The sequence below is a fragment of the Thalia democratica genome, chromosome 6, assembly GCF_965202585.1.
Source record: "Thalia democratica chromosome 6, ktThaDemo2.hap1.1, whole genome shotgun sequence".
Lineage (NCBI taxonomy): Eukaryota > Metazoa > Chordata > Thaliacea > Salpida > Salpidae > Thalia > Thalia democratica.
In genome coordinates, this window is record NC_139170.1 from 8117454 (window position 1) to 8189542 (window position 72089).

The 72089-nt window shown below is 25.8% G+C and overlaps 3 protein-coding genes across 3 annotated transcripts; 2 read left to right on the forward strand and 1 right to left on the reverse strand.

The window, feature by feature from the left end:
* The first annotated feature begins 6410 nt into the window (after nucleotides 1–6410).
* Nucleotides 6411–12248, forward strand: LOC145838527 (uncharacterized protein KIAA0513-like). The gene is made up of 5 exons (XM_082946139.1): nucleotides 6411–6457; nucleotides 7247–7309; nucleotides 9822–10069; nucleotides 10292–10405; nucleotides 10868–12248. The coding sequence occupies exons 3-5, from the start codon at nucleotides 9830–9832 to the stop codon at nucleotides 11315–11317; spliced, it is 804 nt and encodes a 267-aa protein (XP_082802265.1). The 5' UTR covers nucleotides 6411–6457; nucleotides 7247–7309; nucleotides 9822–9829; the 3' UTR covers nucleotides 11318–12248.
* A 15744-nt stretch (nucleotides 12249–27992) lies between these two features.
* LOC145838692 (uncharacterized) lies at nucleotides 27993–32909 on the reverse strand. The gene is made up of 9 exons (XM_082946319.1): nucleotides 32855–32909; nucleotides 32249–32436; nucleotides 31496–31520; nucleotides 30669–30782; nucleotides 29725–29835; nucleotides 29355–29474; nucleotides 28753–28869; nucleotides 28432–28545; nucleotides 27993–28144 (listed from the first exon to the last, which is right to left on the reverse strand). Exons 1-9 carry the CDS (start codon nucleotides 32907–32909, stop codon nucleotides 27993–27995), a joined length of 996 nt encoding a protein of 331 aa, XP_082802445.1.
* Nucleotides 32910–47217: 14308 nt separating this feature from the next.
* Nucleotides 47218–59681, forward strand: LOC145838306 (chondroitin sulfate synthase 3-like). The gene is made up of 10 exons (XM_082945876.1): nucleotides 47218–47323; nucleotides 47573–47663; nucleotides 49720–49883; nucleotides 53319–53413; nucleotides 53738–53872; nucleotides 55280–55543; nucleotides 56245–56370; nucleotides 57261–57424; nucleotides 58855–59056; nucleotides 59195–59681. The coding sequence occupies exons 1-10, from the start codon at nucleotides 47218–47220 to the stop codon at nucleotides 59252–59254; spliced, it is 1407 nt and encodes a 468-aa protein (XP_082802002.1). The 3' UTR covers nucleotides 59255–59681.
* The last annotated feature ends 12408 nt before the right edge of the window (nucleotides 59682–72089 follow it).

The window sequence follows — 72089 nt, forward strand, 5'->3', positions numbered from 1 at the left end:
CAATTATTTAACTGCAGGCTGAATTCTATCATTAGGAAAGGCTAATGTTGCGATTCCAACGCTTTAAAAAAATTAGAAAAGCCAAAAATTAATAAACAAGAATTTTTTTACCTGACTAAACTTGTTCATAGTTTAGAAGGGCAACTAACAGCCAGTGGGTTAAAACTTGTCCCGCTAGAAAGAAACTTGTGGACTTTAGACAAATTTCTAGTATAAAACAAAATTAGTTTTTTCTATTTTTGATAATTTTATTTTTTTATTTTGATAGCTGCTTCCATTTTTTATAATTTTTATAACACAAAGTTTTTTTAAAAATCATACATTATATATTGATGTAAGGTTTTTAAAAAATTTAATAAAAAACAGATGTGCTATAAAATTTAATGTTGTGATTCTATCAGCGTTTTTTAATTTGTAATACGCCTGAAACATGTTTATCTTAATAAGATTCTATTTTAATTTTTTTTCAATATTTTTGTCTGTAATTAATTGCTATCGTAAGACAATTTATCCAGCATAAAACTACTCTGCAACATTATTAACTTATGGTAATTGTAAAAAATTCAAACAAAAAACTTGTTTATCCATTTATGAATTAGACATAAGCACGTAAAAGATAATATCAAAACATCGTAGTACTTATTTTAAAGACCACAATTAAACTTGAGTAACTATTTGTTGTGCATTATAATACATGTTTAATTACTAAACCTAAGCGAAGTTCTAATCTTTAAGGGAATTTTTAAATAAACATGACTGAAAAGAAAGTGACAGTTTAACTTGGACAGTCCCCAGCTATTACAAGCCTAAACCGCTCGCATCTCGGGACGTGATCGGTGGAAGACGTTCTTAGGGAAGACTTTTAATCAGCATTGTATAGCTACTCACAAAGTAATTTGGACGAGTTTAGTATAAGCAAGCCGGAATCCCTTCGATTGAAATTGAGTTCCGGATTCCGGAATACTTTGATGTCGCAAATCATTACTGTTCTCGTGCCTAAGGGATGCTACTGCAATATTAACTACACTAAAAAATCTGCATATTACTGTTTAATTGATTGTTTGTTTACAATAGAGAAATACTTTGTACATACTTTATTATATTAAGTTTAAACGCATTTTATTTATTTTAGAATTTTAGTATATTAAAAATTCCTAACTTTAAAAGACACAATATTACATTCTTTCATCGCAAAGCGGATTTTAAAATTGTAAATTTGTAATAAAATATAATAGCTAAAACGACAAGTGTTATAAACATTGTGTGAAATAATTTAAAGCATACTTTCTAATCTCCTATTTTGGTAAATTACTTTGTTAAGTATATTAATTTTTTTTTCAAAAGTTATCCTATATTTAGTACTGAGAATTTTCGCTTTAGTACTACTTTTATTATATACAAACCGTTATTTAAATACTTTTGTAATTTATTACTACTTTTTATTTACTTTCTATTTTTTGACCTTTTGTCGTAACAAGTTTTTTTTTGCCTGTTACTTATTTTTAGCAGCTTTATTATTATTATCTCAACATTTTAAATGTAAGTACAACAAACTACTTTTTTTAAACAAACTTTTTTAGTAGTTTTTAATTTAAAAAGAGTTAGAAAATATGAGTAACACAGCACAGCAAAGCTTTATAACAACTATATGTTAGTTCAGTTGTACTACAAGTGTTAAAAACAAACTATAGATGGCATAACTACGTAAAAATATAACAGTAAAATTAAAAAAAAAATAATATATTGATTTTATTTTAAGAACTGTAAACAATTAACAGTAAAAAGCTATCTTCACAAACCTAGTTTATCTTAAAATATTTGTTCTTTCAACTAAGCGTCTTCGTACAAGGTAATTTACCCAAAGATGCAAATTAGCTTAAAAACAAGTTTATACAACTTATTCACTAAAAACAACAAGTTCTGTAATAAAAGGATGTGAATAAAAGTTTCCCTAAACTTACTTTATAAGGCTTGGTTAAAGAAATAAAAAAGGCTATGGACCCCTCAGACAAGGTTGAAAATACCATTAAATACACCTGAGACCTTTTATTTGCTCTTCATCATCACCTCCAGAGTTACTAAGTGAGTAAGTTTCATGAAAAAAAGTTTTAACACTCACAACTAAGGTCAATAGATTGGTTTGAAAAAGACTTTTTGAAACGAAGACTCAATTTGCAAACGATTTGCTTGTAAATTTGAGCTAACTTTAAAACAATAACCAAGAAATAAAAACTTTAAAAAGTAATTATATATACATTATTAGTAAGTAAAGTAAAAAATGGTAAGCACCCTCTTTTAACCTATTACTGCAAATCTTGACCATGGAAAATGTCCACACAGTCTCCTCCCCTAGATTATGATTTTTATGATCATTTACATTCCCACTTTTCTTATTGTCATTTTTACAAGAGCAAACACAAAAAAAGCAATAATTAACCCAAAAATTATTAAGAGAGGGAATTGGTAATGTCACTATACCTAAATTATAGTATAATCATAATACTGTAAGTGCGCTATGTATTTTTATATAGTGTATATAAATTTTGGTATTTGTGCTTGTAGGTAAGTAAAGATTTAAAATTAATGAATATTTATTTAACTGTTTTATTGATTAAAGTTATAGGCTAGTGACCCCCTTTGGCCCCTTTGCTGTTAATGGCCTACTTTTGGAAACACTGATTTAATTATATTATTATAGTATCTTTTTATAATATAACCCATATATTAATTATTAAAGCCATAGGAAGGGGAAAGCCGCCATGTTTTTTACACATTGATTTTATTTTATAGAATTTTTTCTAAGCTTTAAGATGATTTTGATGGTTTTAAAAAAGTTGAATTATTTTTGAGATATGACCAGTCAAAGTTGAGCCGCATATGGGAAAGGAAAACTAAAACAGTTATAAAAGACTAATTTGTTTAAAATCTATCTCTCCTACATTTTTAAGCAATCTTCTTCAAACTTTCACAGTCTAATCTTTATACAATAACTAAAAAAAGTTACTTGTGAATTAAAAAAAATTCTAGTAATTTTTTTTTTTAAATTACTTTTTCTTTTAATTTGTGTCATAAAATTTTTATTTTTATAAAGTATCAAAACTCATAAGTAACATTTTTTTTCTTATAATGTAAGTAACACAGGGTTGCTACACACTCAGGGAACTCAGGGAATTTTCAAGTTATAGAAAATCTCAGGGAAACTCAGGGAATTTTGATTCTTTTTTTTTAACTTAGAAAAACTCATGTCAGTTTTGGTTTTTTCTAAAAATTTTAGCAAATTTTACGATTTTATAAAAAGTCTCAGGGCAATTTTTTTCTAGATCTAAAATGATATATAGTTAATCCAACTTCAATATTTTGTTCAAAAAAGTTAATTTTAATTATTTTTAAGTGCTTATTTAGAAATTTTGTGACATTGAAGCTAGTTCTTCAATATTCTTAGAATTAACACTGTAATTTTTTTAATAAATAATAAAATTTTTAAAGATTTAGAAACTTGAAGAAGTTTAAAGTTACTCAGGGAAGTTTCTGGTCACCCAGGGAAGATTTTTGACTCAAAGAGTGGCAACCCTGGTACTATTTCCTAAAACTTTAAAAATGAAGGAGGATAAAGATTTTTAATGATTTTTGAACTTTCTGAAAAAATTGACCACAGAAAAGTTGCGGTCCATACATTTGTATCGGAAACTTTTTACAAAAAATTAAATATCTTACAAGTTAAAGGATATTTTTGAATTCTATAAAAATAGGCTTATACCTTGTAATTAAAGCTTTCATATAAAAGCCAAAGTTAATTTTTGTAAAAAAAAAAAAAACCCTATGGCCTTAAAATTTTGTTTAATTTGATTGTGTCTAAAAAGTGTTTTAAAATTTAAAACATAAAAAAAATTTCACTAAAAGTTTTTTTTGAAAGCTTTTTTAGTAATAATTTCTCTACATATATTATTTACTTATTTTAAAAGAATGCTCATGTGTGCATTACAACAACTATACTAAATTTTTAGTATGTTCTTTAATTTTAGATGATTTTTATCAATTTATCTAAAGTTTTATCCTTTTTTGGTGTTATTCTCAATTAATTTTTAGTTTGATTTTCAATTTTTTAAAGTTTTATTTTCAATTAAAGGTGTACTAATGTTACTATTACACTTACCTCGTTACGCTCAGCAACCTTGTATTTGGCTATCTTGTTCATCAAAACTGCATTTTTGTTTGATTTTCAATATATCCAATACTATTTGTCATTTAAAACTCTTTTTAAGCAGTTTTTATAGTTAATGTTTTATTTTGCATATGCGTGCTATGGGTTTTGGTTTTACATTGTTCACTCAGAGAGTTTTTTAATTATGATTTCTATACCCATCAGGCCACACCAATGTTAACTAAAGTTTGATAAATTAAAAAGTTTATATAAAGAATCTGTTAGTTCAGTACCTAAAATTAGTAATAAAATTTTACCTAGGCATAATTATACAGTTTTAGTTGTTGCATTTACTATAAAGGCAATTTTATCAAACAAAATTTTAATTATTATTGATTTTTGAATTAAAATGAAACTTTAGGGTTGCTGCACACTTGGACTAGATTAAAGTTTTTGAAAAGTGTTTCTTAAGTCAGTAAAATTTAAATACTTTTACTAGTTGATAGTCTAATTTTTATCACTATCAAATAACCTATTTTATTAATAATATTTTTTATTCTAGTATTATTTTTTTCTGTATTATTTGTTTTTATGTTAATTGATTGTCTGTAAATGTTTTCAGTTTTTGGTTCTTACTGGATTTTCTTTTCAAATTTTACATAAAATTAAGCTAAAATTTGGTGTAGCTCATGTTTTTATTTTTTAATGCAATAATAGTTTATCATTTTCTTGGATATTTAAATAAAAATTGGATAGTTTAGAGTGACTCATACTAGTTTTGGTCACTTAGACTAGCTATACAGCTAGCTTTTAAAGTAAAAATTTTTAAAATAAACCTTTAAAAATACCTTCTTATGTAAAAAATTAGTATAAAAGTAAATCTGGTATAGTAAAATATTGTTTTTTTTTTACACCAGAGGCTAGCAAACTGTGTAGTGATTTTATCTTAATAAAGACTAATACAAAGAAAGCAAATTTAAACTCTTTTATTACATAATTATTCTGCTTTCTACCAAATTCTGACTTATATTTTTGATAATTTGTGATAAACACGGCTGCTTGTTTGATAATCAAGTTATGTTTTTATTTCAAAACTTTTATATCACAACTTTATAACCTATTACTTTATATTACACAACCAACTATAAGTTATAAAATTTAGCTTGACTGGCTACTTTAACTTTAGTGGTCAAAATAATGATTATATTTTAAAGTCATGAAAATAGTTATACAGATGGTAGGTATACTATCAAAATCCACCCTTGTTCAAATCTACCCAAATTATTAATTTTTTGTTTATTTATTAATCAATTTTATACATTTCTTGGATTTTTTTTATTAATGTTTATTTTCTTTTCACTATCACTGTTACTCTTAACCCTTACCCTTGATTGGTAAGCAGTTCTTGAATTTGACTGGGTGGATTTTGATTGCAGGTGGATTTTGAACGTGTCCCATATAGACATGACACCTAATAAAAAGTTAACCATATATATATAATCTGTTTTATTAAGGCAAGGGTCAGAAAAATGCAGCCCACGGTCCCATTCAAAATTTCTTTTCAACTAGTTGTATATTTTGTTTTTAAAAAGATCTTTTAAATTTTTTTGTGTTATGTTTAACAAATAGTTTATTGCCTTTATTTTTTTGTACAAGAAAATAACGAAAAACTATGTTAACCTAAGCACATTAGAATAGTTCCTTTTTTTCAACCAGGGACCACTGCATTAAAGTGCTGTAAGGCTTACCTACTTAAGTTTTATACTTATTTTTGTAAGTTTTTTGTTTAAAAAACCTGTAAAAACATTTACTGTGTTCCTTCTTTAGAAACCATAATTTTGTAATTGTATGGTAAACACAGACAAAACTTGGTTTATTTTCAGAGTTGTATTGCAACAAACTAAAATAAATCATTTAAATATTTTATTTAATTTTTCAATTAAAACTTGCTATAAAAAATAGTTTAAGAATTAAACAATGTGTAAAAAACAACTTATATGTATTTACTTTGAGTAAAAACTAGCAAGTTCACAATCATAAACTTCACCTTATTTTATCAAATTTACTTTTAATTGTGTTAATTTTTATTTTTCGAATCAGTATTGTAATAGTCTAATGCAGTTAAATTCTTTCAAATATTAGGTAAATAATTCGAAGTATTTAGTTTCAAACTAAAAAAATATTTTCAATAATAAATATTTCTACCTTATTGAACACATCATAAATAGAAGTTTAAAAATTTCATATACTACTAATACATTTTTTTTCAGGCTTTATAATAGTTTTGTAATGCCTAAATATAAAACGAGTTCATATGTAAGTTTGTTTGCTATACAGTTTTATAATAAAAAATTCCTTTTATACTTTATTTAAAATGTTATGGTAATTGAACAAGTTTAAAAGTTGAAGGTTTGATAAATTTATAACATATTTTTTAGCTTTGAAAACTGGAATTAATAAACTTAATTCTTGATTACACTTTAGTTTTTGACATCACCTTTTAAAGAGGTGGGCAACCCAAAGACCACCAAACAAAATTTTCTGGCTTGAAATATATTTAAAGTTTGAAAATAACTTATTCAACACAATTAAAATTGAGATGTTTTAAATGCTTTTAATTGGAAATAATATTTAAGTTTTGAGTTGTAAAAATCGGGTTTAGAAACTATAAAGTTATTTGAAATATTAATTATTTTCAAATTTGTTTTAAAAGTGGTGATACAAAGTTTAAAAAAATTAAGAGTTATTATTGAGCACTGTTGTAACTATCTAGGTTAAAGAACATGAGTTGAAACCATTAATACTAAATGTTAGTTAAGGGTAAGAGTATAACATTAACATTAAGTGTATACAATTAAGGTATTTAACAATTTATGTAAGGGATTGAGGTTAGTCTAAAAGTTATAGTGTTGGAAGTATTTTGAGTAAAAAATTTTTATTTAGGTAATTATTTTAAAAGTAAGATCATTAAAAAAAAATTATTAAATCAAAGGAAAACCATATGATAAATGATAGAACTTAAACAAAAAAATAATTTTACAAAAGATAACTAATAATATAATTTTGGTTTTAAGACTTAGTAGTAATTCATATTTAACATTGCAGTTAAAATAATTACCAAGTTGGAAGTTCCTTGGATTCTTAATTGAGAAGTTCAACTGAGTGAATGTAAGTGTTTTAATTATGCTAATGATAAATCTAGATAATTAAAATAACTTAAGAAAATTTTCTTCATCGTTAAAGTAAGTTACAGTTATTGTATTCTTTTAAAAGTAAGTTATAATTTTTAGTTTAAACATTCAAATTATAGTCAATTTGCAGTTTTGTTTAAAATGCTACTGAACTTTATAAACGTAGCAACAGTGATTTTTCAAAAACTAACAACAACAGCAATATTTGAAATTTTTAAAATGTCTTTGAACTTAAATTTAAAAAATAAACTAGATTTTGCTGTTAACACTATCTAAATAAACTTATTTTCCTAGTTTAGAGAAAATTATAGTTTATTGTAGACTTGGTTGCTTTTCGAGTAATATGTTACACAGTTGAAAATTGTCATTAGTTTGTCAAATTAAGTATTGTTAAACTAAAAAAGATACTTTTCTGGATTGAAAATATCTTTATTTTATAGGTTGAAAATATTGATAATAATAGTTCTGAAAATAGTGACAAGTCTAATGCATTTTTTAGGAACATTTCATAGTTAATTTTCCATTCAGTCCTAGGTTTTTTGAATTTCTTAATGTTGTTTTTTCAATTTAAATAACTTATTGAGCCACATTTTCTTACAAACTTACTTAGATTTGCAAAAAAACTTACATTTTGTTGAATTACTATATTGTGTGGGCGTGCTAATTTTATCAACTTATATCAACACAGAAAAATATTATTAAAAAGTTACTATATAAAAAAGTTATTACAACTGTTGTTTAAGATATAATATTGAATAAATATTAATATATTTATATATATACATATAAAAACAAATTATACAGTAATCTTCCTTTATTCTACCAACATATGTTTCTGTGTGTCAACGAATCAACACACTTCAACACAGACAGTCTGTGTGTCAACACAGTTGACACACAGAAACATATGTTGGTAGAATAAAGGAAGATTACTGTATAATTTGTTTTTATTTATATTCCAGTGAAGTTACTTTACTAGGATCTTTTGTTAGCAAACAATTAAAACTATATTTTGAACAGTTATATATACATATATTTTTTAAACATTAAACTCCCAAGAAAAGTTCATTTATGTCTCATTAAATTGTATTTTTAGCCTATTTTGAGTGCTAGATAATGTTATATTTAAGATATCAGCTGTAGCAGTTTTTACTTAAAGAACTAAGTTTTTTTTTATTCTATAATGAAAATAACTTGTGACAACACCAATACTTTTACTACCAACTTATTCGTTGAGCATTTAAATAAATTCAAAAAAGGGTTACTATTTAATAAAAACTTAACTAGGTTAATTGCTCAGCTCACATGCCATATTTTCACTGCGTCACAAGTTTTTTTTACTTCTAAACATAAAAAAACTCTCAAACAAATGTAGATATAATCAATTCAATACATTTTAACAAATTTTAATCAGAGATGTACAACAAAAAAGATAAAAATTCAAAAATGTTTTATACGAAACATTTAGAAAAAATTAGTTGTCAGTACTTAACAAGATAATAAAAATAAGCTTAAAAATGGATATAAAATAATCACATAATTTATATAGAAAAGGCTATTTTTAATTTCTTAAAAGATTAAAAAATTGTTTAAAAGAGGATTTTTTTAAGTTAATTTATAAAAAACCCAGAAAAATTTCTTGTAAAGTAGTTGTTTTGTTATAAATATAAATGTATAGCTTATCTTTATACAACAAAAAGATAATGTATTTTTTATGCTATTTCAGTTTTAAGTAGAGTGATTTAGTAGTTAGATAATAGAAAATTTAACAGCTTTTAATACAGCAGTTTAAAGTTAAATACTGATAATTTTTAACAAAAACATAGTTTGAATTTAATTGAAAGCTCAACAACTTATTTTTTTTTAAATAAATTACATAAGTTATTGTTGTAATTAAAAAAATGTTTGACAAGTTTGAAATAGTTCTAGAAACGAAAGTAAGTAAATCAACAGAGAGTTTTTCCAACGATTAACCGAATTTATGTAAGTTTTTTATTTTAGTTAGATTGATTTAGGTATAATTTAAACTCATGAAATGATAAAAAGTAATTTTTTTATTATAAAAATAAAACATTTAAGTTTTTTGTTTGAGCATTGCAAACATTTTTGTTCTTAATAATTCTATAAACTTTTATTTAAGAAGTTTACTTGCTTAGTTAAAAAAATACAAAACTTTCAACTTTTTCAAAAGTTGGTAATGTTTAAAACAATTAGTTTAACCAGAATTTCCTAAAGTGGGCCAAGTGGCCACAGAGGAGCAATCAGGTCACAATTTGAAACTTACACTAATTATTCTGGAGTTGAAGTTGAAGAGCAAAACAAAAACATTTTTTAAATATTATTTTTTTAAGTAATCTTTTTGGAGGGGGCCAAAGCTTTTGAAACTTCTTTAAAGTGGGCTTTTTGAAAAAAATGTTTGGGAAACCCTGGTTTAAACTGATCTCTTACAAAACTAAATAAAGTTTATTACATAATTTTAAATTTTTTAGAAAACGCAATGATAGAGACAACAGTCCAGACCTACCTAGACAAAATTCTCCACCCTTCTAAATCCCTCACAGTGGGCGAAAAGGAAGAATTCGGAAAACTCTGCTCAATAGGGGAATTCCGAAAGCAGTTTTCCGATTTGCTGCAACAAAGGAGGAACTTGAAACTTAGGAGCGAAAATGTGTTTTTGGAGCTGATGAGGATTTTCTCGTTATTACTGTTCGAGTGCCATGAAAAGAAGGATTATGAGGTGATTTAAAACATGATAAATAAATAAATAAGGATGTATTCTTCATTTGTTGCATTATTTTCTAATAGTCTTCAAAACCCTTGGATACAATCATATTTCCAAATGTTAAAATTTAAATAAACACTTGCATCTGTTGTCAGAATTAAATCGATTTTTGTATCACATTTTACTATTTTTGCAGATCTTTTATTATCAGAACAAACTAAAATATCTGTTTTTCAGGTTGCAAAGTGCCTGATGAATATGGCTTTCACTTTTTATACAGAGTCGAAAGTTGAATGTGTAAAGATCACTCCTCACGAGTTTGAAATTGATATGTTGGATAACGAAGATGAGGTTTGTTTTGATATGTAAAAAGATTCAAAAACTATTTCTTTTGACATGAATCTAATATCATTTTTTAATGTTTTATGTTTTCTTTATTTAATCCAAAACTGTTTATATTTAAAGTTTTTTTTTTAGCTTAGAAAACTTTGTTTAAGGAAAAATGTTATTTAGTAGACTTTTAAGAATATAGTAAAATTCTTGTACTTAAGTATAACAATTATTTGTTACAGGCATAAAAGTTTAAAAATTATAATTACTTTTTACAACAAGTTTAACTAAAATAAATATTTATATTACTGTTATTTATTTTTTAGTTTAAGACCCTTTTTTACCAAGTTGGTTTTATCTGTGTATATATATTTTATCTTGTTACTTAACAAAGTAAAGTCAGTTATAAGCAGCACTCGTTACAAATAAATTCTGAATGTATAACCTTATACACTTTAAATACATTGTATTTTTGTACCTCAGGTTCAGAAATACAACGATCATTACGAAGGAGGATCTCCGAGAACCGTCAACTTCAAGTTCAAGATGTGGATCCGAGACCTGATGCAAGCGAAGAGAAAATCACTCGACCATGATGATAAATCATTCGAGCGTGACGAAATTATCGAAGCGTGCGAGTACGAGGGAGAAAGCGCGGGAAGGAAGCACCATTTGATAGAGCTGCTGCAGAACCATTTAATATGGAAGTCGATGGCGTTTTGGGAGGCGTGTTTCCATGACGACTACATCGAATCACAAGGCGACACAAAATATCAGAACGTTTTAGGGAAACTCCCCAATTTCTTGCACAACATGCGTGAACTAAAAATTGGGAGAAACACCTGTCTGAAGTTTCTGCAGAAGCAGGCTTACAAGGCAAAGTTGAGTGTCGAGGATTATACAACGATAAAAGTTGCTCTTTTCAATATGTAGTTATTATGTCAATTAAATTGCTTTGTGAACTTAGAACCAACATCAAGTGTGATATTTGTTATAGTTGTCATAATTGTACTTTAGACTGTTTTTGAACGAGTTGTCAATGGTTTTATATTTAGATGTCATACACAAGTGTAAATTATCTAGGTTATGATTGACTACAAAAACGGTTTTAGTTTAATATGAGTAATAAGTTAATTACAAAGTTATCATTTTTAGTTAGACTGGTAATAAATTAGACTAGTTGTTATATGATACTGCATCTAAGTCATTTATGTTATATAATTTTCAGCCTAAAATATTAATATTACTACCGTACTGTTGAAAGTTTCTTAGTTAAAAATATATAAGTAATTGTTTTCCACATTAAACTAAGTTGCTAAAATTTTACTAAAAGTTAGAAAAGTAAGTTGAAGTTTATGACTAACTTATGAACGCAGTAAAATAATCTGTTAACAACTTTCTAATAACTATTATAATTTGATAACTTTATTTTGGTTTTATACTAACCCTAGTATTTCAGTGACTCCTTTAATCTGTTGTAGATATGAGATATATCTTAAAAACCTTTTTGTTTGCCTTAGGGTTTGAAAATGTTAGTGGTTAATTTTAACTCATAAGGGTAACAAACTTAAATTACAAAAGTATTTTGTCATATGTTAATAACAGCCTATTATAAATTTAGTTCAGAAATTTTAATTCCAATTGCTTTTTAATTCGTTAACTTGGTTGTATACTTTTATCTAAATATTTTTTAAACCTCAGGACTAGATTAAATTAAACTATTGCAAGCATATTAAGATCAAAATTTATTTTTCACAACAAGAGATTAAAATAGAGTTTTAAAAGTTACAAAATGTTTACTTAGCAGTATAAAAATGACATTATATTTATTAAACAAGTTGGCTAGCTTTCAATACTCCCCTTATGAGGCATTCTAAATCTGTTAAAACTTATAAATAGAATAATGTAGAAGTGCTATTTACTTAAGTTGTAAAAAACTACTAATTTAATTAGTTCTTATTATCAGTTGATATTACTATATCTACACTATATAGTTAGTTGATACTTCTCAAATAAATAAGTTTTACAAATTAAAAATTTTTGATTGCCACTAAATTTTATTTTGTCTTTACAAGTTTTGTATACTTTTTCAAAACTAAATTACTATCCATAACAGATTTAAGCTTAAACATAATTAATCTTGCTGCTTTATTACGTACTAATAAAAAGTCTAACACTCAAAATTCAATAGGTTATAAAATTCAAAAAAAACAAATGCTTATCCTTTGCAATGTAGTAAAAATAAATTTTTATGCAAACTTAGCCTACTAACATTCCTTAAAAAAATTTTTTATTGCAGTGTACTTTTTGTAGATGTTGTATTTTACAGTGCTTATAATTTGCTTACCAAAAACGCTCTATTATAACTCGAATTGCCTGTATTTTTCTGTATTCTCAATTTATGGTGTTTATTTAGTGTCTTTCTGCTATACTGTACCTTGAATTAAGTTCACGTTTTTTTCATACCATTTTTTAACTAGAAACAAAAAAATGCTCTTCATACACTGACATTTAAAAATCCATCCACTTAAAATTAAGTTTTCTTTCAAAATATTTCGTTGTCTTTTCTTTTACTGTTTTACATATGTGAGGTACAAAACCATAAGATTTTCTTTTAATATGCTGTCATTTAAATAATGTTTTTAGTTAAATATGGATGAAATAAGTTTTTATGTGAATATTTTATTTTGATTAGTTTCTAAAACAATGTTTAGTAATTTTTAAGCATACTTAAGTTGTTTTTTTTAGTTTAATTGTTAAACACACTGCAGTACTAAAGCAAAATTTTGTAAGTTTAATCCATTTAATATGTACTTTTTGGTGCCCTAGGTGATAATTTAGTTAAGATTTTAAATTAATTTATAAATTAAAGATTGAAATTGTTTAAAATTTCTTCCTTGTTCTTTACGTAATAAACGACTGCTTTAATTTTTTCCATTAACCTTTTATTTCGACTAATAAAACTGACAGTAAAGTTTTGTTTTTTCTGTGTACGTGATTAAATATTAATAAGATCACTAAAAATATTTGAATTAGAAATAGCTAAACTTGTTTTTAGTTGTTTTACTCTTAATGTGTTTTATACGTGATTAATAAACTTTATACTGTTCAACTTAATTTGAATATAATCAATTTACTTATTAGTTATTTATTGTTATAATTAAGACTTTTTTTACCTCTATTATCTGTTATCTGACATATTTTTTTGCACGTGTTTATTATTTAGTTCTATATTCTTTTTTTAACGAAATAAGCTCACATGGTTGCTTGGAATAAGCTCAAACAAAAAGTGTTTTAATTAACTTAATACATGAAACTTAAAAGTAAAGTTTTTTTTTAAGTTCAGAGCAATCTATGTCATTGAAAATTTATGTTTTCATACTTCTAACTTTACAGAATTAATTTTCAATATTTTTTTTGTATTAATAACCAATTAGTTATAAAATTTTACACTACATGATATTCGAAGTGTTTGTATTAATTTGATAACAGCTAAGTAAGTAAACAAAGTTATTCTTACACGTTAGCATACTTTGAAACAACAACAACATTCCAAAACAAGATTGTTTGTATAAACATTGAGATTAAGTAAGCGTAATAACATGTTTAAACTACTTTAAAAATGTTTACTTAAATCTTAAAAACATACAGCAACATTTTCATGAGTAAAGTTTTATAAAAACAGCTTTTGTAAATTGTCTATCATAAGTTTAAAAACAGTTTAAAACACGTGATTACCACTTTAAATATAAACGATGACTAATTTACTAAAAGTTTGTTTATTTTAAGCATTGTTTAGTAGCTTAAAAAGTTTCCTTGTTTACAAAATCATAATATATAAAATTTTATTTGAAACATTCAACCAGTTATTAAACATGATTTGTTGTCATACTTCAAAGGAAGTAATCACTTTTTTAATTACGTAAAAGTTGTCTGAACAAGCCAATGAACAACTTTTTTTATGTAATTGTTTTAAGTTTACACTCTAAGAGCTTTTAAATATTTGAGCACAAAATTTAACTTATTTGACTACTTTGATTACTTAAATTTTATTAAATACTAAAAAAAATTGTAAACATATTTGTTTTCTCTTAAAGGTGTTATATTTAAAACTGTTTAACTTTGCCAATGTATTAGTTTAATTAAAGTATTTTATTAAATATTTTGCCGTAGTTATGCAGACTTTTGTGTAAAGGTTAAATCTATTGTCATGCATGTTATTTTTAGTTAAACAAAGTAAAAAGTCAGTTTTTTGCAGTTCATTTAAAACATGTTATTAACGCTAAAGACTTTAAATACTGCTCAAAAAGTCTAAAAAAAGTACTAAAAGTAAATATGGTTATGCAAAAAAAAATACCTTACGTTTGGTTTAACATTGTGTGAGTAACTGTTTTAGTTACCTTTTTACCACTCAATTTACATATCAACTATAAGTGTATGTGACTTAACTCATAGCTTGCTAATCATTACAATTATTTTAATGTGTTATATTTTTTTTGTTTCAGATAAACCTCGTTAAACATAAATAAATTTTTAAATAAAGGCTACGTTTAATAACTTGACTTTTAAATATTTAGATTTATAAAAAATGCTGTTCATTTTTATTGATTTAATATATATATATTACATCAGTTGTAACATATTTGCATGTACTTCGCAAGTTATAAACAAGTTAGCTGTTTACATTTGTGACCTTTTACAAACATAACAGCTTATAAAAGCAATCTTGTTTTTCATAGCATATGAAAGTTGCAAACGAGAAAAACACTTTCATAAAATTCTACCTACTTCTTGAAACATTCAATAAAAGCTAAAAACAATTTCTAAGTTTTAAAAGAGAAAATATTTATTAAATTTAACTAGTAAATTTTTTCTACTTTGAGTTTATTAGAAGTTAAAAACAAACTACTGCTATTTTGATTTTGACCTATGACTACTTTTTTTGTCATTTAAGTGACTGTGGATATAAATTTATCGTTGTTTTAAAATTAACTTTTTATTTTCTTTCTGTTTGTAAATAACTTTTTAATAATTGCATAGCTTTTTTTTTTAATTCAATCAGTAACATCTTGTTTATTTTTGATATTACCTTATCCATAAAAGTTTAATAAAAACTAATTTATAGATTTTATACCAATGAAACTTGTTTCACAAAAAACAGTTAAGGATGTAATTAATTTTGTAAATTAGGTGAAATTATTCGGCGTTAATCAACAAATCAATTAGTTTTAATCAATTTGTTTTTTCCTGATTAAAACTTTATTTTACTTGTTAATTTATAAAACTTTTTTTAAATAAAGCCTAGCAACACGTCGGGATAAAATTATTTTAGTAGTTCAAATCTTTTTATATGAAAAAAACTTATAGTGTATTCTAAAATCAAAACGTGTTGTTTTATAAGTTAGTATTCTGTTTTTACATTTATCTTTCGTACTTAATCGAAAAACTAGACAATAGTTAGTAAAATACATATGAGCATTGTTTTAATTAAATACTACATTATATATACATATATAGAGTTTTTGGAAGAAAATAAAAACATATGTATCTTCAAAACAAAGTGAGTAAGTGCTGAAGTTTAGATATAAAAACAATACTTAGTTAAAATACAAGGACTTTAAGTTTTTTTTGTGTTAATAGTATTTCCGTTCGAAATATAGTTTGTAAAAAAAATATAGTATGCACAGATACTGGCAGAAATTAAGTTTTGTTTTTGAAAGAATAAAAACACAATGCTAAAACAAAACTTGCAGGGAGAAGTTATAGCTTTATTAACATTTCACGAACCAACTAATCACAAAAACTTATAAAGACAGGTGCTTAATTTAATCGTTATTTATAGCTAGCAGTTTATTTATGGGTAGTTAGTTATGAACAAAAACAACCTGTTATATTCTCTTTGTTATTTTCAAACGTATTAAAACACCATTTAAAAAATAGTTGGATGTTTAAAACTATGCATGTCTTATATTTATTCTTTCAAAAATTTATTTTGCAAACTAAGTTTCGGTCAAAGACCTCGTCAGTGCTTAAATAATTCTAAAAAAAGATATGTGACAGTCATGGAAAATAGCATTTAAACAATTAAATTAAAATAAAAACAAATTATTACTGAAAATTTTTACGTAAGAAACTAAACAAATCAAATTTTAATATTAAGACTGAGTTTTAGAAGAAGTTTAAATTTTAGCTAAGTTTTAAAATCAATATAAGAACAATAATGATAATAATCAAAGCTGTATGTAGCTTTCTTTTTTCTTCTAGATAATTTACAGACTAAACATTGCTTAAGCAAAAGTGTAGTTATTGAAATGAGCTTAAAATTTAATTGAAATTGATGTAGCTTATTTTAATTGTGACGTAATTATTGAAAATTTGAACAATCTTGTGCTTTTAATCGTTATTAAAATTAAAATTCCCGCTCTAATGCTTTATATGAAAGCTTACAGTTAAAACAAATTTTTACCTTAAAACAAAACAAGTTAAATTATGGTACTAAGTTTGAATTTTTGGCAAAGTTTAAATTCTAGTTAAATTTAAAAATCAAAGAACAACACAAATAAATAAGAATAAGGTTAATAATAATAAGTGGGCTTAAGTTAAGATGCATTTTAATCAAGCTAAATTTTACTGTGACTTGAATATTGTAAATTTAAGTAGTTTTGTGCTTGTAATAGTTACCAAAACTTGAAAATTTTGCTTGAATAATTTAGAAAAAAAAAAATTAACTTTAAGAAAATTATAGTTACAAAAATTAAAAAGCATGCATAAAACCTGTATTACGAGTAATTTAAGTTTTGAAGTGGAGTTTTCGGAAGTGTGGGCAGGAATAAAAGAGTTCGTACCGTTTGTTTAGATTATTTCTTCTGTCTGTCTATGCATGTCTTTTTAAGTGTATATACTTACACTCGATGATACTTCTTTAGCTCTTACAAACCATAAATTTAAAGTTCTAAAGTCGTAAATCAGACCAAAATTTAAAACATTTTAATTTTTTTTGCGCTCAGTTGTTTCCATATTATGACTTAGTTTATCCTACAAATCTTTGCTTATGTACTAAAAAGTGTTGGTAATATTACAAGTAAACTGACTAAACAAAAACTAAGTGATCGGAATTCGTATAATCTTTATTTGTTTTTAATTTGTTACTTATACGTTTAATAATAATGCTAGTTTAGATTCTGCACTACTTTTGATTTAAAACTAACTTTTGTTTTACATTCTTTTACATCTACTTTAAAAACTTTATTTTGTTGATACATAGGCTTTTGTAAAAATAAAATTAAAGAGTAAGTTTGTGTTGTAGTACACAAAAATTCAATTAAAAATTTAAACTGATTCTCCAACTTTTAATAATAGATTACTGTACAACTATATTACATTAATTTTTGTATTGTAAAATTTTGGAAGAATTTTTTTATTTTGTTAATTTTTTGAAAAGCCTTTTTATTACAAATTTAGTACATCAATAACAAATTATATACATTAATGCAACCTTTTAATTTTCTATAACTTGTAGTTTCAAATAATGTATCATAAACAAAAAACCTTAAAAAAATAGGCGTAATCAATAGATGTTGTATTAAAATTGTTACTACATTACTTTGTTTTTTTTTGATGTACAATTATTTTTAAGTTTAACTATAACAGTACAAAAACAAACTATTTTAATTCTCGTTTTCCTTAAAAAAAGTATTTGATACTAGTCTTTTAACTTTAAAAGAATTAAATATCCTCAATCAACATTTTTTTCTATCATCAAAAACTTTTAACATATTTTTTACCAATCCATGCTTTTTTTAATTTTCCACATAAAAGTTTTTAGCAATTTTAAGTAGAAAAATAAATGTGTAAAAAATACTTTGTCTTAGTGTAGCTTATCTTTCAGTATAGTTTAGCACTGTTTTTTGAAAAGACAAAACATTAGTTTATAAAAAACAGTTTATTCATAAGTTTTAGTTTATTTACATTATGAATACATAGTAAGAGTACATTTTAGCGGGAACGGGTCAGAAAAGCACGGGTGACACTTTAGCACGGTGTGACACTTTAGCACGGGATGACACTTTAGCACGGTGTGACACTTTAGCACGGGGTGACACTTTAGCACGGTGTGACACTTTAGCACGGTGTGACACTTTAGCATGGTGTGACACTTTAGCACGGAGTGTCACTTTAGCACGGGGTGACACTTTAGCACGGTGTCACTTTAGCACGGTGTGACACTTTAGCACGGGGTGACACTTTAGCACGGCGTCACTTAAGCACGGGGTAACACTTTAGCACGGGGTGACATTTTAGCACGGCGTCACTTAAGCACGGGGTGACACTTTAGCACGGGATGACACTTTAGCACGGCGTCTCTTTAGCACGGAGTAACACTTTCGCACGGCGTCATTTTAGCATGAAATGACACATTTGTTTATGCTTATATGTTATGTTGAAAAATATAAAAATAAACTATGCTACATAATACTACAAACTTTTAATATGTTTCAAGTTAAAGCTTCAACTAAAACTTTGTATTTAATATAGAATTACACTAGTTACTCTATGGAAAACCTCAACTTAATAATAACAATAAAAAAATAATTTTAAGAATTCTATCAAATCATTTTATTAAGATATTTTAACTAACGTATATTAATATTTACTATCATATTTTAAACGTAAAACTACTTGTTTAAACCTAGCAACATATACGAGCTCAAGGTTTTTTATAACGTTATTTAATAAGAATATAGCTTAATTTAACTTGTAAGTAAAGTAAGTAAAGTGTAAATACTAATTAATACTAGTATATTAGTAAATACGTTAAATAAAAGTGTAAATGTGTAAAATTTATATATAGACTGCAACAAAAGTAAATAAAACTATTTTACAATTTTCTCTGTCTATTTAGGTTTTCTATTCTTTTAAATTTTAAGAAATAGTACAATTTGAAGTTTGATCAGTAAAATTTTTATTTGATTATTTTTAGCCGATTGTTTCAAAAGTGTTTGTACTCATGTTTGCATTTTACCATCTGCCGATATTGTTACTTTTATATATGCGGGTTTAGCGTTTAACCGGCTTTAATTGCTAACATTTCTGAAGAACTAGTGACAGTTCTGGAGTGGTTTCGACACTACTATGTTGAAGGTTAAATACATTTAAAAGTTTGTGTTAATGTTAAGTACACTTTAATTTATTGCCTATTTAAATTTAGTTTTTAGTTTGTTAGAATAAAATTGTAAATATTAAAATTAAATATTTTATTTGTTAATGTTTGATTGGTATATTTTTTTAAAATTTAAGCGTAACTTTTTGAATTTAAATTATGAGTTTATATTTTGAAATGTACATAAACTTTAGGTTAAAAAAAATTAAACTTAAAGGTGCTAGAGGTGAGCCATTGTTTCCAATTCCTTTGTGGAGTCAGTACGAACGAGTACTTACAAAAAGTGATCGAACGAACAATATTGCGGAAGCAGCGCATCGAGCTTTGTACGCAGTATTAAATGGAAACCATCCCAATCTGTGGAGTTTTATAAATATTCTGAAAACGACTCAGAATTCTCGGGATATGGGACTAGAACACCTTCTGGCAGGGATAAAACCAGATCCCAAAAGAATAAGGTTCAAACAAGCAGATGAGCGTCTGTTTTATCTGGTGTCAAGTTTTAATGAAAATAATAATATACTTGAATACCTACGCGGTATTTAATACAATTTTGATATAGATTAAATGTATATATTTGTAAATTTCGTTTGTCTTCGTTTTTATAATAAAATTTAGTGCTATGCATAATTTTTTTATTATTGTTTTACATAAATAAAGTTATTTTAACCATGTCAGCTGAGCAACAAAGTAATTAAATAAAATGTAAGTAAAGTATAACTATTTTATTAACAGAAGTAAAAAAGAATACACTATAAGAACATTTATATAATTAAGGATTTTTAAAACTAGTTACCATTTAATTTACCAACTTCTTGTTTTTCAGTACTTATTTTTGTTAATAAGTATAGTTTTTCTTAAAATATACAGGCCACTAAAGATGTTTTCTAACGTTTTGCTACCTACAAATGATTTTTCTAAATATAGTTCGAAAAGACTGCCAAACTTTATCTTACAATTTACATCTTACTTAAATAATATTTTTATTAAAAATAATTTTGGAAGACACACACTTTCTTGAAATCACACTTTAGAGTGCCTAAATTGCACAATTAACAGCATGCTGGTTATATAAATTAATTTTTAAACGTTTTATTAAATACAAACTTTACACGTATTTGATTAAGTTACTTAAAACTATCGATGGCGCTTAAGTGTCACTCCGTGCTTAAGAATCATTTTGTGCAAAAGAATCAATCAGTGATAAAGTTACACTCCGTGTTAAAGTATCACCCCGTGCTAAAGTGAAGCCGTGCTAAAGTGACACTCCGTTCTAAAGTGTCACACCGTGCTAAAGTGACACTCCGTGCTAAAGTGTCACCCCGTGCTAAAGAGACGCCGTGCTAAAGTGTCATCCCGTGCTAAAGTGACACTCCCGGCTAAAGTGACGCCGTGCTAAAGTGTCATCCCGTGCTAAAGTGCCAGTCCGTGCTAAAGTGACGCCGTGCTAAAGTGTCACACCGTGCTAAAGTGTCACTCCGTGCTAAAGTGTCACCCCGTGCTTAAGTGTCACCTCGTGCTTAAGTGTCACACCGTGCTAAAGTGTCACCCCGTGCTAAAGTGTCACACCGTGCTAAAGTGTCACCCCGTGCTAAAGTGACGCTGTGCTTTTCTGACACCTACCCCATTTTAGCATATCCATAAAATACATTTAAAATCGAAAAGTAATTGTTTATCCCCAATCAAATTATTATCCCTTGATCTTAGGAGCCTTCTTCTTTGGAGCTTCCTTCTTGGGTTTGGCGGTGCATCCTTCCTTGGGGCAGAGGCACTCAAACTTGTTGATTCCGTCCACGCAGGTTGATCCCTCGGGACAGTATCCGAACTCGCACTCGTTCACTTCTGTTAGTCAGAGTTGTGTTTAGTAAAAACAGTATATAGAAATGTTTTAATTTTTTGGGTTAACAACGTTAACATTGTTGTTAAAATAAAGTGATACTTACATTTAATTTTATAATTTAATCCTTTTTAAAAAGCAAAAACTGTCTCTACTTACTGCAACTTTACTGTTCAAATAAAGCCTAATTTATAAGTTTATCTTCTTATTCAAAACTTTACTTTTCAATAAAAAACCTTAGTTACAGTTCTAATAAGTTTTTCTGAACATTAAAAATCTTACTGACCGATTTCGCAGTTTTTTCCCGAGTACCCGGGCAAACACGTACATTCGTAACTTCCGTATTTATTATTGCACTGAGACTCGTTCTCGCAAGGATTTTCCTTACATTCATTAACGTCTGTTTGTTTGTGTTTTTTGAGTTTTTAGTTTGAATTTAAACCGTATATTTTAGTATAAACTATTTTTAGAGAAAGTATTAGTTTAAAAAAAAAAAAATTTTTGTAAGTGATTAACATGCAAAAATAATTTTAAAACCACTAAAATAAAGTTTTAAGTTAATTTATTTATTTTTTTTGTAATAAATGTACCAGTAGCGCAGGTTTTTCCAGTGAAACCTTCGGTACACTCACACCTGATATCACCAATTTCGTTTATACATACAGCATCGTTTTCACACGGGTTGTCAATAATGCACTCGTTTACATCTGTTCGATTGAAAACATGAGTGAATATATTTTATGCTATTTTCATGCATAATGATTTTTTGTTTGAAGTGATATATTTATTTTGTTTTAACATTTTGGTTTTATATTTATTTTGGTTTTATACTAACCCTAGTATTTCATTGACTATTTTGTAGATATGATATGAGACATGTCTTGAAAACCCTTTTGTTTGCCTTGGGGTTAAAAATGGTAGTGGTTTGTTTTAATTTATAAGGGTTACAAACTTAAATTATAAAAGTATTTTGTCATATGTTAATAACAGCAGTATAAATATAATTTAGAAACTTCAATTCCAATTGTGTTTTCAATTCGTTAACCTAGTTGTATACTTTTATATCTAAATATTTTTTAAACCTCAAGACTAGATTAAATCAAACTATTGCAAACATATTAAGATCAAAATTTATTTTTCACAACAAGAGATTAAAATTAGAGTTTTGAAACATACAAAATGTTTATTTTGCAGTATAAAAGTGACAGTATCTTTTGTATTGAAATCTAGCAAATTTGTTAACATATCAACAAATTTGCTAGTTTTCAATACTTCACTTATGACCTAATCTAATTCTATTACAATTTATAAATATAGTTTAGTGTAGAAGTGCTATTTACTTAAGTTGTAATAAACTTCTAATTTAATTAGTACTTAGTATAAGTTGATATTACTATATCTACACTAAATAATTAGTTGATAGTTCTCAAATAAATAAGTTTTACAAATTAATAATTTTTTGATTGCCATTAAATTATGTTTTGTCATTACAAGTTTTGTAATTTTTTAAAAACTAAATTCCTATCCATAACAGACTTAAGATTAAACATAATTAACCTTGCTGCTTTATAAAGTACTAATAAAAAGTCTACCACTCAAAATGCAATAGGTTATAAAATTTAAAAAAACAAATGTTTATCCTTTGCAATGTAGTAAAAATAAAATTATGCAAACTTAGCCTACTAACATTCCTTTAAAGTGTTATTTGTTATTGCAGTGTACTTTTTGTAGATTTTGTATTTTACAGTGCTTATAATTTGCTTACCAAAAACGCTCTAACAACTCGAATTGCCTGTCTTTTTCTGTATTCTCAGTTTTTGGTGTTTATTTAGTGTCTTTTTGCTATACTGTACCTTAAATTAAGTTCACGTTTTTTTCATACGATTTTTTAACTAGAAACAAAATAATGCTCTTCATACACTGACATTTACAAATCCATCCACTTAAAATTAAGTTTTCTTTCAAAATATTTCGTTGTCTTTTCTTTTACTGTTTTACAAAGGTACAAAACCATAAGATTTTCTTTTACTTTGCTGTCATTTAAATAATGTTTTTAGTTGAATATGGATAAAATAAGTTTTATGTGAATATTTTATTTTGATTAGTTTCTAAAACAATGTTTAGAAATTTTTAAACATACTTGAGTTGTTTTTTTTTGTTTAGTTGTTAAACACACTGCAGTAACAAAGCAAAATTTTGTAAGTTTAATCCATTTAATATGTACTTTTTGGTGCCGTAGGTGATTTTTTAGTTAAGCATTGAAATTAATTTATAAATTAAAGATTGAATTGTTTAAAATTTCTTCCTTATTCTTTACGTTTTAATGACTGCTTAAGTTTTTCGCATTACCGTTTTATTTCGACTAATAAAACTGACAGTAAACTTTGTTTTTTCTGTGTACGTGATTAAATATCAATAAGATCACTAAAAATATTTGAACAAGAAATAGCTAAATTTGTTTTTAGTAGTTTTACTCTTATTGTATTTTATACTTGATTAATGAACTTGATACTGTTCAAGTTAATCTGAATATGACCTATTTACTTATGTGATACTTTTTAAATTAGTTAACACTTCAAAGACCTCTATTTTATCTAACATATTGTTTTCACGTGTTTATCATTTCATTTAAATTTTTTTAACGAAACAAGCTCACATGGTTGCTTGGAGTAGGCTTAAATAAAAAATGTTTTAATTAACTGAATACATGAAACTTAAAAGATTTTTTTTTAAGTTTAGAGCGATCTATGTCATTGAAAATTTATGTTTTCATACTTCTAACATTACAAAACTTATTTTCAATATTTTTTTTGTATTAATAACCAATTAGTTATAAAATTTTACACTACATGATATTCGAAGTGTTTGTATTAATTTGATAACAGTTAAGTAAGTAAACAAAGTTATTCTTAAACGTTAGCATACTTCGAAAACAAAAACAACATTCCAAAACAAGATTGTTTGTAAAAACATTGAGATTAAGTAAGCGTAATAACATGTTTAAACTACTTTAAAAATGTTTACTTAAATCTTAAAAACATACAGCAACATTTTCATGAGTAAAGTTTTATAAAAACAGCTTTTGTAAATTGTCTATCATAAGTTTACAAATAGTTAAAAACACGTGATTACCACTTTAAATATAAACGATGACTAATTTACTAAAAGTTTGTTTATTTTAAGCATTGTTTAGTAGCTTAAAAAGTTTCCTTGTTTGCAAAATCATAATATATAAAAATAATATATAAAATTTTATTTGAAACATTCTAAAAACTAAATGTCTTCAACTTTCAAACAGTTATTAAACATGATTTGTTGTCATACTTCAAAGGAAGTAATCACTATTTTAATTACGTAAAAGTTGTCTGAACAAGCCAATGAACAATTTTTTTTTATGTAATTGTTTTAACTTCACACTCTAAGAGCTTTTAAATATCTGAGCTTTATATATTTTGAAAATATAACTTATTTGACTACTTTGATTACTTAAATTTTATGAAATACTAAAAAAAGTTGTAAACATATTTGTTTTCTCTTAAAGGTGTTATATTTAAAACTGTTTAACTTTGCCAATGTATTAGTTTAATAAAAGTATTTTATTAAATATTTTGCCGAAGTTATGCAGACTTTTGTGTAAAGGTTAAATCTTTTGTCATACATGTTATTTTTAGTTAAACAAAGTAAAAAGTCAGTTTTTTGCAGTTCATCTAAAACATGTTATTAAAGCTAAAGACTTTAAATACTGCTCAAAAAGTCTAAAAAAAGTACTGAAAGTAAATATGGTTGTGCTAAAAAAGTACCTAACGTTTGATTTAACATTGTATGTATAACTATTTTAGCAACTTTTTACCACTCAATTTACATACTTTTAGTTACCTATTTACCACTCAATTTACACATTAACTATAAGTGTATGTGACTTAACTCATAGCTTGCTAATCATTACAATTATTTTAATGTGTCAATTTTTTTGTTTCAGATAAACCTCGTTAAACATAAATAAATTTTTAAATAAAGGCTACGTTTAATAATTTGGCTTTAAAATACTTAGATTTATAAAAAATGCTGTTCATTTTTATTGATTTAATTATATATATATTACATCAGTTTTAACATATTTGCATGTACTTGGTAAGTTATAAACAAATTAGCTGTCGGCACATGTGACCTTTAATAAACATAACAGATTATAAAAGCAATCTTGTTTTTCATAGCATATGAAAGTTGCAAACGAGAAAAACAATTTCATAAAATTCTACCTACTTCTTGAAACATTGACAAAAAGTTAAAAAACAATTTCTAAGTTTTAAATGAGAAAATATTTATTAAATTTAACTAGTAAAGTTTTTCTACTTTGAGTTTATTAGAAGTTAAAAACAAACTACAGCTATTTCGATTTATACCTATGACTACTTATTTTGTCATTTAAGTGACTGTGGATATAAATGTATCGTTGTTTTAAAATTAACTTTTTATTTTCTTTCTGTTTATAAATAACATTTTGATAATTGCATAGCTGTTTTTTTTTTTAATTCAATCAGTAACATCTTGTTTATTTTTGATATTACCTTATCCATAAAAGTTTAATAAAAACTATTTTATAGATTTTATTCCAATGAAACTTGTTTCACAAAAAACGATTAAGGAAGTAACTAGTTTTGTAAATTAAGTGAAATTATTCGGCGTTAATCAACAAATCAATTAGTTTTAATCAATTTGTTTTTTCCTGATTAAAACTTTATTTGACTTGTTAATTTATAAAACTTTTTAAAAACAAAGCCTAGCAACACGTCCGATTAAAATAATTTGGTACTTCAAATCTATTTATATGAAAAAACTTATAGTGTGTTCTAAAATCAAAACGTGTTGTTTTATAAGTTAGTATTCTGTTTTTACATATATTTTTTGTACTTAATCGAAAAATTAGAATATAGTTAGTAAAATACATATGAGTATTGTTTTAAATAAAGACTACATTATATATATATATAGAGTTTAATTTCAAAAGAAAATAAAAGCATATGTATCTTCAAAACAAAGTGAGTTAGTCCTGAAGTTTAGATATAAAAACAATACTTAGTTAAAATACAAGCATTTTAAGTTTTTTTTTTTTTGTGTTAATAGTATTTCCATTCGAAATATAGTTTGTAAAAAAAATAAAGTATGCACAGATACTGGCAGAAATTAAGTTTTGTTTTTGAAGATTAAAAACACAGTGCAAAAAAAAAACTTGCAGGGAGAAGTTATAGCTTTATTAACATTTCACGAAGCAACTAATCACAAAAAAAAAAACATGTGCTTAATTTAATCGTTATTTATAGCTAACAGTTTATTTATGGGTAGTTAGTTATGAACAAAAACAACCTGTTATATTCTCTTTGTTATTTTCAAACGTATTAAAACACCTTTTAAAAAATAGTTGGATTTTTGTAGCTATAAATGTCTTTCTTAGGTTAAAACTTTTTTAAGTGTATATGCTGATACTCGATGAGACTACTTTAGCTTACAAACCATGAATTTAAAGCTCTAAGGTAGTAAAATCAGACTAGAAATAAAAACTGTAATAGTTTTTATATGCGCTCCGTTGTTTTCATCTGATAACTTAGTTTGTCCTAGAAATCTTTGCTTATGTACTAAAAAGTGTTGGTAATATTACAAGTAAAGGGACTAAACAAAAATTAAGTGATCAGAATTCGGATAATATATTTTTTTTAGTTTATTACTTATACGTATAATAATAATACTAGTTTAGATTCTGCACTACTATTGCTTTAAAACTAACTTTTGTTTTAAATTCTTTTACGATTACTGTTAAAATTTATTTTGTTGATGCATAGGCTTTTGTAAAAATTAATTTAAAGAGTAAGTTTGTGTTGTACTACACTAAAAATTCAATTAAAAATTTCAAAATTGATTCTTAAACTTTAAACTATTGATTATTGTACAACTATATTACATTAAATTTTGTATTGTAAAATTTTGGAAGAAATTTTAGTTTCTTAATTTTTTGATAAGCCTATTTACTACAAATTTAGTACATCGTTAACAAATTATATACATTAATACAACCGTTAATTTTCTTTAATTTGTAGATTACAATATTGTTTCATAAACAAAAGAACCTTAAAAAATCGGTTTAATCAATATATGTTGTGTTAAAATTGTTACAACACTATTTTTTTTTTTTAATTGTACAACTATTCTTAAGTACAAAAACAAACTGTTTTAATTTTCGTTTTGCTTAAAAAAAGTATTTGGTAATAATCTTTTAACTTTAAAAGAATTAAATATCCTCAGTTAACTTTTTTTTCTATCATCAAATCTTTTAACATTTTTTTACCAACCCATGTTTTTTAAATTTCCCACGTAAAAGTTTTTAGCAATTTTAATTAGAATAAAAGAAAATATGTAAAAAACACTTTGTCTCAGCGTAGCTTATCTTTTTAGTATAGTTTAGCACTGTTTTTTAAAAAGACAGTTGAGTTGACAAAAATAGTTTATTAACAAGTTTTAGTTTATTTACATTATTAATACATAGTTAGAGTACATTTAAGCATATGCACAAAATACATTTAAAATCAAAAAGTATTTGTTTATCCCCCATCAAATTATTATCCCTTGATCTTAGGAGCCTTCTTCTTTGGAGCTTCCTTCTTGGGTTTTGCGGTGCATCCCTCCTTGGGGCATAGACACTCAAACTTGTTGATTCCGTCCACGCAGGTTGATCCCTCCGGACAGTATCCGAACTCACACTCGTTCACTTCTGTTAGTCAGAGTTGTGATAAGTCAGAGTTAGACAACATAGAGAAATTTTATGAATTTTTGGGTTAACAACGTTAACATTGTTGTTAAAATAATGTGATATTTATATTAAATTTTTTAATTTAATCCAATTTTGATAGCAAAAACTGTCTCTACTTACTACAACCTTACTGTTAAAACTAAGCTTTAATTTAAAAAAGATCATCTAATTCAAAGCTTTACTTCTCAATACGAAACCTTAATTACATTTCTTATAAATTTTCTCCAAACTTTACAAATCTTACTGACCGATTTCGCAGTTTTTTCCCGAGTACCCGGGCAAACACGTACATTCGTAACTTCCGTATTTATTATTGCACTGAGACTCGTTCTCGCAAGGATTTTCATTACATTCGTTTACGTCTGTTTGTTTGTGTTTTTCGGGTTTTTAGTTTGAGGATAAACCGTGTATTTTTGATTAAAAAGTTTTAGAAAAAATTATATCTAAAAAGATCTTTTAGTTTTTTCTTTCCAAAAATGATAATCAAAAAAAAAATGTTATGCTTAAATTTCAAAAATAATATTAAACCCATTAAAACAAAATTTTGATTTTTTTTGTAATAAATGTACCAGTGGCGCAAGTTTTTCCAGTGAAACCTTCTGTACACTCACACCTGAAATCACCAACTTCGTTTATACATACAGCATCATTTTCACACGGGTTGTCAACAATGCACTCGTTTACATCTGTTGAAACATGAGTGTATATCTTTTATGGTATTTTCATGCATATTTAATCATTTTTTTGTTTGTAGTGTTTTACTTTTTAACGTGCTTTTTTGAAATCCTAGTTTAATTTTTATAATGAGTTTATGAACAAAAATTTTTCAAACAACTTATAGTAGGGGCAGCGCGTAATGACGTCATAAACTGAAGCGAAGTGTCATAAGTTATTTCAGATCTTAGTTTTTATATTTTCTATTATAATAACGTTTAGTAAAATCATAGAAGTAAAATAAAAACGCATTAAGATTTTTTTTTACTTTACTCCCCTATGACTTTATCACGCGTCGCCCCTGGCTTAGAGTAGTTTCTACATTTACAGTAAGTTTAATGGTTCATTTTAATATATGTTGGTGTTTATATAAGTTTCAAAGAACTATTTTTTAGTGTCTGCCAGAGGCTTTTTTATCAAAGTTTTTTCTAAAAAAGTACATTTGTTAGTATAAAACCTGCAGCGCAGTCACTCCCACCCCACCCGTTAGAACAGTGGCACTTATAAGACCCGTGAAAATTTTCGCAATAACCCCCGTTTGAACATATATCGAAGAACAATTCGCACTCGTTTCGGTCTGTTATTGTTAGTGGTGTTTGTGGTTTTTTATTTAGTTTGGTTTAAAATGTATTTGTAAACTTTTTTCAGTTTTTAAATGAAATTATGTGTTAATTTTTGACAAATACTCTTTAAATTTCTTTAAAAAATTTAAACCCCTTAAAATCCCAAAATACTTTATTTAAAAACTCTAAAGAAATTTTTAGATCTAATAAATCAAAAAATAATAGAAAAACCTAAAAAGCCTAAAAAAATAACAACGAACGAACCCTCGCTACAAATATCTCCTTTATATCCGGGCTCGCAAACGCATTTGTACGTGGGTGGATCGTTATAACATTTTCCGTTAAGGCAAGGGTCGTTCTCGCAATAATTGATCTCTGTTCAGTGAATTGGAGTGACATAAGTACAGGTTTAAATGTAAAACGTGTTTACAATGATCAATAAAAACTCTAGAATTATTACTTAAATTTATGTTTGTTTAGGCATACAAGTCTGAACATTAGTTTGGTATAATGTTTGGATGTTTGAAACTCAGCAAATGTAAAAATATTGAGAGTTTTACTTAGACTCTTAACAAGATCCTATAAAATAAAGTTCTAGTTAAACCATAACTAGTCACAATTGCTTTAACTTTAAAATGATAGAATTATTTTGTGGTTAGAAGTTATATCGGTATTTTTTTTTTCAGTTGTAGTTTCATACTGTGTATATTTTGTTTGTCTGTTTACTTTTATTTTTTAAGAATACAAAAATATGTGAACTGTTTGTATTTTTTACCACTAGATTAACAAACTTTGGTCAAAATCTTAAATAACACATAACAAACTTAACTTTTTTAACTGACAGGAATAGACTACCAAAACTTCAAAAAAAACTAAATTAGCTCACTCTACAACTTTTTCAAAAATATATACAGCTATTAATTAATTGCAACTTTTCTACTAACATATTCATAAAAGGTAGACTTAATGAGCTAAATATTTAAATCAATGACTTTAATCTTATCAAAAATATGTTATTTCAAACAGAATAAAGTAGTTCATTTAGTTTTAATACGCTAACATTTTGATATTACATTACATTTATTTTATTTTTTTAAGATACATTATATAGTGTTTTTTTGATTTTAAGTAAAGTTTTATTTTTTCAAGTAAGATAAACGCTTAAGTAAAATTGAAAATATTAACTTTTTAAACAAAATTAAACCAACCGAATTCGCATTCTCTGCCAGTGAATCCTTCCTTGCACAAGCACACGTGTCCGTTGTAAATATTAACGCAATCAGCAGTACCTGGCTCGCTGCACGGGTTTGACTTGCACTGGTCTGTACATAAGTTGTTTTGTAAGTTAAAAAATATAAGTTATACTAGCTAAAAGTTAATACCAGTTTTAATTATTTCAAGCTAGTAAATAATTAAAAGTTATTTTTGTTTTAACCAATTTTGTTGTACAATTGGGAATTTTTGATAATTCTTTTTCATAATTTTCACATAAAAATTAGGTTTTTTTTGCTATGTTGTGTGTTTATAGACCTTAAGAATTTGTAAACTTTGTCTGTATACTATGTTTTAGCATAATGTAAATATTATATTATATAATTAAAACATATCGTTGCTCGCTTACGATTAAAAGGTTTGTTGTATTTTTTTAAATTACATTTTTATTCAAACAATGTTTCAAATAACTACAAGAACTTAGTTACAACTACATAGTACTGCTAACAAGATTTAAAATAATAGTAAAGTTACATTTAGATATTAACAAACGACGTTTAAGCTTAAGTTTGTAAAGTTGTTATAAAAACAAAAGAAAATGTTAATGTTTTAAATTTGTTTTTTGTTTTAAATCGACACTTGTAGTCAAAAAAAAAAGAGTCGAATTTAAATAAAAAGTTCAGAATTCTCTCTGCAAACTAAAACTTATTTATTTACTATTTTATGTAAAAGAAATTACTTGTTTACAACGATAGGTGATGAAAAATATTAACTAACCTTGTTACTTAGATAATTTAGATATTTTAGATAAACAATCACTCACTCGTCAGTATTTGCCAGAAAGCTTCCTAAAAATAAACATTGACAATTAGTGCAAATAAAACAAATGCAAAATAGTGAACTTTGATATTTGTTTTAGATAATTTTACATTGATTAAAGCTTAACACTGTGCATGATTATTGTTTCACAACTACGAAATTTAATTTAACAAACTTTTTTTTAACGAACTTTAAAGAAAAATTAGAAACATACTAATCCATTCAAAATTTATTAATTAAATTAATATTTATCAAAACTTTAACATTTTATACTTACTTCGTTAGCAAAAAAAATATGTATATTTAAAGCTAAAAATTTCTGTCTTAGCTTTTTGCTTTTTTGTTATAAATTGTAAATAAATAACTAACAACTTAAAATAAAGCTAATTTACATTGGTATAACTTCAAGTTTTTACACAAAACTAAGAAAAAAAATACTTATGTTTTTTTTTGATACTTGAATAGTTAATTATTTTTAGAAACTCGAATGAATTAAGTTAAGCTTTTAGTCTTTTGTTACAATTTTCACGTCAATTAAAAGTAGTTTTAACTATATATATCTTATAAACTCTACTTCATCATTGTATTACCTTTCTAGACAATATTTACATTGTTCAATTATACTTTTAACTTTGAAGCTTTTTAAACAAAAATGAATGAACTAAATGTTCTACAAACATAAAAACTGCTTGACTTCTTCAAACTTTTTTAATTTTTTAGTTAGGTCAAATCAAAACGTTATGACGTCACAACTAACAGTTTGCGCGTCATCTTCAAACACTTCCCTGGCTTCCTCGTAGTTGCACTGTTCGTCGTAACACTCCTGTTGCAGATTTCCTTGCTGCAACTCTTCGAATCCTGAGTTCGCCCTCTTGTTTCTGCTCAGCACCTGGTTAGCTTCTTCCTTGTCCAGGAACACTGAAAATTTTTTCTCAGTTAATTTACCTTTTTTAACGAAGTGGTACAAGCAGTATATTGTGTGTAATAAATAGTAACAAATTTAAATGATATCAAAGTTGTTAGTCTGTTTAACAATTATCAATTAAAACAAAATAATGTTGGGTCTACCTAATTTTTTTAAACTTCATCTTAGTAACTAGTACATTAATTTTTTAAAATTAATGGTAATTTCTATAAAGCAGTTTAGAGCAAATAAACATATTTAGATTTCAAGTACAAACTTTTTTTAAGCTTCATAAATATTTTATTGGCATTCAAGTACAAAAGAATTAGTTTTTGATATTAAATTAACTGTTTGATACCTTTCAACATTTTTGTTACAAACATTCTCTGTTTTACACACAGTCTAAAATCAAAACATAAGTAATCAACTTTAGGCTCTTAAAAAAAAACTAAAACTTACAAGAATTAGCGTTTGCCAAAGCGAAAATTGCTACTAACACGACTACTGCCTTCATTTTGAAGTTTAAGTTTAATTTCAATTCACAATCCACTTTATACATTGCTTGCAAGGACAAATATACGGGCAAACATGTTTGTTTTTCATGATTGTGTTAATTGCCGTTTTTAATTGCAAAATGCAAACACGTTTTATTTGCGCTTATCAAGCAAGCAGTAAATAAAAGCTTAAAATTTATTTCATGATGTATAAAACTATCACTGGTCGTTGGTCAATTATAGAGCAAAAATGTTTTTTTTATAATTGTATTATATCAATATTTTTACACAACAATAACCTTCCATATAAAAAACCTTCTGTATTTTAATCAGTATGTGACGTAGAGCTATACGATAAACCATAAAACACCTACGCAAGTTCATGATCATTTATATAACTTAGTATATATACAACACTAAAATCATATAAAAAATGAAATCGGGGTGGTATTTCGCAAAACCAAATATTTCTTTTTTAGTAAAACAGTGCAACTTACAAACTTCCTTATTTTAATTCCTTATTTGAAATTGATTGCTAGATTGATGGTTTTTCTAATAACTACAATAACAATATTTATCAACATTTCTTTTTGTATAAACTGTTATTCTTCTTTTGTAATTTGAAAAACTTTCAAGTAATCTACTGAAAGTTAATAGAAACGATTTCTGTAAAATAACTTTGCAAAACATCTAAAACTAAGCAAAATATTTTTTAAGTTAGTTAAAGAAATTACTTAAGCGTGTATGTATGTTGCAATTTTTGTTTAACTGGTTGTTAGTGGCGACGCGTAGGGTTTCTGGTAGGGATTGCTTAAGAATAGTAAATGGAAAAAAAATCCCCTAATTTAAATTTAATGTATTAAGCTTAAAATAGTTAAACAACTGTAATCAAAACATTACTTTCTTAAACTAAGTGTTGATATACTGATAGAACTTAATTTTATAAATATAAAGTTATAAAAGACGTTTACAAATTTGTTACAACTAACAAGCAAGTGTTTGAAAAAAAATATTATTGGGTATTACGTCATAATTGCAGCATAGATCAACTTAAAATTTTCGATATAGTCTTCGTAGTCGTTTAAAAACGGAAAAAAATAAAATTCATGACTACCAAGCGAGCGATTGCAAAATAAAAACCTTGACCTTAATGTTTAATTTTTGAGTGTGATGTTATAATTACTTTTTTAACCGATGTTAAAATTTTTGTCGTAGGCCTTGTGTTCGTCTAAAAGACGTTTATGTGTTTTATGACTAGAAAGAATAAAGTTTTGAAATAAAACTCTGATTTTTTCTCTTTTTATATTTTTAGTCTTTAATACTGTATGGACAGATTTGAAATCTTTACTACATAAAAAAAACTTCATGTGTATCAAATAAGCTGTTTAGAAATAAACTTATTTGAACTTAGTTTGAACACAGCTGAAAGTATTTTTTTATTTTAAATGGATTTATGTATGGAATTTTTTTTATGCTCTATCACAGCTCCAGTTATATTGGCTGCAGCTACAAAATTACAAAAGTTTCGTATATTACTTATCAATATTTCAAAAAAAAAAGCAGAAAAATGACGTTTATAAAATTGAGAAAGTATGTTTTTTGTGTAACTACATAACTTCCATACTATTTGAACTGTCATAATAAATTTATATCAATTAGTGCTTAATACCTTAGCTTTAAAGTAAAATAACTTTAGTTTACTTTGGGGTTATACAGCTGAAGCAGCGTCCTTAAAAACTTAAACTATAAAACTGAACTTTTTTGTACTATATATTTTTTTTAGGTGGAACAATAACTATATTATACCCACGCGTCGCCCCTGCTTGCAGTGATAACTTTATAAGAAAAATCTGGACAGTAATTGCTATTAACTATAATTTATTTTTTTTAAAGCCCAACTTAAACTTTTTAATAACAAATGTTTTTAGTATGTTTTGATTTATTGAGCGTTTTATGATAATCTATCATTTTTTAAAGCATTTAATGTTTGCGTGACTTGAAAAATGTTTTAAATAGTTAACTTTGGGTTAACTCTATTGCATTTTAAACAAGAACTTTAATACCTTTAAAAATTTAAATTCAAAATTTATTAAAAATAAATTTGTTATTTGTGTTGTTTTTTTTTTTTTCTAACCTAAAACCAACTTTTAATAAAAATAATCTTTAATAAACTATTTAAAACAAATAAAAAACAGCTAGCCGTCATGAAGTTTACAGTTTGATATACTTTTTATTCCTATGTTGTCGACCAGACTTTTATTAATTATACCAACGGATAACGACTCTCACAGTTATTCTATTTAAAAGCCGGCGGCTTTACACCAATCTCCCTATCATAAGTTATAACTTTTGTGCGGTATTTTTTTTCTTGTAATTGAAACTATTACGCTTTTTATTATAACTTTTTTTTATCTCATTTTAATTGATAAGAAGAAGAAACGAAAATATTAAAGCTTAAAATGGTTAGTAGTCAGCTATTAAGGCAATTAAACAAATAAAGTAAACTCGGTTAGCCACCAAAACAAAAATATCAGGATCCGACTGGTCTAAATGCTATTTATAAAAATAGTATCCGATAGATCACAAATATATATAAAAACACGTAGGTATAGTCTGTTTCTCACCAACACCGCTTACAACTGAAAAAAAAAGAGTTAAGCGGCTTCTTATACAAAATAAAGTTTCGCAAAGTAGTTTCAGTTGTTTAGTTTACCAGTTATTATTTTCTGCTTGTTTTAGAACAAACTACTAGTATGTTTAAATTCCGAAAAAATGTCAAAAAAAAATTACTAGATAGCATTAACTAAGCACCTAGAATTACTTAAAGAATATGTAAAAATAACGTTTGTTTCTAGAAGTAAATATTTCTGAGGTGAAAACTTTTTAATGTAAATAAATACTTATTGCTTTTTTTTTGCTAGGTGTTTTCTTTTTAAGTTTATTAATAAATCACTTATCTCTCTACTCAATAAGTATTTTAAAATGTCATAACAAAATAATTCACTGCACAACAGAAAAGTTTCAAATATTTTTACGTTTTCAGTTAGTATCATTTTCTATTTTAAAATTGTTGTTATTATAAACCTTCTTCAATTCTAAGCTCAAGTTTATTTAAATCATTAGCTAATACAAAAATGCTTAATACAAGAAAATTGTATAAGAGCTACTATTTAAAGTCCAATTTTATTCGTAAACTTTAATAGATACAACCATACACTACATAAAATTTAGTATTTCTAAAAGTATACATTATGTATTTTTCAAGAAATAGTTATGAAATTAGTTTTTCATATCGAAATAAACGCAACTTGTGCCCACTAAGCTGGGTCGGCTGCAGATGTAAGGTTTTGAAGATTTTTTTATTGATAACATTATGCAAGTTTATGCAAATGAGATAAATTGATAGTACAGCAGAATTTTAATAAAACTCATACCCTTATCATTAATCCACCTTAACCAAACATATCAAAAAAAAATTAAAAGTTTTTATTTTCACTTAAAACTTAAAATTAGAGTGAGTAAAATGTTAGTCAATCAGAAACGACCTTAGAACTGCAGCTGACGCCACTAAGCCCACTGAATTCCATTAAACACGTTTAATTGTTCAGCACCAAGTCCGAAATTTATGAGCATAAATTTTTGGTTTAATTTTTTCAAATTGTTTTTTACATTTTGTTGAACCTTGTTTGAGAATTACCTTGCTTTGTCATACAATGCTTTTTCCTGGGCTTGAAAGTTTTTTAAACAGCAAATTTTAATAGATTTAAACTTAATTTATTTAACAAATATAAATAGCACTAATACTGATAATTGAAGACAAAAAAAGTGCTTAAAATAAGACTTAGTGTACGAAAGAGTTGGTTATCGAGTCACCTTTGTATACAGTATTATGTCTTGCTACTGTTGGTAATGGTCATGTGGTAAACATCATTATTTATCATAATTCTAAGAGAAAATTGTAGTAAAAACTTAATTCATAATGTAGTGAACTGATTTAAAACACCAAAGCAATAAGGGAAAGTTGGCATTTTTTCTCTTTAAAGTTTAAGTGCAGTATTTAATATGAACTTTTTTTTTTGGTAGAATTAGTATACATAAACTAAAACAGTTTAAAATTTAATTAAAAACTAAAATATAATTCATTTAAAACCTTTTATGTGTATTTTTCCATCTAAAAAATACCACTGCAGTCTTTTCAGCCTTAAAAATTAAAAATTACCCTAAAAAGTATGGTTTCAAAACTTTAAGTCTAAAAACTTGAAAATAAATCATGTTCTCAATTCCTTTTGAATTTAAACAAAAAATTTTTAACGACTTCTTGTGCTTCGTAAAACCGAGATCTTTTAATTTTATTAAAAATAAAAGCCGAAAAACAATATATTTTCCATCTAAAAGAAAATATTTTTCTCACCTGTTTTTCTTTCTTAAAATGGACTCGTTTCTTAGAAAATTAATCACGTTCGCAATTCTCATTCAATTTAAACAAAAAGCATCTTAAACGATTTCTCGTGTTTTGTAAAACCGAGATCTTTTAATTTTTTTTAAATAAAAGCCGATAAATAATATTTTCTTCAATTTGAAAGTTAAGTTTAGTTTGTTTTTAGTGGGAACGGGTCTAAATTGCACGAGAACAAAATTGCACGAGTTCACTGAATTGCACAAAGCCAATTTTGCACGAAGTCAAATTTTCACAAGGGCACAAAATTGCATGAGGCGACAAAGTTGCACGAAGACGATTTTGCACCAAGGGTCAATTTTGCACGAGAGTAAAAAAATGAAGAAAAAAAAAACTAGAAAAAAAAAAAACTATTTATTAAAAGAAAAAAAAAGTTACTGACCGAGGGTAAGGGTTAGGGGTAACAGTGATAGTAAAAACAAAAATAAATATTAAACTAATAAATATTATTATAAAAAAAAAGCTAACAACCGTGAGTAAGGGTTAGAGTTAAAAATGATAGTAAAGACAATAGAACAATCAGAAACTATAAGAAAAAAAAACATACCGACGGAAGGGTTAGGAGCAACAGTGATAACTGATAGTAAAATAAAAAATAATTAAAAAAATAATAACAATAAACAAAATTAATAAAAAAGTTTAAAAATAAATAAATAAAATTAACCTGTGCAAAATTGTCTTCGTGCAATTTGTGCACTCGTGCGATTTTTTTCCCTCGTGCAATTTTGTACGGTCGTGCAAATTTGACAGCTACCCTTTTTAGTAGTTGTTTGTTTTTAGTTGTGAATGATGAGCTATGAAATACAGAACTAGATTCAAAATCATACAAAAAAGGTGTTATAAGTTTGCATTTTTGAGACTGAGATTTTACATCTAAAGTCATTCAAAAAAGTTGTTAAAATTTTGCATTTTTAATGCTGAAAAGACTTCAATGAAAAATACCTCACCACAAATTGAATAAACATAGGTTAAATATATCACAGGGAAATGTTTTTTTGAATGTGTTAAAAAACATCCATTAAACTAAACTTGAAACAATAAACGTTTTCTAGGCAATAGTGAGTGTGATACTTCATATTTAATTTTACTTGCCCAATATTTTATTTAACATTTATCCGAGAAAAAAAGTTAAACAAATAAATTAACTTTCTATGACACACAGTTTTGAGAACACAAAACTGTGTTTTTATATCATTTAAAAAATTGTTTTAAGTTATATGCGTATTCAAGATTTTTTACTATAGTTTATGTTGGTTAAGTTTAGATGAAATTTTTAAAGTCCATATTTGTATCAGTTTAATGTTGTAATTAGAATACAGTTCAAGATTAGTATTTATTTGGGATGATTATTTAAGCACATCCTATGTAAGCATAAAAAAACATTTTGCTACATTAAAACCTTTAAATTTGTAAAAGCTTTCTGTGATATGAACTTATAATAAGACAATTTATCACAGTTTTTATAAATTTTTGGTACACTCACAATTGCAACTAAAGTTAATTCCCTACTAATCAAACCCCACCTGAAACTGTTTCTAAATTTTAATTTTATATTTGTACTTAACTTTTTCATTTATTTTTCTATCACTGTTACCCATAACCCTTACCCTTGGTCGCTATTTATTTCTAATTATTTTATTTATTTATTTGTATTTATTTTTTTTATTTTATACTTAGAATTGAACAGTTTGGGGTTGTACACCTGATTGGAACTGAGCATGTCCAACAACTGCCTACAAAAAGTAAGTCCAGGAAAAGAAAACCAAAGATAAGGGCGGGCTGCCACAAGGTCAAAAAAGTCAGGAAAAGTCAATAAAGAAAAGACAAAATCCTGGAAAAAATGGGGATTTTTGAAAAACAGTCAGGAAATTTGATAAAGTTAAAAAAAAATCAGATTTTTTCAGTTCAATTTTACAAAGTTTCATTTTCCAAAGCCTTTAAATGATAGAAAATTAATAAAAACCCTTCGAAGTCAGACTAAAATTTTTAAATTTTCCTGGAAATTTACAAAATTACTTAATTTTAATTGCTTTGATCTGTTAAAATTATTAAAATATACATTATGAATCTGTAAATTTTTTCTATTAACTTATTACCCTACTTAGACAAGCAGTTTTTGTATTGTTCTTAGTAATGATTACCTGTGGCAAGGATACTACATAGTGAAATTGACATATACACAAAAGTCTATCGTGTAGAATTTCAGTATCAAAATATTTTTTGATTATGTATACAATTAAGTTCTTTGTAATTAAGCACTAAGTTTAGCATTTAATGGTTTAAGTTGTAAATGTTCATTATTGTTTCAAGGTTTAAGTTGTAAAAGGTTGTATTTTGTTTATTTAGATACATTTATCTTAGGAGATGCTAAAATATGTTTTTATTTCAGGCAAATTGTGTTTATATGTTAGGAAATACAAATATTTTGCTGATAGAGCTGTTAATTGCAAATACATCAATCATACACAGATAGTTCAATCAAGTGATGTAATGGAAGTTAGATGGTTGTACTAGGCAAAAAAAACTGTTTTTTTAACCTGTAAAAAACAAAATTAAAAGCTTTATATAGCTTCAAATGGTTGATAATGTATTTTAGAAAAGGTTTTAATTTACATTTGTATTCATAAAATTCATAATTTTTTTTATGTCAGGAAAAAGTCAAGAAATTTTTTTCAGCTTGATCTGTGGCAACCCTGGGTTTACTGAAACAATATAAAAATGAAAATTAGGCAGAAAAAAAAAGAAGTTTAACTTTGGAATTTGTGCTTAGTTTTAAAAATTGTACTACCAAAAACGATTTATAAGTTTAAACCTATTATGATTTTTTCTTAGAAGTTTTTTTTGTTTAAGTCTATTATATTACCTGTTACGAAGTTTCCTAAAAAAAAATTTCATATTGGGCTCTTATTAGAAATTTAATCCCCCTACCCTCTATTAGAAATTTAAGATTATGTAACGGGCTTTTTACTACTTAATGCAAAACCTTAAAGGCCTAAAGTATCTAATGTAGGTTAGATATTGCCGCCTTACTAGTTATTGCCCTCAAGTATGTGTTTTGCTCCAATTACTTTTACTGATTTATACAAACTCCAAATTATCTAGTGTAAGCTTTTTGTTACTACCTTACTATCAAACTGACTTACTAAATAATGTGTTCTTAAGTAAACCTTGACCTACAAGAGCAAATAAACTTTTTTGTATTTTAAGCTGACTGTCAGTTTTGTTTTGTTTACTACTGGAAGTAAATAACTTTTTGATTTTTACAAGACTAAGTTTAAGTTTTGGAGATCCATTCATAGTTATTTCTATGAATAATTTTTTTATTTAATTTATCCAGATTTGAAAGTGGGACAAATGGGGAACGGGTCACTTTTGCACAAAAGTAAAAAATACATAAATAAAAGTCAAATATAAGTTATGAAAAAACATTAAAAAATATAAAAGAAAAATTAACAAAAAAAAGTTACTGACTGAGGGTAAGGGTTAGTGATAATAGTGATGGTAAAAAGAAAAGGTTACAAAATAAAATGGAAATAAATAAATGTTAAAAAAACAAAAAAAAAACGACTGAAAGTAAAAATAATGGGTAACAGTAATTAAGAAATATATACTTTAAAAATTATTTATCAAAAAAAAAAAAGCTATATATAAAACATAAATAAATTTTAAATTATAAAAAAAAACGTAAAAAATTAAATTTACAAACCGAGTGTTAAGGGTAGTAGTGATAGCCAAAAAGAAAAAAAGTTTTAATAAACAAAAAAAAATCAACCTGTGCAAAAGTGACGCCGTGCAAAAGTAACATCCTCCCAGACATATGACATACATTTTTAATACTTTGTTGTTTAAATAACATTGATAATCGGAGTAAAATTAAACAATAATAAAAAAAATTTCAGAGAAAAATAAAGTAATAAATTTTTAAGATATTTGTAAATTAAAAATTTAATAACTAAATTAAGAAGTTTATCTGTCTTTACATTTTTTTTTAATAATAAGTTCAAAAACGTACTTCTGAAATTACTTTAGGTTTTAAGTTTAATGAGTAAAATAGTATAAATGCAATGGATAAGTTGTACAAAAACAAAAGTGAGAAAATAAATGAAAATTTTCCAGTAAAAGTAAACGATTTACATGCGACTTGCGCTAGCAAAAAGACTTTCTTGGATGTTTGTCAAAATAATGCTACGAAAAGCATAAAAGAAGATAATTTGAAAACTTTCAACCAAGTTGCACAATCTGGTAATTTATTTTAAGTTTCAGTCCTTTCGTAAGACTGTATAAAAGTTAAGATTAAAACTTGTAACTGCCAATTACTTGTTCTTTTTACTCTTCATTGCTTATAATAGTTTAAAATTAAAAACACTTTTTCCATTTGAAATTATTCTGTATTTTCAAATGGCTAGTAGAAAAATAAAATTAATTTAATTAATTTACAAAGTACAAACAATAACTTTGAAATAATTAACTTATTTTATAGGTAATTTCCCTGACGAAGTCAACAAACTAGCAGTTGATTTGAATTTAAACGAAGTCAACAAACTGGTTACAGTTTTGAAGTTAAATCAGGTAAAACTGAATAGAAATGTAGAAACAAAAATGTACAATCACATAAAGACCTTAATAGTTCCACAAAACGTTGCTACCTACTACCGTCTCTCTAAGCTTTTCCGTTTAAATGATCTTTTAAAAGAAACAGAAGCTTACATTAATTGTTGGTTTACAACAGTTGCTGAAACTAACAACTTTTTAGAGTTAGATATTGATTTAGTGAAGAAAATTCTTTCAAGCTCTTTTATTCACATATTTTCAGAAATCGAGGTTTTTAATTTTGCAGATGCTTGGATAAGATACAAGCTTAATGAAAGAAAAAAACACTCAAAAGATCTCTTAATGACAGTTCGCTTACCTTTACTGTCTAGACATGCTTTAAAACATATTTTACACTATAATTCATCGTTTAAAAATGTTGCAGAATACCAAGATATAATGAATGAAGCCTTTAAAAAGAGTAAAATGAACACGCAAAATGATAAATCAACAAATGGAAAGAGTTGCACCCGATATTGCAACGGAGACAATTTTGATATTTTACATTGTGGTCAAAGTAAACGTCTTATGGACTATTATGGCGATGGTTACGTAAGATTTGTAAACAAAGTTAATAGTAGAAATTTAACAACATGTAGAAAACTTCATTCACTTACAAAAAATCGCGAACTTCGACTTGTTGGTCTATTAGCCGTTTACTTGAAAGGACACGTTTACTTATGTAGTGATTCAATTAATAGAGGAATGATCAAAAAATACTCAGTAGCTGCGGACCATTTAGAAGTTGTAGGAGATTGTAGAGAAATTTTCGAAAAATGTCGAGCTTTTTGCGTCTGTGGCTTCATTGACAAAATTTATTTCATTGGTGGTCGCATGCAACTTGAAGTAACAGCAGCTTGTAGGTACTTTGATACAAACAACTGCACGTGGGGAGACGCAGCAAGCATGAAGGTAGCGAGATCAAGTGCGGCCTGCGCGGCATTTGAAGGAAGGATTGTTGTGTGCGGGGGATTGAATAAATTAATCGCTCCTCATATGGAAGGTTTAAACACGGTTGAGTCGTACGACCATGTAGCTGATGAATGGTCAAGCTTGCCAAGCATGACAAAAGGAAGATCTTTTCATTATTTAGTGGCTGTAAAGAATAAACTGTTTGCAGTAGAAAGTTATGTTCAGAATTTTGAGGTTTACGATTCAACTTGCAAAAAGTTTGTGGCGATCAATTTTCAGTTTTCCCTGCACGCGCACATTTGTGGAGTTGTACCTGTGGGCAACAAATTTCTCGTGTTTCAAACAGGTCGTTCAATGTACTCGTGCTACAACGTGGACAGGGAGGAGTGGACAACTGAACCTTGTATGGCAACGGCGAACAACGCAAACAAATTCACTTTAATTCCCAAACTGACTTTGTATTAACTTGTTGTATAACGCCATCATATGTTTAGTAAACGAATTGCAACGACAATTTTGAAGATGAAAAATCGTTGATAGTTTTGATAAAAACATTTCTAAGCTGTTTACTTTGATACAACTTAATATTTAGAATCTTTTAAAGTTTATTTTAAGAAATAACGGTAACACCAGGTTTAATAAATTGTTGATATGTAAGTCAAAATTCATATTGTAATTTAAATTACAATTTTGTTAGTGTACTTCTAGTTTTAAAGTTTATTTTAACGCTTATAAACAATGTAAGAGTTTTTTATTTAAACTCAATTAATTTTCTAGCAAGTAACACGTCAGATAAACTCTTTGAAAAACGCGTTTTAAAAAATAAATAAGAACTTGTTTTAAATTGTACTTTTTTATTTTATTTGTGCATCACAATAAATTTGAGTTTTACAATGTTTGATTAGACTTTGCTATATTGTTATTTACTTATAAATATTTTTGTTAATACACAAACTATTGTTTTTTTCTTACTTCGTTAAAACTAAAGAAATGATTAACAAAAGCACTATCATCCTAACACAGCTTTGTTTTAATAATAAGTTATCCATACTTTAAAAACTTATAAAACAAGGACTGTACGTAATTTTGTTATAATCTTTACTAACATTTTACATACTTCAAATTTTACTAATATGATTGCTTAATTAATTTCCAGATTACTTCGATTTTCAATAAAAAAATATTTCAAAACATTTTTTAAAGTTTTGAACTGGCTTGGTATCTACAATCGCCAGCAACTGATCATTGATTGGTATGACAACAAATAAAATTGGAACATTCTAATAAATCAAACAAAGTTGTTTGAAAAAGTAAAATTTACAACTTTCAAACATAATTTTATGATTTATTCTTTTATGTTAGCGTATTTTATGTTATACAATTGCTCTTAGTTCAGTGAACGTTATAAAAACATTAATTAAAGCTTTTGTAAACTACATACAAATATTTTCAAAAGCTAAATAAAAAGTTTAAAAACTTTCTTATATTTTTTGGATTAAAAAACTACACATCAGTATTAAGGTTTAACCTAACGTTACAATGTAGTTTTGAACGAAAGAGGTTGCCAAGTTTAAACGTAAAAAAAACTGTTTTTTTTTAACATAAGTATTAAAGTTCGTAAGATAATGAATTGTGCTTTTAAATTCATGTAATTTTATGAAGGGTCTTTACTTAATTACTAATTTTATTAAAATTTTGTTAGTTTGTAAGTTTAAGGCAGGGGTCGAGAGGTCTTTGTAATTAGCGGACCAGTTATTCTATTAGAGCTACTCATAAGTCATAAGCTACTTACCGACTCATAAGAGCTACTTATGGCCGGACTGAAATTAAAATAAGTTTTTAGGGGTAGATTATACAATTTACCAATAAAATAATAAAACTTTTTATCCAATTTAGTTTTATTCAGGCTTCGCACAAAAAATAGAAAGTCAGTCAAAAAACGCCTCTGCTACTTTGTTCCTTAAATGTGACAATCATGAAATAAAAAAGCAACATTAATTTTTAACTGTTTAATTTAGAGTTTGAACATATTATTTACCGAGGAATACTTTTAATTATAATTTTGATTATTTTTTGAGGAAAGATCCCCAAGCTGCATCGTTTCAAATTTAGTTTCAAGCATGAAAAATATTTTTTGTTTAAAGTCTAATATACTAATTTTTACATTGTAGTTTGCAAATTAAACAATAGATAGTTTTCAATTTAAGCATCAATAAGGAGACAGAATGTACTTTATTTTCACTGACTATTCCAAACAATACAATGTTTCTATGTTGTGTCAAATTATAATGTATTATCAGTGGTTATGATAATTCTGAAAAAAAATTTAAACAATTTAAATATATTATTTAGCAAAAATAAATAAAAACGAACTCATAAAAAAAAGATATAAAAAATACTGAAAAACTATGGTTTAAAACCTCATGTTATTATTTTAAAGATTATTGTAGGTTAGTCAGAAAATTTTTTAGTATGACCTGTGGCAACACTAGACGGGTCAAATGTGCACTAAGAAGATGATTTAGCACAAAGGGTTATTTTTGCACTAGAGTAAAGGTTTGTGATCAAAAGTGACCATTTTTTTATTTTAATCCCTTAAAGGGGTCGGCAAAATGCGGCCCACGGGCCACATTAATATTTTTTTCAACTAGTTGCATTTATTAATATTCTTAAAAAACAAAAAAAAAGTTTTAATGTTACTATTATAACATAATCTGTTGCCTAATTTTTTTTTGTCCAAAAAAAAAAATCGTTAAATAATTTTCTTAAGGCACATAAAAAACGTTCCTTTTTTTGAACTGCCGATCCCTGCCCTAAATGCTAAATGATGCTGACTAAGCAAGTATGCAAAATATTGTCGTCAAAAAAGATAAATCTTTCATAATGAAAATTAAATTTGGGTCACATGTAAAAGATAAATTAAAATAATGAAACGTGAAATTTATTTATTTACACACTTAAAGTAACAATACTTAAAAAACCTTTTAAGTATTTTTAAACCGCTAAGTGCAATTTTTGACCTTAAGTAATTCTTTTTTATTTAATAAGAGACAATAAAAGTTGAACATTCCGAAACCCAGACAGAAGTAAAAGAGACAACCGAAAAGAAATTTTCAAAACTAATAGCAACTTTAAATATTGTATAGAATTTTGAACAAAATTTGAAAACTCTCTAAAACCTCTACAAAACAGATAATAAATCCTTTCACTTCCTGTATTTTAATTTTTATACATATTTTGAGTAAATTAGATCTTTTATTTTATCATTCTATAAAAAGATAGCAAACGATCTTAACTATCTTTTTGTAATTAAACATATTTTTCATGTTAGATTTCGAATTAGTTTTTTTGTTGGTGAAAGATGGATGAAACTTTCTAGCCCTGTTATAAAAATTGTAAAAAAAATATTCTAATTGGGGGAATTTTAATGAAAATTGTAAATTGTCTGAATAAAAATTAATTAAAATAATAATCATATATTAATGAATGGATTATTAATTTGTTTTTTTTATTCTGCCAATTATGACCTCATGGCCTCTTTGTAGGGCCAGTTGGCCCACTTTGGGAAATATTTTGGTCTTTTTTCTTGGAAATAAGGAAAAGCTATTGCCTTAATTCCAGCAACATAATTCAAAAAACTACCATTTTAAACACCTAAGACTTTTTAGCTCTTCATCATCAAGTTCAGAATATCCAATGTAAGATTCAAACCTACCAGTAAAAACACCTAAGACCTAGTTTTTTTGTTGTTCATCATTGATTCCAGAATATCTAGTTTAAGTTTCGAATTGTGACCTCCTAGCCCACTTTGGGAAACCCTGGTATATAGCTTTCATTGTATGCTATGAGATATTTAAAATAGAAATAAATACTGTGAAAAATCAAACGCCTAATGATTAAATGAGACATTAAATTTATTATAGTTTAAGCTTGATATTGGTGCTAATCTAAAGTTAACCATAACCTCAAACTCTATTCTATAATAAGCGTTTACTAGATAACTTTGATGATAAAAGTATAGTAACATTAGAATATAAATTGATATTAAAAATAAGTAATGAACAGTACGAATAGTAGCTTAATATAGTTGTTCATTAACATTATCTATATAGTAAAATTTGTTTGATAACTGCCCTATAAATTTGCTATATTTTATAGATTTCCCTATAATTTTATTTTAAAATTTTAGTGGGAACCCTGTCTTATGGTCATCAAGTAAAATGCCTCATTTATAATGTCTTTAACTACAAGCTTTCTAAAAAAAGTAGTTGAAAATTAAACACAACATATTCAATATTTTAAAAGGTTATTTCTTTTGTTTCAAATTAAAAGTTGTTATTAATTTTATAACTTTTCGTTTTTACAGAATCATGTCTTTTTTAACCATAAGGAAAATTTTTTACACTGGAGCTGATTTGTTTTTAATATTAATTGGATACTTAACATTCCAGAAACTTTTTTTTAGTGAAACAAATGGTTAGTTTGTGTTTTTTACCTATAAATATTTGATATTTTTGTTTGTTAGTTTTATATATGTTTTATTCTGTTTTAATAAAAGAATAAATAAATATTTACTAAAGAAAAATATTGATGTACTGTGATTTTTCAGAAAATTTTAACTTACATTTTAATTTAATTTTTTTATTTAGTTACCATTTGTAGACTGATGCTTAACTATTTTTAAGTTTAATTTTAATGTATAGTGAATTTATAATAATTTAAAAGGTATACTTGGCGAAAATAAGAGCTGCAATATATCATGTCCTGTTTTTCAAAATAACAAACTTCATGATGACATCCAATCAAGTTCATTCAGGTAACTTGCTTTTTAAGTAGTATGATTTGTAAAACAGTGAACAACCTATACAAATTTGTAATCAGTTACTTTTTTAATATAAGTAGGGTTGCAACACACACCGGATAACTCAGAATATTTATAAGTTTTTGAAAACCTTACTATGATTCAGGACATCTTAGGATAACTCAGGATTTTTTAAAGTTTTTAAAAACCTTACAATGACTCAAGAAGTCTTAGGATAACTTAATATATTTTGAATTTTATACTTAAACTCAGGCTGACTCAAAATAGTTTTCTTTTTTTATTGAAAATCTTTTTTGATAATCTCAAGACAGATTTTTTTCTTGATTTTGAATGAAATCTGGTTTAGTTAGTTTAAACAATTTAGTTTTATAACCAAATTTATTAAAGAACTTGTTTTTTACTATTTTTTAAAATTTGGTAAACTTTTTTAAGCTATGAAAAAAACTCAGGATGAATCGGAATAGTTATAGGACAGTTTTTGGTGACTCAGTGCAGTTTTTCTGACTCAAAAAGTGGCAACCCAGTAAAAAGGTTTATTATAATGCTAACATTTTACTATAAAATATGTTTCTTTTGTTCTATAACTACTTTTGGTTTCAAATTTTAACAAGTGCTAGTTTATAAATGTACTTATGTTTAATATTTATGTATAAAAATTTTTTTTTAACATATAAATGTCCCCTTTTTAATAAAAAGTTTGTAAAGTATTGTTTTTACTATCATTTTTTTACTGCTCCAAAAAAAAAAAGAAAATTTTTTTAGAAAGGGATCAAATTTTGTGAACAATAAGCTCCTTATAAAAATTTCAAACTAAAAAGATATAAAAGCATTTCACTCAAGATCAACTAATTTGTTTAGCTTTGACCCAAACTTCTTAAATTTTTACACTTAGTCTATTGTTTAAAGTTACACCTTGGTTATTATTAAAATGAATCTGGGAAGCCCTGATTTATATTTTTTGTACATTTTTTTTTTGAAACTATCTTTTAATCAGTGTTTTTCTAAGGCAAGCAACTGTAAACAGTTGTGTTTGTAAGTTTTTTTTTACATTGCACATAGAATTTCTTAAAAATAAACAATTTTAATTTTGCTTTAAACTTTTAAAAACTCATTTTTAACAAATATATATATAAAAGTTAACGTTTAAGTTTATTAATTATAACGAGCAATATTGCAATAACTAGTAAGAAAATAAAGAAGTAAACTGGTAATTAATTATTAAGTGGGCAATATCTAATAAAAATGGAGCTAGTGAGTTTTTAATTTCAGCTAAGTGGGTGATCATGAAAAAAACCTTGATGCATATACTTGGTCACACTTTGTAATTTTTCTATAATCACTGATTTATGTACTTTTATGCATTTTATACATATATTATTTTGTACTAAGCCTATTGTGCACACAAAAACGTATACACACCTTAAAGTTCAAAGATACTTGATACTTTTGATACATACAATAATGCAAATGTATTCTAAGAAACACAAAACTATAGTTTACTGTAAATGAATGTAAATTTCCACTAAAATTAAAAGACAACACAAACTAGTCATTTATAAAAAGAAAAATTTTGAAAATGACATTTTGTAAAATGCATTATATGTTAACAGCATAATTATTTTTTCTTATAATCCAAGGAAACCTCCATAAAAATTTTGAGTCAATAGCTTAAAAATGAAGGAAAAGAAGATTGCAGATTTTTACTAAATTCAAAAAATTTAAAGTAAATTTAAAGTGAAAAAACTGCGTTCAATATGTTTGTATCAGAAAATTATATAAAAGTGACTGTGTTTTGAATGTGAATTAATTTGTTTGTTACCTAAAAAAAGCTGACTTGTAGCTTATACTTATAGCTTTAATATAAAAGCCAATATAGACTTTAAAAATAAAGCCCCCACCCCTTATGCCCTTAAAACTTGCTTAAAACCAAACTGCATCTAAGTGAAGATATTTATACAGCTTTTGTTGTATGACTGATTTCTCAATAAATATTACTACTAAAAAAACTTACATACTTGATATTATAAGAAAATAACAATGACTCACACAGATCATCAGCATACAAACCAACAGGAGTAGCATCGCAGGAGGTGAACAGATGGAAGTACTTCACGCAGAAGCACTTGTACGAGATGATAAATCAAGATCCGAGGATCGGTCTTAACGGGATGTGGAGACTCGAAGTTGAAGAAGTTAACAAGTATGGACTGCAAGGTTTATAATATATTTGTTTTATTTGATAATATATAAATATTGAAAGTAGGATTGCAAGAATAAACAAAAACTGATTGCAAAGTTTTGATTTATTATTGAATATTTTTGAATTGTTTTGATATTTTGTTAATTTGCATCCGTTAGCAAGTATTGATTGCATGGTTTATAATATTGCTAATGTAGCCTAATATAAAAGTTTCAAAAAAGGAAAAAAAAGTGAAAATAAAAAAATCTATTGGAGAATATTTGCCAAAAACTGTGGCAACCCTGTATAACATAAGTGAAAAGTTAAAAAAAAGCAAAAGTGGAAGTAAAAATATTTGTAAAAATATTGTTTGAATTGTGTTGTTATCTGGATTTAAAATTTTTAAGTTTAGTAAAAATATTATAAAGCTTTTAAATATATGGTGTTCATATTGAGCACAGTTTTAATGAAGAACTTCAATGTTGTTAGTGTTAACAAAATAGTAGTTTATAATTTTTTTACACAATACGTTTGTGGTTGTGTTCTAGTTTTAAAAAGTTTATAACTTCTTACAGCTCTTCTTCTCTCTAACTTTCCAGTCTCAGTCTTTTAAAAGAACAATGGTGCTAATAAAAACTGATTGTGCTGTATGTAAAAACAATAAGTTTAAGATAAGTTACAGTAACCTCTCGGATCTTTACGCACTTGTGATGTTACGCACTCTCGTTTAGTTACGCATTTCAGAATTCTATAAAATTCAGTAAATAAAATTTTTTTTTTTTACATTACACAAATTAAGTTTAATGTATATTTTTAAATTAAAATATGTTTTTCAATGCTAACACACCTCTCTATATCTTTAGACTTTGTAAATTTATGTTCCTTGACTAATTGATAAACATTTAGTTATACCTCAGTATATCAGAAATTTTGTTAACAATAAGAGATTAAATCAAAATTCTGAAATAAACATGACTGTGTTTAAAAATGAAAGTATAATGAAATAATGAGAGTTTAAAACACAAAGAAATAATACAGCAGTCTTGCCCTATATATTAATAAACACCATTTTATAATTGTAAAGAAATGCTTAATTATAAATTGAATTTGCTAAGTAGAATAGAATATAAATGTCACATGTAAATAAAGATAAAGATAATTTCTACTTATTATTAAAATAGTAAAATTATTTCTACTTGTATTATTATTTTATAGAAATTCAAATCCTTTTTTTAATATATGTATAGTTTTATCTGTTGTTTTCATATTTATAAATAAAGTAAACAAATAGTTAAAAGTGGGAAAGTGCCCAGTCTGCTTTTAACTAGAAGCAATATTAAAAAACAGCCATTATAGTGAGTATATTTGGTACCTCTCGTTTCTTTACGATCTCTCATATCTTTACGCACTTTTTCTGTGGACACAATGTGCGTAAATAAGCGAGAAGTTACTGTATTGATAAGTTTTCTTAAATAGTAGTACTTTTTACCGTTGTAAGATTAATAACTGTTTTATTTAAAAACCTTAGTAAATGCTTTTTTACAAGTTATTTAGAGATTTACAAAATTTAAGTTTGTTTTCTTAATATGGTTTATATTTATATGTGTTATTTTTTTAATACCTTATATTTTTGTTCCATAACATTAAAACATATATTTTGTTGTTTAAATTTGTATTTCTCATAATATAATTTAGAATTTTTTCTTGTTTGATTAAAAGTACATTTCATATCAGCAAATAGTTATAAACTTATATCATTACAGTTCCTTGTTGGCTTTAAAAAAATAAGTTTTGAAAATATAGTTTAGCTATGATTCCTGTGTGTCACTTTTTATCCTATCTGATCATCTCTAAGCAACCAGTTTTTTTTTTTTTGGGATTGAGATTTTAAATTAAAGAGTATATAAGGCTGCTTATGAAAAAAAACCTAAAAAGTTAAAAATAAATAATCGTTTTTTATAAAACAATAAACAATATAAACTGGAACTTTTTACAATAACAAGTGAAAATTTAAGGAAGTTAACATATGGTCAGTTTTGTAAAAAGTTTTTGTATTTGACTGTATGTCAATTTCGTTAAATTATCACTTGTTCCTCTAATAATTTACAGGGTTCGTGCGCGTCAGGCTAAATCAGTTTTTTTATTTAAAATTTTGAGAATCTCAGTTTTTCTCAGTTCTAATGCTTGAAAATTTTTGATTAAAAAAAACTGAGAAATTTTCAAGATCTTATTGAGATGTGAACTTATTTCTAAATAAAGATTTAGTTATTAAAGACAAAATCAGTCAGTATTTGTAAAAATAAATGCTTAAAACCTTTTGTTTAATCCCTTAAAAAAATTAAGGATCTTTATTATTTTGTTTTAAGTAGGTCATATACGTCATAATAATGAAAGTTCATAAATAAAATACAGTTAAAACATTACAGTTTAGTTCAACGACTTAGCTGTTTGTTTGAATTCTAATACTGGTGTAAGCGTTTCATTTAAATTTTAATAAAACACGACAATGCACTTTGTTTTATTATAAATCTTTTGGTTATAATGTATTTACTTAGTGCTTAGTTAAATTGAACAATTGTGTTTAGTTATATATATTAAATTTTTACACTAGTAATATATTAGATATAACACTTATTTTTAAACTGATCACTGAACTTGATATGTTAAGGGCATAGGGGGGGGGGGGGGTCAATCCTCTTTTCACAATTTAGTGTTATTTTATTGAGTTGTAATTGAGCTATGAGTTGCTTTTTGCAGATTTTTAAAGCTCAAAACATTTTTGAGATAAAGCTGGTTTAAGTCGTAGACTACAATAGTACTAATTAAGACCCCCAATACCTATAATGACTTCCAAAGGGGATTTTCCTTACTTGTAAAAAATGTCAGGCTAAATTGGGCTCAGTCAGGCTAAATGAAAAAAAAATCACGCACGAACCCTGAATTTACATTGTTTGATAGATCAAGGTCAAGGAGGTGGTCAAATATTTTTTCTTTACAAAAACTTAACTTACTTGAAAGTTTTAAGTATAAACCGTTGTAAACTTTTTATACTTGTTAGTGATTTTTTAATGTTTATATAAACTAGGTGCGAAAAAAAAAACTACTTTATTCTTTATAAGATAAGTAAATAAAAATTGGCTTTTTAATATTATTTAAAAAATGTTAATAAAGTTTAAGAATTATTTAATATTTCGTATTGGGATATTTCTAAAACAAATAGTCTGTATAAACTAATCAAGAAATTAAAAGTTTTTAAAATGTCAACTAATTGGGCTAACGACCAAAGTATTATAGTTTGAATGTGTGCAAATAGTAAGTACCAACTTTAAATATTTAATATTTTTAATATTTAAAATATCCATTGTAAAATTGTTGAAATGTTTTCAATTAACTTAATTTTTACTTTTGAATGCTAAATTGATATATGATTATAAAGTTATTGCAGTTTTTATAATTAGTTTTATTTTCAGTGTTAAAAGAAAAATCAATAAATGATTATAAAATGGCTGAAATGTTCCGCTATCAAGATCCATTTGCTGGTATTAAATACATAGTTGTATACCAGGTAAAGTTTTGTAATTGCGTAGTAACTAGTTTGTAATTATTTTATAACCTAAAAAAACTATTATTCAGCTCTTTTCTTCTAATTTATTTTAAATATTTTTCTGATATTTTTTTCCAATTTGGTGGTGTAATTTATGTTATTGACTCAGAAAACAAACTTTGATTTAATTTTATTCTTTTGCTGATAGTAAAATGAAGTTAATAAAATGTATATTTCAAACTTTCTTTTGTAAAACAAACTGATCTTGCCTGCGTTCTCTTTAAATAAAATCATTCTGTTTAATTTGTATAACTTGACTGAGCAATTCAAATTGTAACTCTACAGAGTAATTCAAACAAAGACAATCAAGTATCCTTACAAATTGAAAGAAAATATTCAGTTGGAACACCTCAACTGATATCTATAAAATATGATGGAAAAAATTTGAAACCAATCAATATTGTAATGTCACTGTCCAAGGTTTATACAGTTTATTTGGTTTTTATTTAACTGTAAAATTTGTTTTAATTTCTTTAAAAAGTTTGTTATTTTTAATGTAACATAATAATTTACGGAGGTTAAAATATAAAAATTGTTTAGAATAAGTATTAATTTTTACTATTTATGATATATTTTTGAATAACTGTTGTTTACAATTTTTTATAAAGCTTTTGAACTTTTGGTTTGATATTTTTTTAAAACTATTGAATAACGTAATTAAATGCTTTAAAAATACAGGTAACTAAGAAAATAAAAAAAACGTATGTTTCAAAATCACAATATCTCATTAAATTGCAATATTGTTAAAATTATAGCAAAATTTTAAGTTCTCTATGATAAAACTTATCATTAATAATTTGTCATAACTTTAAGCACATATAATGTAATAAATTTAGTATTTATTTTTTTAAAGTAGTTTATTAAAACAAAACTTGTTAAATGAAAAGTTTCAAATTATTAGAATAACAGGTCTGTCTTTTAGTACATACATTGTTAATACCAACTTTATATCTTATAGTTTTTTAGACTTGTTCTTTAAGTTTTTACAAAGTAAACTTTTAGTTCAATATTAATTTGTCCATCTATGCCACAACCCTATATACATGTAGGCACAAATCACAAAAGTTAAAATATTTTCTAATCTTTTTAAGACTATTGGTACAAAACTTAGGCAATTAATTTAAAGTAGACAACTCAAACATACATTCAGTCGGTACCAGATTCGACAGGCAAAGTCCTCTTATTGTTGGTGTTAGGTCATTGGGATTTGTTAGCATACATTCAGTATTTTACAGACCAAAGTATGCGCGGTTCATCTTAGGTGAATTGAACAACCATTGCAGTCAGGAAAATACTGCTGTAGCCATGCTGATGAATATTTTTTGTTGTTTCTGTCTTGCAGGAAACACAAGGTGACTCTGATGGTTTCTACCTTTTCCAAGTGCTTTCCAAAACTTGTCTTTCATTGTTGATTATCATATCACAAATCATTGTCGCCAACTAAATAATTGTTGAACAGCTTCGACTATGGACTGTCAAATGAGTTCTAAACTTGTTTAATTACTTGTAGATAATTAAAATGAATAACAGTTTCACCCCTGTTAATGTTTTTGTGCAACAGGGCTGCGGTCATCTTCATTTACATCTCTGCCAGTCATATGCCTCTAAAATATTTTTTCTATAGTCCGTGAAATCTCGAGCTCCAAATTTTGCTATAAAAATATTTTTTATTAAAGAGTTAAAAAAGAATAATTAATTCAACTACTAATTTAAGTTTTTATTTTCATTTAGGTTAGGTGATGACTTTTTTGCAGCCTTTATTATAATGATAATGATGAAATTAAACATATCAAACTTGTATTAAATTATTTATTTTCTCCTTACTAGGTGACGCAACGCTTCGTGGATTTTCTCCAGCGCTACAAGCGTGACGTCATCCCCCATCTGTTACGTCACAAACACTCAGTGAGGATGACAATAGTGGTGGCGACGGTGGAGGGAGCAAGCGAGCAGCAGCGGAAAGATGCAGAGGAGACGGTTGCCATGGTGAAGTCGTTCGAGCGTGACAACGAGAACTGTGACGTCACAACCATGGTCACTAAGAGGGAGTTTTACAACAAGGGAGCCGATTTGCACGAAGCTATATTGAAGGTTTGTATTAAAAGTTTTGTGTTTGTTTTGTAACTGTTCTTTACATAAAATGCAAAGCAAAATATATAAAACAAACATAAGTTTATACATTTTAATATTTACAAAGATATGTTTCGGACAATTGTTTTGGTTATTTATGCATCAGAGAAAGGTTTACTTTTAACAAGGCACAGAGCATCAAGCTCGAAGTGTAAAGTGTCTTTTTGCTTAAACCAAACTCAGTGCCTACTCTGTGTAAAGTAATGTGTCTGTTACATTTATGACAAAAAAATCTAATTCCTATATTTCGAAATTTTTTTTTAGAAAATTGTAATTGATTTTTCTGATAAGATATTGTTACAGTGAAACACGTAATAGTTTTAAACTTGCAAATGATGTTTTACTTCCAATAAAAATATATGACTTCCACTTTTAAAATATTTTTTGTCTTGTAATTAATCTATAGCTGTTGATAGGCGATAAAGTTAAGTCTTTCAGTGTAAAGTTTTTATCTTAGAGAATTATTGTTTGTCTTCAGAGATTTCATTCTTTTTTGATCCATTTTTAATAGCTTTTCGTTTTAATTTATAGTGAAACCTTTATATTCAAAAAAATATTTTTAAAATATAGGTGTTAGGTTTTCTCCATTTATAATATAATAAGAACCTTGTTAAGTAGTTTTGTAAAATCATTAAAATTCAAATACTTATGTACTTTTACAGTCAAGCGAAGACGAAATAGTGCTAGTAATGGATGTAGACATGAAAATAACGTGGGAATTTTTACAGAGAGTTCGACAAAATACAATTAAAAATAAAAGAGTTTTCTACCCCGTATCATTCTCACAAGTAATATATTGTTTTTTTGTTTATTTAATTTATAAAAGTTTTTTGAAACGATTGTTTGCAGCTTTTTCTTAATAATTTAAATTAGTTCTTAAAGCCTTAAACTATTTAAACTATAAGTTTTTAATAAGCTTTTTATTCCAAATAAGTTTTTACCAACAGAATATAAACAACATCTATAAAGAATATTTTTGATTGGTTTCGTTAACTTACACAAATAAGTTTACTTACATGGGTTTTTAGATAATTATCATATGAAAGTTCATAGTATTTTTCAATCTTACCCAATGAAATTTAATATAGTGCAAATATATAGAAACTCTACAACATGATAATTAAATTATAACATTTTCGATAAAACTGATAGAGTCGTTAAATGTAGATAAAAATTAGCAACTAAAAAGTTTTTATTTGAAAACTCAATTTATAAAGTTTTAAAATGAATTTATGAAGTTAAAGAATACTTTTCTTATATATTGTTGTATTTTTATTAAAAATGTTTATTGTTGTGAACATACTTACTTTGCTAGTGTTGCAAATAGTTAGTTATTTAAAAAAACTGTGTCTGATTGAAAAAATAAATTTCAGAATTTATTTAAAAGTTATATGTTTTAGGTTCAACTTTTAATTTAAAAAATTAATAACTTTTTTATTAAGGCAATGTATAGACTTATAAAGCCACTGATAGTTTAAAAAAAAGTTATTTATTTTAAGTAAATTTTTGTTTTTAAAAAGTTTACGTTTTGTTTTTAGCTAATCTGGTAAGTAATATTGTTATAAGTAAAAGTTTTTCAATCAAAGTTTGTTGTTTTTTATTTTGTTAAATTATACTAATTAGATTTATTGCGTAATCAGTTATTATAATGTCACTAATTAATTCTAATACACCGCAGTACGACCCTGATATAATGAGTGAGGCGGCCAAAATGGACTTTTCACTCGCTGGCTTGGTGAGCGACAAATGGCAAGTTAACAAGCAAACCGGGTTCTGGATGCACTACGCCTTCGGTATCGTCGGAATGTACAGGGACGATTATCTGAAAATTGGAGGATTTAAGTTGGTCGAAATTGCTCTGTGCTAATTTTGCTTTACTGGCATAATTTCATTGAGTGTTATTCAATTATTATTTAAAACGATTACAATGTTTGCATTGTTTTAGTTATAGTAAATAAAATTATTAATAATTGGAACACTAGATTACCTTTTAAATTAATTTTTTTTAGTACTTATGAGCACGTTATACTAACTTTCTTCTGAAAGTTATTTTGTTATAAAATCATACTAAGTTAAAGTTTAACAGTTATTTAATCAAGTATAAAATGGTGAATACTTAATTTAATGAGCTTCATACTTAATTAAGAAATGGAAATTTAATAATAGTATGTAATTTTTATAGTAGTTCTAAAAATAGATTAATCTGCAATATTTTTAGTTTTTTATTTAAGTGTTTTCATTTAGTTATACTAACTATGATTAAGAAATATAAAAAAGAATTAAAAATGGTAATAAGTATATAGTTTAAATAATAAATATAAACTAAAGTATAAAATTTGTTTATTAAATAACCCCTTCATTGAATATATAAAACCATGATTCATATAGCTGTTTTCAAACAGTTGACTTGTTAAAAATCAAAGTAAACATTAGGTAAAATGCATATTATAATAAAGTACATCTTAATATATTTAAAATTTGCTCTTTTCTTAAGTCTTAATAACAAAGGTACAATTTAATTGTTTTATTTTTAAGTAATTTCAAATTATTATAAATTTTTGTGTAACAATGTGACAAGTTTAACTTTTCGCTAATATTTTTTGAGAAAATGATTAAAGCATTTTACTTTATATTTTAAATTTTACCACATGATTGACTTAAATGCTTTAATTGTTATACCTACAATAATGCACGTAGAGATATCAAAGTGTAATTTTCAACTGCTATTAAGTGTTTAAATTTAAGTACCTAGTTTATAATGAAACCAATTTAGTACAAAACTACTGTTTAGGTTTAGTAGAAGATTTATTGCAGAAACAAAAACATTTGTCACATTTTGGACTTGTTTAAAATCTTTGTGGGTCTATCTATGCTTAGATAGTTGCACACCCCTATTTTGCTATTTCTACACTAGAGTGTTGAATTTTACGGGTCTTTTTAACTATCTTTACTTATTTTCTATTATTTATATATCTAGTAAAGACTTGAGAGAATAAAAAATCTAGTAAAGACTTTATTTTTTGCATTCTTTTAATCACATAGTTATCTTAAACACAAGTAGTTTGTTATAATCACTATTTTATATAAAGTAAAAACTTGAGATCAAAATATCACAACATTGTATTGTATTTATAATTATTTTATTAGCTCTTTAAACTGTAAAAAGTCTCCTTTTGTTTTCCTTTTTTTTAATTTGACTGCAAAAAATAATAAAATTTAAATTATTCTAATTATTTTTATTGTTTTTTTTTATTTATAATAATAATTTTTAGACTGGACATCAAGGGATGGGGTGTTGAGGACGTGGACCTGTACAAGAAGTTCATCAGTGACGTCACAATAGAAGTGTTGGCGTCGGTGGATTCGGATCTGCATCACGTGTACCACAAACGCGGTTGTGACGTCACACTTGAAAATATTCAGTACCAGCGGTGCATTGGAGCGTGGAGCGAGATGTTATCGAGTAAGGAGCAGGTAAGTATGGAAATATGACATAAAATAGTAATATATTGTTTAACTGCATTTATTATTATACAACTGCTGGTAAGTTAGTTGTAAATGTTTGATTAATATTATAAATGTAAATTAATGACAAAACAATAAAATTTGCAGGCTGGTGTGTTGTACGATGCGATGGTTGCAGGAAATGAAGATGAAATAAACTTGGTTTAAAATATAATCAACTTGCTATTACAAAACAATTAATCAAACAACAAACTGACAAATCTTCTTCATCTATCAACCAAAAAACATTAAACAAAACCATTGAGTATTGTAAATTGATTGAAAAATTTAATTTAATATTGTATTAAAAATCATGGGGTCGAGTGAATGTGATGATGGAGTGTTGATTTTATTATTTTTTGTGATGGTAGTAAGTTGGTATCAAGCAAAACATAAAAAAAAGTTTGTGCATTGTGATGACTTTAAAGTACGTATATCTTCTCATAAGTTTTTTTGTTTGTTAAAATCAGTGTTAAATTCAGTTTATTTTTGATCTACTTGAACAAAAGTTTTAATAAACTAAATTATGAAGATCTAAATGTAAGCTTAGTCATTTAATTTGGTAAAATATTTATTTAATGACAATACAAAGTTTAATGTCACATTTATAATGCATAAAAGTTATCATGTGTTAGTATTTATTTTGTATGTTCTTACTTTTATTTTTTCTACGATGAACTGATATTTTACGATATATTGAAATTATTGTTATAATATTTTTCTAATAAGATCCTTTCTTGCACAAAAGTTATAACAAAATATGCAATTTTTTTTATGAGAATTAATTTCAATCTTTTGTTTTTAATCTATTTTAGTAACATTTCGATTATATTTGTTTGCTATCAGATCTGGTTATTATTTGATCAAGTTTTAAAGTTTTAATAGTTTTAAATATTCATGTAATTTATTCAACTAAACTATGCTTATATAACACATTTATATTGTTCTACAATGTAATATTCATAACCTGTGTTTGAAAAATCTCAATTAGTCTTTGCAATATAATAGTAAAAAGCCATTCTGTAAAAGTTATTCTTTGTTTTTTATTGAAAGTTTTTTTATAAATTTCTACAAGTGTTTTAAATTAAATTAATTTTTTTTAATATTTTTCTTTATTTTTTGTGCTGCACACATCTCCTGACCTTGGTTTTTATATTTTTAATGAGATTAGTTTTTTCTAAGCAAAATGTTTAATTTAAGCAGATTGCCATATTTTTTTAGCTTTAAACAGCCTTCGCTTTTTATTTGGTGCTATATTTTTATTCACTGCTTTGTAAAGAAACGGCTCAATTAACTATTAATCAATCCTATCTTTTTTAGTATGAACCTTTATTTTCAATACAGTCTTTTGATACAATGTAGTTTTTGCTTAACGTTTTTTATAAATCTAAAAATACTTTTAATTTTTGCACAAATGTTAACTCTCATTGACATGGTTTGAAACTCAAATATTTAAACATTATTTTTGTAGCTATTTTCATCAACTTACTTTGTTTTCTACTTAACTTTTTATTTATCTATTTAAACTTGTATACTAATTAAATCTTTAATATACGAAATAACTTATATATTATACTTAACCTAACCATGATTTTGTACTTGAAGCTAAAGTAATTTACAATTTTTATTAGTATTTATTCTTGAATGAAAATTTGTAATAATAAAGTAGTTTTTATTTTTTTTTGTTTTAAAACTTTATTACGTCTTGTTATAAACAAAACTGAAATAGTTACTATTAGATCGCTTCAACTTGCTCTATTTAGCTATATTTACTTTTACATCTAACTTTTATCTTAAACTAAAACTTATATGACCAGACTTAATAAAAAGCTAAAAATGTTAAAAAATCTCCGGCAGTAGGATTATTATTTTAATCAAGTTAAAATCCTACACTTTTAGCACTGATTTTTACCAAGTCTACTTTGGACTATTTAATTATTCTACCACTAATATAATATATATTTATAGGTAAATTTTTTTGTTAGAGTGGTTAGAATTAAAAAGATTCTGATTAGATGCCAATGAAAATCTTGAAACGTGCAACTCAATTTGAAAGCAAAAAAGTACATTCGCACTTTTGATGTGACAATTCAAAATTTTAAATTTTATTAACAAAGCAATCTTTTACTAGCTTGAACCAATTCAAACGAGATCATCAGTTTAATAGATGTATTACAACCAATGTATTTCGACTAAAAAATTAAATTTGATAATTATTTTTTACAAAATTAGTTCTTTAAAAATACTTGAAATGAGCAAAATAATATATAATTAAACTAAAAAGTTAATATTGTTGAGAACTAAATGCATTTACAAAACCCATAAGCCTTTGTAAAACAATTGAAATCTTAAATCCCAGTAATATAATCACATCAAATATTAAACTTTAGTCCAAGGCCTGAGCATTTAGTTTAAAAAGCTGTCTATTTCAGTTCGACAAAATACTACCTCTGTAACTTTTTTTTACAGCAACTAGTATAAGTTTAAAATTTCCGTAGATTGTAGTAAATTTTTTAGTTTGAAACTTAAGACAGTCTGGTAGTGTAAGTTTTAAAATTTCGATGAGCGGGATTAACACACTCATAGTTTTAGCTTTCTCGGGCCGCAGTCCTTTTACATTTTAAAAACATCAGCGGGCCGATTATTAAACTCGGGCTGTACGTTGCCCCTAATCTAAAGCACCATCGCCTGTAACATAAGTTTTTAATGACGTGAATACGCAACTCTTTTAACCTGTTCAAAGCAAACTGAGAAAATAAGTCAAACTGACATTAATCATTTAGTGACTGAAAAAACTACAACAAGTTTCAAAAATAATTCAACAAACTTTGTTTTTGCGTTTTTTTTTTCAAGTGGTTTAGAAGTGTTGTAAGTTTGAGCCCAACCTGTTTTGACTACCTTCCATTCAAAAACTCATAAGTGAAATTATCAAAAAATCATTCTAAGTTCTACAAAAACTACTTGAAACACCTAATTTTACCTCTTCTTTTTTTCTTAAGTATATTTGAGTAGCTATACGAGAAAACGTACAGAAGCTTATAAATATTGCTTACGAATACCTAAAAAAATATTGTAGATTAGGAATAGTACTAGGCTAATATGAACTTGGAAATGTTCGTTTTTAGCCTTTTTATTACATGTGTTCTACTCTTAGTGAAAGGCAGTTCTGCTACTTTTTTCGTATATGATCTTTTAATTGCCCTAAGAAAACCTTTAGTTAATAAAAATAAGTAAGTTGAACACTAAAGAAATTAAACCACCAACTTCATCTTAAATTACATTTTTATCATCATTAAGGATTGCAAACAATAATGATATGTGTAAGGTAAGCATTTTTTTAGTTTAACCAGATCTTTTTTTGATAAAATTCTGCAACTTTTTGATAATTTTTTACATATAAAAATGACTGCACTTCAACTTACTTAACTTTAAAAGTAGTAGTAGTAGCAAATTAAAACCAAAAGCTTGGACAACTTGAATTTCAGTCTATCCTACTTGTATTTAACACTGGTATAACACTTGTTTTATTTTTTCGATTTTAAAAAAGATAATGGCTGCTTGCAAGCCAACTGTATTATCACCTAAAACTACTTGCCTTCATACAAGACCTCTAACTTATAAGCTCTATTCATAGCACCTAAACCTGCAACATAAATAATAACTTGTGCTAATTAGTGTCTAACAAATAAAAAACAAAGTTCAAGTTTACATTGCTTGGAACTTTAGTAAACTACACGATAAACGCAGAGTAATTTTTTTAAGTATCAAGTTTTTTTTCTATTTGAGCAATAAATAATAGTTCCCATTAAAACCTGTATTTTTACAATATAAGCAAACAACTTTAAACGGAGTTTGTGGAAAACATTTTAAATTTTGATAAAAGTTTCTAAAAAGTCTAAAAAATTATTAAGCTGAATTAATTATAAAGTTTAGAGTGATAAAATTTGACTAGATACAAAAATCTTTCATTTAAAACAGTTTTTTTGATTTTATCAGAGTTATATTTGTAATAAAACATATTTATAGTAGTATTACAGTAACTTTTTAAAAATTTTACATTATTGATAGCAGGTTTCTAATTTTAAGTTAATTTTTATAAAAAAATATTTTAAAAAGTTTTAGAAAACCTTGCAGAAGTTCAAAAAAGTTGATAAATATTTTTATTGTTCAAAGCTAAAATAAAATAAGCTCTAGGTTATCAAGAAACATGACAGCTTTTAAAAACGTAATAAAGTAGAGTTCAAACTTGATAAGTTTTATAATAATTTACTTGAGCACTTATTGTGTACTCTACTTACTTTTTTTTCCCACTCTTTAACACTTATCGTAGTTTTTAAGTATTTTTCAATCCTTGTTAAAAAATACAAAACCAAAAAAAAAAGTCTTTATTAATTTTGGTTGTCATTAAATAAACAAATTTTTGTTTCAAAATTTAAACAGCAAATGAAATGAATTTAGTTTTAGTATACAATGTTGACAAATGTACAAATTGATCATTATAGCAAAAAATAAAAGTTATGAAAACAAAGCGTTTAATGATTAATTCTATTATTCTAAAAATATACCTACGAATTCTAAGTTTTTTAATCCTTCTAGGGACTTTCATATAAAAACTGAAAAAAAAAACAAAACAAATAACAACTATGTTTTGCTATAACTATAACATGCTTTAATATAGATGCTTAATATTGTTGGTTTTAGTAGTTTTAAATGTTTAAGTATTTAAAAAGTTAACTAGTTTTTTAACATAAAGTAGTTTAAAAAGATTATGTTTAGTATACATTTAATTTAAATTTTGATATTTTAAACACTTAAAGTACTATAGTAAGCTCAATAAAACGATATACTAATTGACTTCAAAATGAGAGTATCAAAGTATAATACAATTAAAATTTAAATTTTTGAAAGATTAAAATATAAAACCTATATGAGTGTGATATAACCATAAAAAAAAAACAAAAAAGTTTAAGGGTTTTAAATATATATTTTTATTTCGTAAAACTATATCTCTAAGTGTAACTTAAGTTAAGGTTTAATAAAACTAACAAACATAGGTTTAACAAACAAACAACTAAGGTTTAAAAATAAACTATAGTTAAGGTTTAATTAAAAATTTAATAATGTTAATGTTTTCCTGTATAGTTTTACACTAATTTTAGTTTTAATTTTAATATTAATTCAACTATGATTGTTACCTTCATATTGATGTTTTGTTATAAACTTTATTTAAAGAAAATTAAATTGCTCTTTTCAAAGGTATGCTTTTTATAGTTTTATCTCAGTTGTTTTGGTATTCAATTGATAGGTTTTGTCTTATGAGTTTAGGTTTCAGATAGAAGTTTACTTTTGAAAGCAGCACTAAACTACTTTGCACAGCTATTAACAATAGTTTATAAAAGTTTCATAATAATTAAGACTTTTAAGGCAGATAATTTTCAATTTTGTTACGAGCGAAGACTGTTTTTATAACAAGTTTAGCTGTATAATGATTTTCTGAAAATAAGCTTAAGCTTTTACCTAGTTGCTTAAAATATTGTGTATAATACTTCAACATAACAACTTTAATTAAAGATTTAGATATGGTCAGGTCATAAAAAGGACTTGCAAAGTTTCATTAAAAGCGAACTAACAACTTGGAATTTTCTTGATTAATTTATGATTGATCTTTTTCTAACTAATTAAGCAATGTTTTGAATTTTTAAACAACGTTTGTTGTAAGGTGCTAAAACAACTTATTGTAGCTTTATCAGTTTAAAGTAGTTTAGTATGTACATTTGTAAAAAATAAGATAAAAATAACGGATAAATGTTTTTGTTTTAGATAAAATGAGACAATTATTTTTGTAAGTGTCCTTATATATTTTTGATTATCATCAAAAGAACTTTTTAATAACAAATATTAGAGATAAAAATTTGTTTTGGTATACTTTTTATTTGTATTTTATAGTTATATAGTTTGTTAAACGACAAAAGAAAGACATTCAAAATATTTGAATCTAGGACCTGGTGCACAAAAAAAAATCTTTCGGTTTTTGAGTCGCACACCACGGATACCTTTTATCGTCTTATCCCGGACAATACTCAATTAGAATCTATTAGTTGTTTTAATTAATACAAATATTCTTTGAACAAGGTTATAGTGAAGGTTTATGCTTAGTAACAATTACTATTTATTAAGTGGTTAAGTGGTAATTGAACAAAAACAAAAAGTTGCTCAAAATGTTTTGGTTCAAGGACATGTATACGCAAAAAGACCTCTTGGTCATCGAGTTGCGTACCCAACTTAATCAAAGTCATCATGAGCTATGAATTAAAAAAAAAGAAAAAAAAAACTTTACTGTCAAAATCTAAATTCTAAAACGAAAAACTCTATAAAAAGTATTAAAAAAATTTTTTATTAAGTTTCGTTTTTCTTAGTTAGTGTTTTTTACGATAATACTATGGTCTGTAAAATATTTTTATGAGAAATTTTGCTTCAAAAGGACAATTTCTTATCAATATGATCATTAGTTATACATAGTTGTATATAACTGTTTTAAAACATGAAAAAACTATGGAAAGTTAAACTTGTTAAAGATTTTTTCAGTCCATTAAAATGTATAAAAATTTAATAAGAGCTATAATTAGTGTGTAATAAAAAATGATAACTAAATTATTATGAATTTGTCAACATGGGTTCATTTATCTAATTACGAATTGGCAGCAGAGATAAAAATTAAATATATTTTATAACATTGAACTTCTATAGAAAATACTATACGTTTATGTAACATATAAGTAATTAGTCAAACACTATTTAAAAAGTATTAGCTACTGAAGTGGGCTGCAAATGATATTAAAGCGTCTATTGACCATAAACAAGTGTTTTTGCTTAATAAAAAACTACACTTAGTCTTATACAAAGTTAGGTAAAACTATTTTTCTTCTTTTTAAAAGTAGTTTAAAAGGTTTTTTCTGCCTCAAGTATTTAAGAAATTATGCAAGTTTAAATCCATACAGTTTTAAAACAAAAGTTTAAAACAGCCTTTCGCAGTGTAAAAAATATTCAATAATATTTATAGTTTTCGTCACAAATAAGTTTGCAAAAGTTACAAGAAAAAAAAATACTTATAATTTTTTTTACAATGTTTCTTTAATTTAGCATAATGTTTAAACTGAAATTTTTCAACAAAAAAAAAACAGCAAATAGATATCTAATTATTTCTTGAATAAACCATTAAAATGAGTTTTATTCCTAAAGATTTTTTTCTATGTAAATTTGTACTTACAATCCTTGTCATACTTGCTAAAACATAAAAAAATTCTACATTGGGAATTTAAGATGTTTAACTCTTAAAATACTTTAATTTGCCCTAAATGCATATATAAAATTTTTGAAAAAGTTGCACTTTTTTAATGAGAAAAAAAGACATTTTTCTTTTTAAATTTTTCAAAAAATTTTACTTTTTATTTCATTAATACTAAACAAAATAAAATAAATACCTAGAAAAATATTTTTATAAAAGTTTTTAAAGTATTTTTAGTAGTTTCTGTAAGCCTTAATTTTACCAGAAATTTGAGGTTTTTTCAGCATATTTTTATACTTCAAAACAGCAAAAACTTAAGCTTATTTAAATATACTATACTTGAGCAGAATAGAACCAAACAAAGTTTTTGAATTAGAAAGCCCAGTTCTAAACAACTAAATAAATCTCTCAGATTAATTTTTAAATAACTAAAATTATCAACGGCCACTTGCCAGCCGACTGTGGATTTTGTTTGGACCCTGTGTCTTTTCAAGGGACTTTTTTCATCTACTTATTTTTTTAAATTGCGACAATTTTTTTAAAACATAAAAACCTTAACTCTTTCTTTATCAATTTAACTTGGTTTTAATATCACCAAACAAGGCTCAATCTGGTAAGCACAATTACTTGGGTGGTTGTCACTTTTGCACAAGGGGACACTTTTGCACGAAGACATCTTTGCCTGGCGTCACTTTTGCACGAGGGGAAACTTTTGCGCTGTGATTCTTTTGCACGCAGGGTTTAATTTTGCACGAGGGGACTTTTTTGCATTGCATCACTTTTGCACGGATGGTCACTTTTTGCACAGGTTGAATTTCTTTTTTTATTAACTTTAGTTATATTTTTTTGCCTTCACCATTACCTCTATCCCTCAATTTCGGTCGGAAGTTTTTTATTTGCTTTTTTTGTTTTTATAATTTAATTTTATAATTTTTTTTTATTTTTTTTTCTATTAATAGCTTTTTAGATACATATACTGTTTTTTTCTATCGCTGTTACTCTTAACCCTTACCCTTGGTCGGTAATTTTTTTTTTGTTTTATTATTAATTTAATTTTTTATAATTTTAATAATTTATTTTATTATATAACACCTTTGTTACTAGTAACCCTTACCATCAGTCAGTACTTTTTTTTTATTAATATTTTTTTTTATACTTTTTTACTCTCGTGCAAAAATGACTCTTTGGGGAAAAGTGATCCTGCGTGCAAAAAATACATCGTGCAAAAGTATCCTCTCGTGCTAAAGTGACGCTTGTGCAAAAGTGATCTGTTCAACAATTACTTGGTAGTGTTTGATAGCTTTAAAACTAAAAGAAAAATGAGTTTCAACAAACCTTTTGTTGTTACATTATTTTAGCTTTCAATATTACAACTTAACTGGTTTGTTTTCACTCTATAACCTTATATCAGTTTAAAACACTTACATTTCATTTACTATTGGTATATAACAAATCGATTGATTTTTTTCGTTTTTACCATATATCTCTTTAAAAGTTATTCTTAACAACAAAAAAGCGATTGCGGTAAAAAAGGCAAAACTTAACTTAATTTGAATTTTTTAGAATAAGAAAAACATTTAAAAGGTATATTTTTCCTGTGCCCATTGTTAAACAAACATTAGAAAAACTCAAAAAACTTGAGTATATTTAAGTTTAATTCAACCAAACAACAATTCAATGTGTTCTTAATCATTAAACGTATACAACAGGGTTTCCCAAACTCATTTACTAAATCGCCCCCTTTTCAGAAATTTGAAAAATAATCGCCCCCCACGATTTTACAAAGTAGTTTTTCTGCTGAGTACAAACTTTTGAGCCAAAAAAGTTGTGTCTAAAATGTATTTTGGTTTGGTATTTCTTATGCACGCACTTTTAGGCTGTGTTCAAAGTAGTTTACAGGACTTGAAAAAATAAGTTACAGTTGTTTTCTTATAAGCCTAGTAAACTGTATATACATACTTAATTATTAAAAAGCCTTGTGTAATCTGTAATCGATCCTGTTTAAATATGAATTGTTTTGAAACTAATGAAACTTTTAGGGTAGTGGTGGACAATGTTTGTAGTCAGCAATTCATATTTACTAAAAAATATTTTTCTAGTTTCAAATCGTTAAAAAAATTTAATTGCGGGCTGCATAATTTAATAAAATAACATATAAGAAAATTAAAAAAAACTCGAGCAAAATTGTATAAAAAATGATTTAGTATTACTGTGATTTAGTAAATACTATTGTGAACTGAAAACCAAATTGAAAGTGTATTACAAAATATTAAGTATCAAAATACTAAATTTTGTTTATTTTGTACAAGTAGTTTTCAAGTTATTTAGCGCGTCGAAATTTGATTAAATCTTAACCGTACATTAACCATCTGAAATCTTAACTGAGATCTGACATTATAATAATCTCTCATATAACTTATTTCGGACATTTAGAAGTTAATACTAAGTAACTTATTTAAGCCGTTAGTTATTAGACTATAATAACTTACCGGAAGAAAATAGTGAAAAACTAAAAGCTAATGTTGAACTATTAAAATAAACAGCACATTCTAATTGCTAATATAATAAAAATTAAGATAAAACATAAAACAGTTGTATTAATAGTTTAAATTTTCTTAACATATAGATTTTTTAACAATAATAAATCAAGTAAAAAAAAAATTGAATTTAACAATCTTTTAAATAAAAAATTTGAAGTCATTTCAAATAAAGACTTCAAATCTATACTCTTTTAAAACCATAAAAAAATGTTTGAAATAACAACTTTAATGGTTATCAAGTGTTTTTTTATTTTTACAGATTAAACAAGTAATAAGAAAAAGATGTTAAATAAATTTTATTCAAACAAATACTTTAATCACTATAAAAACTTTTAGTGTATAAAAAACGACAAATATAAATACAAAATTAACCAGGTCAAAATAAAAATATTAACATATTTAAAACAATAACCATTTAATAAATTCAGTAGACTTCCACTTGAAATCGCACTTTGAACAAAATCAAAAAGTGCAAACTGAAAAATTATTACAATTTTTTTACAAAATGATATATTTTAATATGTTTTATGCAATAATATATAAATAAACATGAAAGAAACTAAAACATAAAACAAACATTCATTAAAAAAGTGTTATATAAGATATTTAATACTGTTTATTTTTTGTTTTATTAATACTTAGTTAGTAATAGACTTTATTTTAGTTAAATTTAAGAAAATATAATTTTGCCCTTTTTTGGGTAAAAATTGGGAGCTTAAGAGGAAGTCTACCGTAATTAAAAATTATGAGGCATTGTGCAAACCTGTTGTAGAATAAATAACTTAAATTTTTTTTTATATATAAAGACTACTTAAATACAATACAAACCAGGTTAAATAAGAAGTATTGTAAAAAATCAAATCAAATAAAAAAAACTTTCATAAAATAATTTCTGCTACTGAAGTCTAATATAATGTGAAGGATGAGGTTAATGACTGCTTGCAAGTTTTTCTAATCTGATTCTTAATCAGTAAAATAAAGCCTCCTTTACAAATTTCTAGATTAGATCTTTTGCTCAAGATGTTGATAATGAACTGAAAGCTTTCTCAGCAACATAGCTAAAAGGAAAAACTATAAACAACAATCTAAATTACTCTCAAATGATTGGGCAATTTTGCCTTATTTTTTGTTGAGTCCTAAAGCTTTCATATCGTTCCTTAGAAAATTTCACTTAAAATTCAAGGTCAGTTTGTAAGTCTGAGAAGGTTTTCTAAAAGTCGTTCACTTCAAAAAGATCTGCCTATATGGAATCCATATTTTTATCTATTTGTGTAAAATCAAAATTTTTCTTCTTAATATGTTGAAATTGTTAAAAATTATAGATTTTTTAGGTTTCTTATTTGCCTAAATTGTCAAATTCCAGGTTTTTGCAGGTTTCTAGGTAAATTAGCAACCCTTTATAGTTTTATTTATTAGTCTAACTTTATGACTTTTCAAAAAACAATTGAAAATAAAATGAGGTGATAATTGATAATACATAACATAGAATTTTACAAACCATTTATGATCTTAAATAACATTTATGTCAGGTTATAAAATGGTGAGAGGGATTCCGATTGTCTATGATCTATGTAATTGTCAAATGAAAAAACATATAAATGAAAATACGTAATTTACTTGAAAGTAAGGGTCATAAGTACTTAATATTTTTCTCTATATTTTACATAAACAAGATAAACTTTTTTGTTTAAGTTTTACCTCAGGGTTAAACATTAATAGCAAGCCAAAATTAGCAACATAGCAAGATAAAAAGTTAAAAATTTTTGACAGCCCAAAATTATAAATTCGCCCCCTTTTCGCCCCCTTACTAATTATCGCCCACCCTTTCGCCCCCTTATGATTATCGCCCCCCGACTTACTAAAATGTCCCCCAGAGGGGCGATATCGCCCAATTCGGGAAACCCTGGTATACAAACATGGTTTGTTTGCTTTAAATGGTATATGTTAAAATCTCAGGACTGCTCTACAAAACAAAACATATCTAAAACTTGTTTTAAGGTAGGGGTGGGCAACGTAAATAATTGACGGGCCGGATCCAAAAAAAATTAAGCCTCAGCGGGCCGGAGCATTTAGAGTAAGTGATTTACCGGATCAAGCTGGATCCTTTTATAGATCCTTATTTAATAATATTATCCGAATCTGGCAAAATACTATTTTTAGACAAGGTTCCGGATCCGAATAGAATCTAATTCCAAAAAGATTTGGGTTCCGGCTGGATGCTAATTGATCAAGTATTTTAGAATTTTGAATTAAGTGTAAAATTTTATGTTAATTCTATATTGATTTTAACTCTGAACCGAACTAATACTACTTAATCTTATAAAACTAAAAATTTACTTACTTAAAGTTACTCGAGCCTAACATTTCAAGCTGTAAATTAAAAAAAAATTAACTATTCGAAACTATCTAATTTTGACAATCCTTGGCTGGAGTTTACATTAATAACATTATTCAGAAGTTTACTTACAATACGGTGTTAAACTACTACCTTTTAATTTAAATAAACTTATAAAGATTCATTACATATTTTTGCACGTATAAAAGAATCGAAAGAACAAATATTTTTTATATAATAAACAGTTTTACCGTAAAAAGCGAAAAAAATTAAATGATGCAGATGAAACACTTAAGGTTGATAATGTATTAGAGTTGTTTAAAAGTTGCATGACGGTTTGGAAAAATCTGCAAGTGCACTGGAATACTGATTTGGTATGAAATTAGCTAATCCTTGATGATTTTTAAGGTCGGAAATGTTTGTCTGCAAATGTATGAAGTCTCGAACAAAACAACTGGTTTCATGGTCATCTTTTGAAGTTGACAAACTTAGGCTTGCTCAACGGTACATAAAATCTATCTAAAAATCTACTAAGAACAACAAAAATTACATGTTTGATTTAAATTTTTTTATCAACTTATTTACAAAACTGTTAAACTTAGATAATATAAGAAAATATTGAAACTAAACCTTTTTCAAAATCTAGAAAAAAACGGGACTGGGATTATTAAAAATGATAAAATAATCATTTGATTTTTTTTAAAAGCTAAACAGGTCCTGAGAAAATCTTTTTTTTTTTTGAAATTTAAATTATCGTGAGTAATCATGAAATTTATAAAAAAGATATCCTGAGTACACCAAATATCCTGATTGTGTAGATATCTTGAGGTTATGGAGGACTTT

Excerpts from the sequence above, each read along its gene's own strand:
- LOC145838527 (XM_082946139.1), top strand. The coding sequence starts at position 9,830 with ATGATAGAGACAACAGTCCAGACCTACCTAGACAAAATTCTCCACCCT. Across the intron at positions 10,070-10,291 it reads ATGAAAAGAAGGATTATGAG|GTTGCAAAGTGCCTGATGAA; the intron begins GTGATTTAAAAC and ends TCTGTTTTTCAG. Across the intron at positions 10,406-10,867 it reads TGTTGGATAACGAAGATGAG|GTTCAGAAATACAACGATCA; the intron begins GTTTGTTTTGAT and ends TTTGTACCTCAG.
- LOC145838306 (XM_082945876.1), top strand. The coding sequence starts at position 47,218 with ATGTCTTTTTTAACCATAAGGAAAATTTTTTACACTGGAGCTGATTTG. Across the intron at positions 47,324-47,572 it reads TTTTTTTAGTGAAACAAATG|GTATACTTGGCGAAAATAAG; the intron begins GTTAGTTTGTGT and ends ATAATTTAAAAG. Across the intron at positions 47,664-49,719 it reads ATCCAATCAAGTTCATTCAG|ATCATCAGCATACAAACCAA; the intron begins GTAACTTGCTTT and ends TGACTCACACAG.
- LOC145838692 (XM_082946319.1), bottom strand. The coding sequence starts at position 32,909 with ATGAAGGCAGTAGTCGTGTTAGTAGCAATTTTCGCTTTGGCAAACGCT. Across the intron at positions 32,437-32,854 it reads TTTGGCAAACGCTAATTCTT|GTAAATTAACTGAGAAAAAA; the intron begins GTAAGTTTTAGT and ends TCGTTAAAAAAG. Across the intron at positions 30,783-31,495 it reads TTTCTGGCAAATACTGACGA|ACCAGTGCAAGTCAAACCCG; the intron begins GTGAGTGATTGT and ends ACTTATGTACAG.